The sequence below is a fragment of the Prunus mume genome, linkage group LG1 (assembly GCF_029339155.1).
Source record: "Prunus mume cultivar Tortuosa linkage group LG1, ASM2933915v1, whole genome shotgun sequence".
NCBI lineage: Eukaryota > Viridiplantae > Streptophyta > Magnoliopsida > Rosales > Rosaceae > Prunus > Prunus mume.
The window spans coordinates 1,760,584-1,832,672 of record NC_142698.1 but is presented as its reverse complement, the minus strand read 5'-3'; the positions used below and the strand labels follow the sequence as shown (position 1 = coordinate 1,832,672).

At 39.3% G+C, this 72,089-nt stretch overlaps 3 protein-coding genes and 1 long non-coding RNA gene across 4 annotated transcripts; 1 reads left to right on the top strand and 3 right to left on the bottom strand.

Moving 5' to 3' along the window:
• Window positions 1–23,141: 23,141 nt before the first annotated feature.
• LOC103329365 (Chaperone DnaJ-domain superfamily protein) lies at window positions 23,142–29,120 on the bottom strand. Its single transcript, XM_016791311.2, has 10 exons — window positions 29,023–29,120; window positions 28,803–28,942; window positions 27,625–27,715; window positions 27,460–27,520; window positions 26,540–26,617; window positions 26,108–26,181; window positions 24,961–25,074; window positions 24,753–24,860; window positions 23,531–23,569; window positions 23,142–23,408 (listed from the first exon to the last, which is right to left on the bottom strand). Exons 2-10 carry the CDS (start codon window positions 28,874–28,876, stop codon window positions 23,322–23,324), a joined length of 726 nt encoding a protein of 241 aa, XP_016646797.1. The 5' UTR covers window positions 28,877–28,942; window positions 29,023–29,120; the 3' UTR covers window positions 23,142–23,321.
• A 141-nt stretch (window positions 29,121–29,261) lies between these two features.
• Window positions 29,262–46,463, top strand: LOC148920665 (uncharacterized). Its single transcript, XR_016127032.1, has 2 exons — window positions 29,262–29,517; window positions 45,968–46,463. It is a non-coding gene; the product is annotated as an uncharacterized LOC148920665 (long non-coding RNA).
• Window positions 46,464–60,173: 13,710 nt separating this feature from the next.
• On the bottom strand, window positions 60,174–61,415 carry LOC148920664 (uncharacterized). The gene is made up of 2 exons (XM_089042062.1): window positions 61,201–61,415; window positions 60,174–60,885 (listed from the first exon to the last, which is right to left on the bottom strand). Exons 1-2 carry the CDS (start codon window positions 61,413–61,415, stop codon window positions 60,174–60,176), a joined length of 927 nt encoding a protein of 308 aa, XP_088898188.1.
• A 3,903-nt stretch (window positions 61,416–65,318) lies between these two features.
• On the bottom strand, window positions 65,319–67,869 carry LOC148920663 (FAF-like protein (DUF3049)). The gene is made up of 2 exons (XM_089043935.1): window positions 67,690–67,869; window positions 65,319–67,495 (listed from the first exon to the last, which is right to left on the bottom strand). Exon 2 carries the CDS (start codon window positions 67,437–67,439, stop codon window positions 65,748–65,750), a length of 1,692 nt encoding a protein of 563 aa, XP_088900061.1. The 5' UTR covers window positions 67,440–67,495; window positions 67,690–67,869; the 3' UTR covers window positions 65,319–65,747.
• Window positions 67,870–72,089: the final 4,220 nt, after the last annotated feature.

Sequence of the window (72,089 nt, the reverse complement as noted above, 5' to 3'; positions counted from 1 at the left end):
TGGTTTTACTTTTGTCAGCGTTGTTTTAACATTTTAGTTTTGGTTTAGTTTGTTCAATAAAGTCCATAAACTCTATGAGTTGTCTGTGTTGTTTTTCTTTCATAATTCCATAAACTTAGTTAAGTTTGATAGGTTTCGTAGTCAGGAGAGTCATGTCGGTTAGCGGCCAGTTTTGTCCTTGATGTAATGGATTAGATTCAAGGCAACTATTGTGGTAGCTAGAGAGGGAGTTTATAAAAGTTAGTTTTTGGGAGCTACTCTTTGTAGATATTTTTTTGGGAGTTGTTTGTGCAAACTTCTCAAGTGAGAATATTCGCGTGTAGATCCTTCACCGTTTGAGATTCATTCTCTCTCTTCCTTGGTTCCTGCAAAAAAAAAAGGAGTAAAAGACCACACCCGAGAGGTGTTAGCCAAAGGCCCTCCGATGCTTAAGTTAGTTCGATTGAATCTTTGAGAAGCAATAGCTAAAAAGAGTACAAAGTTTTCTCTCACGGGGAGAGTTGGGTGATAGGAGCCATGTGTGGTGGCACTTGGCTGTATGGGAGAGACGAAAGTGAGAGAGGCTGGAGGCTAGGGATGCCGTCGGCTAGAGAGAGAAAGGTTTCGGGGGATTTTTGCTAGGTTTTGGAATTACCTCATATGTTGAATGTGACCATGTATTTATAGGGCTCTAGCCATCTAGGGTTTTTCAAATAATATGTCCTTATTTGAAAGGAATATATTCTTTCCCCTAAATGGAGAGATTGAGTCAATTAGAGATTTGATTGGAATCAAATCACTAATTGATGATAATATCCTAAATTCATCCACCTTAACTAGTATTGAATAATTTTTTTATTTATACTCATGCTAATTTTTTTTTGAGTACTTACATCATACAACACACAAAACTTAGGTGGATGATAGAGTTTTTGGTGATTTACGGTTGCACTCAAGCCTTTTGGGCTAAGTTGCCTACGTACCATGCAAAGGGATCCAACCATACGTAATTATCCCCTTGATTTTTAGGGGAAGAAAGGAAAAAATGGATTTGTGGCCGCATCTAGGGCAAGACTAGACTGTATACGCTTTTGAGGGATCAAGCCGCCGTAGTTCCTTTGCTTGGGCTGCCCTTTCGGGTTTTCAGCCCACAAATTTTATTTTTTAAGCTCTAACTTTCTTTCAGGTTTTTTGCCCAATGAGCATTTTTATTTACCCTAGCTTTTGCTTGAACTGCCCTTTCGGGTTTTTAGTCCAACGGTTTTGTTTTTTTCTCTTCCCCTAACTTTTGCTTAAACCGTCAAGCATAAAACTTCTTGGCTAATTTCCCATTCACGCAAGGATAAATGCATTTGCCTTTGGAGTTTGACAACTTATAGACACCCTTGAAGAAATCCTTAGTAATGACCTAGGACCGCTCCCATTTGGGCTCAAACTTACCATGCATTTTCTTGATAATGACAAAGGGTCTTCGAATAGTTAAAACCAAATCTCCAATTGAGAAGGATATGAACTTAATTTTTCTATAGAATGCCCCTGCAACTTGAGCTTGATATATTTCCAGCCTTTATTGAATTGCCAGTCTTTTCTCATATAGAACTTCCAGTTCTACGAATCTCATATTTTTGTTTTCGTCGGGGTTTGTCAACTGTACCAAAATTAATTTCTTGGAGATCATCAATTGTGGCTTGACTTCCCTCATTCATTTGTGGTGAAGCTGGTTGGACTATGTAAATGAATTCCTCAATATCTGGATGGTTATCATTTTGGTCCACTGTTTCTTTGAAAGATGTGCAGTTGACTTGGACAAGGTCATCCTTTATTTTCACCCCTTCGACTGTTTTGATCACTACTCTATCTTAACTCTTAACCTTCCATTTCCTTTTATTATGGACATTCTCTTGTTGAGAATTGTAAAGGTTCTCCAACCGTTGAAAGACTAAGATGCGGGATGGTTGTCTACCCCCTAGACGTTTGAACAGAGAGATGCGAAAGCAGCCTTGTATTCACCTTATCTTGTCTAAACATAGCTTGTTCCATATTAGTGAGCACTTTGGGCTCAGAAGCTTCTGATTGTGGCCTTGGAAGAGACACTTTAAGCATGCTACTATCATTTTAAACTGTGAGGCCAACATTGCTTTTCTTTGCTTTACAGCCTTGGAGTTTTATCTTTAATGGAGTATATGTTGTTTTTGGCAATGATGCCTTTTTGTGGATTAACTTACTCTGGCCATTGTTTTTGCCAAAAGTAGTTGAAATGACCAAACTACCCCCTGAGATAGACTGATTGATCTTTCGTATGGGATGAGTGTAACTTGTTGTCACCAGTGACTTCATTGTTTGTTTCAACGACCCTATTTCCTTTCACTAGGCTCTTTTTTCAAGTTTTGACAATTATCTTTAGCTTGGGAGTCTTTGAAATCGGGACTTCTTTACCTTTTGAGGACGACGCACCACGAGGTGTTAGCTTCACAAGAATTACCCTTGAGGGTTTGGGTGCTTCTGCCTTTTGTGATTTTCTTGCTTCGACAGTTGCTCCTTTATTCTCCTTATCAACCTTTGATGGTTGTGTAAATGAGAGACCAGGTGGATCATAAAACTTCGCATTAGAGTAATTTACCTCTTCGCCTCTGAACGGGTCCATGTCGGCTGAAACGTTCTTGATTTCCCCATCCTCCAAGCATTTAAAGCATTGGTGAAGTCTAAAAGGGACTGTGCCATATGTATGGAGCCATGGGCGTCCTACCAGGACGTTGTATAAAGTGTCTACATCGATCACATAGAATAAGGAGTCTGAATATAGGTCCCCTATTTCCGTTTGCAGTGCAATAGAACACATGACTTTTTGCCCAAGTTGGTTGAACCCTTGAATAGTCAGCATAGAGGGAGACAACTGTCGGGCACTCATCTTTATAGCACGGAGCGTCTTTAAAGGGATAAGATTCATGACCGAACCACAATCTAACAAGATTCGATTAATGGTTGTGCCTCCAACTTCGCCAGTGATGTAGAGAGGTCAGTTATAGAATTTGGACCCAAGTAAAAAGTCATCTTCACCAAAAGTAATTGCTGCTAGACACAATGCACAAAACTTTGAGATTTTAGTTGTGTGGACATCCGCTGATTTGAAACATGACTTGTATAAATCCGGGCTCATTAAAGCCATTACAAGTGCTTTGCTAAGCTCTCTTGACATTTGTAAACTGTCATAGACATTTAAAGGAGTGGGGATGTGCTTAAGATGAGCCAAAATATCATACTTAACTGCATATGATTGTGATGACTCCTTTGTTTTACCGGTATTAGGCTTAGGGTCCTTTGTTTTTTAAGAGGACAGTGGAATTTCCCCTGCAACAATCTTTTTCGATGAGGAGACCTTAATCTCTTTCTCATTTGCCTTCTTCTTGACTTTAGAGGAATCAGTTTCCTCATTTTGTTGCACTTTATCAGCAGATGAGATGCTTCTACCAGAGCAGAGGGTAATCTCATCAACCCTTGTGTCAACCTCATATTCCTCCACAAAAACCATGTTGCATTGAATAATTTCTTTCTCAACTTCATATTCACTTGAGAAGAACTCAACTGGCAAACACTCAATGAAAATTATCATTTCAATAGATGATATTGTCTTTTAATTGGTAATTATATTCCCAAATAAAGATAATATCCATATTTTTAGTATCAATTATTGGCCAAATAAATGGGCTCAATTAATTGACCTAGTAGATATTCTTCTTGTTCACACAACACCTTATGATTGGAAGCCAGATTATTTGCCCTAAACCCTAGTCTTTTTGTTCATTTGATCTAACAAACATTTGTTATTTTTTATATAAAAAAAACACACAAACACAACTGGAGTCAATTGAAATTTTTTGTTCTAGATATGCTTAATTTTTTGTTTTGGACTAACAATTCAACATTTTTAACCTATATAATCTAAACCCTTAAACCAAACTCTGTTTTGTTAGTTTTCTATTTAAACATGTTTTCTCTAGTTATATATGTATATACACCTTTGCCTAAGCTGATGCTAAGTGCAAATGTGTTCAGTTTTGCTGTTATGTACACCTTTGCCATCAATTGATAAATAAGAAGCATGGAGAAAGGCTTTGTTGGTTCACCTATCATTCCTTATATTGTATTCGTTGTATTACATTTCTATAGTTTTGGAGTTCGTTTGTTATTGTTTGTACATAAGAATACTACATTTATAGGTGAAGATTCTAGAGTTTTGTACTGTTCTTGAATGTAAATTATGTAACACTTCTTGATTGAGAGTTTTGTACTGTTCTTGAATGTTCTTATTTGATTTTAGTAAAATATATTTTTCCACATGAAAGTGGAATACATTGCCCAAAAAAAGAAGCACAAATGTTCTAATCTAAACGGCTGCTCATGACACCAAGTATACCAAATTATGACCAAATTGATAGACATAACTAGATTTGTGCAAGACTGAAAGAAGAAAAATAAAATATGGCCTAGTCCAGTACATAAAAAATTAACAGAACATAAAATCTAGAGAACTGTTGATCAGGCCATTGTGAACACGGCTTGACGTCAAGTACCAAACAGCAAATCACCTACCTACCTAGTAGCGATCCACAAGCTATTATTCATCAGTTGTACTCCTTTCCGCAAATGTTTCATTAACCTGATTTTCTTTAGTAGATGTACTGCATAAATACCGAATCCAAAACACATAAGGAAAAGAAGAAATTTTAAATTTTAAAATTGCAGGAAGAGGTAGAAAATACAAACGCATACCTATTAAGTAATGGACATTTCCTTTTATTATGTTAGCCAACCTTACCACACAAGGAACACCGCCTAGATTTTCCTTTTATTTTTTCTCTCCAAGATTTTAATCGTTTTCCACAGCCTTTCGCTCTAACAGGAGGGGATCTACAAAATTTTGTTTTTCAGTATTGCCTATGTAGTAGTTGTTCACACCATATGGTTCACCAACCAAACTCAACTTCATATTTTTAATTTGATCAATAAGTCCTTCGAATGACTTTTCTACAAGTTGCGTCCCTTCTTCTAAGACGGCAGCGCCATCAATCAACTTTGATGCAAGTTGAAAAACAAACTTGTGTGTCTCAATATTAGGGAGTTATCTGCACCATCTTGTACTTTGAACTTTTCACTGCCAATTCTTGAAAACTTTGTTCATCTACGCATAATATACTCCTTTGGTAATTGCATAATTTGTTTCACTCGAAAAAATGCTAACATATGCTTGCACGAAATACCTTCAAAATCAAAAAACCTACAACTGCACTTCAGTAGATTTGATGTTTTATCATGCACAAGGGTTTGTACTGTAGAGTTTGCATCGAACTTTTGGATTTTGTAAATCCAACAATTTTCATCTTCACCTGTGACACTCACCATGTCACTATTACTTTCCAGAAGCTCTTTTTGAAATTTGTAAAAGTATTTCTTAGTGTACATACCAACCATTTGGTTCTCCATCGGCATCCCTAATTAAATATTAGGTTTCTCGTTCAAATCCCCATGGTCTGCAACCAATTCTTCATGTCTCAAATGAGCTAATACCCTATTAGAACGAGTCACAAAATTCATCAAAGAGTTGCTTTTGGTACAATAACGCTTGAAGAATGCATGCATGGATTCTGCTCTTTGACTGCTAGACATCCCTGCAGAAAAGTATTGCTTGACATAGGCAGGAACCCATGTACCACGTAATTTATCCATTTCTTCGAACCACTCCTTACTACTTGGCTGACTTATCTCCAAAGCTTCATACTAACTCTTTTCAAATTCTTCTACAGTCTAGATTCCCATATGGCTGTCTTGAAAAGTGCATAGTAATTATGACGAGCAAAATAACCCATCTTTTCTTGAAATTTGTTCAAAATATGCCACACGCAATATTTGTGGAACGTGTTTGGTAAAACTTTGAGCTATAGCCTTAGTCATTGCTTGATCTTGATCAGTGATTATAACTGTAGGGGCAACTTTCATTGCTTCTAACCATGTTTCTAATAGCCAAACAAATGAGTCAAAAGTCTCATTACTCAAAAATCCACAACCAAAAATGGTAGTTTGCCCATGGTGGTTAACACCAACAAGAGGAGAAAATATCATTGCATAACGACTTGTATTGTAGGTTGTATCAAATACAACCACATCACCAAAATGTGTGTAAGTTTTCCTTGCAACAGAGTCAACCCAGAAACATCTAGTCATCTTATCATCCTAGCAGAACTCGTTAAACCAATTCTATATATTCTAGAAATTTTGGCATAATTAATTTTAAAATTAGAAAATAATGGAATTAATTAGTAATACAACTAGTTAACAATAATGCTAAATTGGAGAAATTATTTAAGACGATTGATAAAATTACGAATATTTGTGAAATTTTTACTTCCAATGAAAAAAGCATTTGAGTGGCCCTCCTGGCAATATTGATCCAGCCGTTGCTGTTGTGTTTGATGAATTGAATGGAACCTTCAACTTTTCACAGTCGACAGAAACTTCATATTTTTGAAAGCCACTAAGAATCCATTCCCAATCCCCTCCTTTCACACGGAGGATTGCATGGATTTTCACGTTGAAACTTACAGCTCCAGTTCTGCTCTTTTCTGCATCAATGGCTTTCGCTATCTGGTTGCTGACAACCGTGGGAGAAGCAACCACGAAGACCGGCACCAGCTTGGTCTCCTCTGGCTGCTGCACAAAAGGGTCGATGAACGCGCCTCCAAGAAACGCATTCTTGTAAAAGACCTCGGCGTCGAGCTTGCGATAAATTTGCCTGCCGCTGCCATAAGGGTTTGTGAAGAAGAAAGTGATGTTCCAGTGAGCAGTTATTTTAGGGTTTGTAGCAGAAACGTCGATGCTGAAGGGGTCAGCAGAAAATGAGCCCAGTTGGACGCTTGGGGTGGAGAACCCTTTTGGAGATAAACTGCCGGAGAAAACAAAACAAATAATCATGAAAATAAGAAGACAGAAAACAATGAATGCGGTTAGATTATCTGCATCCTGAGACTTAACCCTTCCGGTCTTTTTTGGTGACGATGACTGAAGCAGAGGTGCTTCCTCATCAACTTCACCTACACCTGCACCCACCTTTCGGTCTGCCGATTTTCCTCCTTCAGTCTACTTGACTGCTATACACTGTTGGCGTGACTTGTGAATATTGACTTACTTTCCTTACACACCAAGGATTCCTATTTTATTTGTAATTGATTTACTTTAATTCCTGATTTCCTACTGTAAATAGATTTAGGAATTTATTATTTACTTGCCCATTCAGGTTTTGTTGTATTATAAATATGACCTCCTACAAGGAGAAGAATACATAGAAAATTCCCACAAACAAATATTCTCTTATAGTTTTCATATTTTAGCATGGTATCAGAGCGGCGATCTTGGAATTGCTGACTCTAGTTTCAAACCCCACGCTATGGGGGTTGATGATTTTTTCAACCCTCATGGAAGTAGCACCACCGACTCCTTCTCTCCTTCTCAACCAACCATACTGAGTTGAGTGCCCAAATGGCTCAGCTCCTACAGATGCAGACTTTGGCCCCGAATTTGATCCTGAATCAGGATCCTATTTTGATGACCCCGAACCCGATCAAGAATCAGGATCCTATTTTGACGATCCCAACTCCGACCTCGACTATGACGACGACGACCCCGACCCCGACCAAGACGATCTCGACCCCAACTCCGATGATGACCACAACCCCGAATTTGTCTATGATTCGACCTCGATCCCGATTTCGACTCGACTCTAGCCCCGACTCAGTTCAGATCCCGATCCGAATTCCTACTCTACCTATATCCTATGCATCTTCCGCTGCACAGATTATGACTTCTCGACTAACGACACCGACACATGGACTAGATTGCGCATATTGTGGTGATCCGAGACACACTCGTGAGACTTGTTTTAAATTGCATGGCTACCCCGATTGGTGGGCTACTCTTAAAGATCGAGGACAATGCAATACGACCAGTAATGGTACTGGTTATGGATTCCATACTCCGATAAGATTGATTCCAGGAGTTGGATAATTGATTCCGGTGCAACCGATCATATGACGCTTGATCCTCGATGATTTTCTCAATACTACACAACCTCGACGAACTCAGACAGTAAATGCCAATGGCGCATACTTATCCCTGTGGCTGACACCGATATTCACACTAAGGAGATTCTGGTCGTGGTACTAAGAGAGGGGGCTATATTATGTCGATGACTTCAGTCCCGCATGGCTAATAAGCAGACGATCCTTTGATAGCAAACAAAAGTAAATTTGGTTGTGGCACCGCGATTGGGACATCCGTCTTTTAGTTATATGAAGCATCTTATACTAGATTTATTCTCGTGTTTCAAGGACTCACTTCACATGTGATACTTGTATTTTAGCTAAGAGTCACCGTGTGCCCTACCCGCTGAGTACGAACAAGTGTACTACCCATTTACGCTAATTCACTCGATGTCCGGGACCTTCACCTATCACGCCCTCTGGTGTTCGATGGTTTGTCACATTCATAGATGATTGTACACGGATGACATGGCTTTATTTGCTGAAGAATAAAAACGAAGTGTTTTCCCGTTTTCAATCATTCCACAAACAGATGAAAACTCGCTTTAATACTCAAATCCAGATTCTTCGCTCCGACAATGGTGGAGAATTTGTCAATCATGATTTTCAGACTTACTTCCAACAATATGGAATTATCCATGAGACGACTTGTCCTCAGACACCGCAACAAAATGGTGTTGTTGAACGAAAGAATCGACATCTTCTTGAAACCGCCAAGCACTTCGATTGGCGCCATGTTCCTCGCCATCACCGGGATGATGCTATTGTCACCGCAGTTCACCTAATCAACCGCATGCCTTCGTGTATTGACTTTTAAAACTCCCTTACAGTGCTTGCGCAATACGCACTTCGCCCTCTGCTTTGGTACTCACACCCCGAATTTTTGGATGTGTGGCTTTCGTTCATCTCCACAAAAATCAACGAGCAAACTTGATCCATGTGCGCTTCGTTGTGTTTTTGTGGGTTATGCCACTCATCGTAAAGGTTACCGTTGTTATCACCCTCCTACCCGACGTACATCTATGTCACTTTGGATGTGACCTTTCTGGAATCTGAGCTGTTCTTCCATGACCCATCATCCACTTCTACGCCTCAGGGGGAGATACGAAATGAAGAGCAGAATTGGAGCAACTTGGAAAACGAAGAAATTCTCCTATGTACAGTAAATAATTGATCATCCCGAGTCCGAGCACAAGATTACTCTCTGCCGAGAAGCGACCAATCGCCCATTCATAGCGATCAATTACCGACCCACCTGATCCATACGAAGATATTTCTGATCCGAGTCTCACACCTACTGCACAATACAGTAACAACAAGATGAAGACCCCTCTAACTCAACAGTACCAACAGACCAATCTCCTGAGAATATCCTTGAGGTAACTACTCCTACTAGACTTGTGCATTTAGAGGATAAAACTATTGGATATCAATTACCTTTCAGGCAAAATCGTGGGAAGCCACCAAATTGCTATTCACCTGATATTGGCAAGACATCCAAGTATCCAATTGCAAATCATGTATCTACTGAGAAGCTGTCTGAACCACTCAAGGCTTTTGTGCATCAGTTGTCTGCTATCCATATTCCAACCAAGGTCTCTGAAGCATTGAAAGATCCTAAGTGGGTCCAAGCTATAAAAGAGGAGATGAAAGCTCTTGAGAAAAATCAGACTTGGACATTGGAGACTATACCACGAGGAAAAAAGACTATCGGATGTAGATGGGTGTTTACTATAAAACACAATGCAGATGGATCTATCGAGCGATACAAGGCAAGACTTGTGGCAAAAGGGTACACACAGACCTATGGTATAGACTATGAAGAAACCTTTGCTCCAAGTTGCAAAGTTAAACACCGCCAGAGTCTTATTGTCCCTGCACTAATTTGGATTGGCCACTACACCGCTTTGATGTAAAGAATGCTTTTCTACATGGCGAACTCACTGAGGAGGTGTACATGGACATTCCTCCGGTTATAATACTACTCTGACCGGAACAGTTTGTGCTACTTAAAAGCATTGTATGGGTTGAAACAATACCACGTGCATGGTTTGACGGTTCACCATGGCAATGAAGAACAATAGTTTCAAACAAAGGTAACTCGATCACACGCTGTTCTTGAAACATCGGAAAGGGAAGGTAACAAAGATTAATAATTTATGTTGATGATATGATTATTACGGGAATGATAAACAGGAAATATCACACTACAAGACTATCCGCTACAGAGTTTGAGATGAAGAATCTAGGTGGACTCAAGTATTTCTTGGGAATTGAGGTGGCTCGATCGCAGCGAGGCATATTTCTCTCTCAAAGGAAATATGTCTTGGACTTGTTGACAGACACAGAATGCTAGATTGCAAACTGCATGACACTCCTATTGTTCAGAATCATCATCTTGGAGAATATCCGAATCAAGTTCCAACTAACAAAGAAAGATACCAAAGGTTAGTGGGAAGATTGATCTATTTGTCACATACTCGACCAGACATTGCTTATGCAGTGAGCGTTGTCACCAATTTATGCACTTCAAGTGAAGACCACATGAATGCAGTTCTTCGGATACTTAGATATTTGAAGTCTGCACCTGGAAAAGGACTTATGTTCTCAAAGCATGGTCATCTAAATATTGATGGTTATTCAGATGCAGATTGGGCAGGTAATGTAACAGATAGAAAATCCACATCGGGTTACTTCACATTTGTGGGAGGTAATTTGGTGACATGGAGGAGCAAGAAACATGAATGTAGTAGCTTTATCCAAAGGTGGCTTTAGTTCAGAGGCATGATTAAAGGGATTTGTGAACTTCTTTGGTTAAGAAAGTTGCTTACTGAACTTGGGTATAAACCTACATCAACAATGAATCTCTTTTGTGACAACAAGGTCTGCTATAGCCATTGCACGTAATCCGGTTCAAAGATGATCGCATTTAAACATGTTGAGGTGGATCGACACTTCATCAAATGTGCTTGAGGCTAAAGTGTTTCAGTTTCCTTTGTGAAATCCGAGGATCAATTGGCGGATATTTTGACAAAGGCAATTTCCAGTAAAGCATTCCACAATTCATCGGATCACTGGGCATTGGCGACATCTATGCACCAACGTGAGGGGGAGTGTTAGCGTGACTTGTGGATATTGACTTACTTTTCTTACACACCAAGGATTCCTATTTTATTTGTAATTGATTTACTTTAATTCCTGATTTCCTACTGTAAATAGATTTAGGAATTTATTATTTACTTGCCCATTCAGGTTTTGTTGTATTATAAATATGACCTCCTACAAGGAGAAGAATACATAGAAAATTCCCACAAACAAATATTCTCTTATAGTTTTCATATTTTAGCATACACATGGTTACAGTTTAGGGTTTAGAGTTTAGGGTATGTTTGCTTGCTAAGAATGAATGCAGGAGGGAGGAGATTATGAATATAAAGAAAAGCTAGCTAGGCCCTCGTTTCTGGTTTTTGGTGGTGGTGTTGATTTGTCTTTTAAATAGTGACCAGGGGAGTAGTTTGTTTATAATTCTAAGTCCTAAATACGATAGATAACCACCGAATTATTTGTCGTATGGAATACGTATTGTCACACAACTTTCTAAATCCCAGAAGGAAAAGAACTTACGATCGAATTCGTACGACGCACATATTACTTGTAGGTGAACATTGAATTCTCTCTCTCTCTTCTTTTTTTCCTTTTTTTGGGTTCAGATGGAATACAAGTTCCTACAATGTTTAAACTCGTTTGTCGATTACCTAATCCCCGAGATTGAATCCCAGATGAAAGCGCCTCCTCCAATTCTAATCTCTATTCACTACTACGTTTCACTATTTGCGCGACGAAATATTGCGCGACGAAGAACAACACGTCGCAAGAACAATACTTTGCGCGACGAAAATATATATTCGCCGCTTCAATCCATCAAAATTTGCACCACCAAACTTTTTCGTCAAGAAATGTATATGCGCGATAAAATAAATTTTCGTCGCGCAAACAGAGTTAAAAAGCGGGGAATTTTTTAGCGCTGAACATTTGCGCGACGAGAAATATCGTCGAAGGGAACAATGCGTGATTTAACACATACTCCGCGCAAATAGGACATCCCGATTTAGCGCGACGGAAAGACGTTTCGTCGCGTAAGAGAACAAGAGATATTTTATTTTTTGGCGCCAAAAATGACCTAGGTGGGATTTTTTTGCGCGACGTAATTATTTTTCGTCGCGTAAAGTTCAACGTTTACGCGACGAAAATCTTGTTTTGCGCGACGGAATTTTGTTTTTGCGCGACGAAATTTTGCGCGACGGAAAGTACCAGCGTCGCGCAAAAAGTTAGATGTCGGCAGGTGTTTGCGCTGATTTAAAAATGTGTTTGCGCGATTTAATAATTTTGACGGGAGTTTGTGCGATTTAATAGGTATGTTCGCCGCGCAAAGTCTTCTTCTTCATATTAGATTTCATTGCAGAGGCGAATGCAAAACAAAGCATTCTCGCCTCGCTCGCCTCTCAACCTCTCTCACTGTTGGGATTTCAATACATTGATTGGGTAAGTATTTTTCGCCATTAGTTTAAAAGTATTAATTTAAGTTCGATTTAAGGTTTTTTAATTTGTTTTTGTTAGGATATTCGAATTAGCGATTGGTGGAGAACGATTGAGAAGGTATTTTATTTGTTTTATATATGTTTAAAATGTTCTTGTGAAGTTATATTTATATTATGTTGTGCGAACGTAGTACAATCTGTTAGATGTACGGTTAATAATTAACTTCGTGCTTTTATTTTTATGTTTAGTAACACTTAGTTTCCGCTCGAGATTAGTTGGATTTCGTGCATGGATGCGTAATGCATGACTGCGGTCCAATTAATTCTTGAATTGTCCCATTATTTGGACAGTTTGGTAATGCATAGTGTTGTCACGTAATCTATGGCTACAGGATTAGGTTTCGATTGTGGATATTTCGCTGTCATCTCGGACGTTCTTCGGGTGGTACATAGGTATTTATACCTATGGCCACCTCAAGAATCAGAGCGAGATGTCACTAAATTCATCCACGTCGAAATCTAATCTCATGTAGTCGAGGTTACATGGCAGGAGTATGCATTCCCGAATGGGATAGGACCCTTACCGGAGGCATAAGGTGACATTATAACTTCGTATGAAGTTGTTGTGATTGTTGTGTTGTGATTCTGGTTTCAGGAATTATGGACAGAAGGTGGATACAAAACCCAACAGATGCGCAGACGAATACTTGGATGGAATCGAGGATTTTATTGAGTTTGCACGTAGACACAACCCGGGTGCAACTAGAATCCGTTGTCCTTGTAGGAGGTGCAACAACACGTTATGGGAGACAATTGAAAATGTTGGATTTCATTTAGTAAGGAATGGAATGATTGAGACATATAGCATTTGGAACCTTCACGGGGAACAATTAGAGCATGCTTCGTCTTCAAATGCCACAAGAGTGGACAATGTTCAACCTATTGTGGATGGTAATGATGAAGTCATGGATATTATACAGGATGTTTTTCCATTTGCATCGACTCAACATGAATCAAGAAGAGCAAGATGATGTGCCTACACCAATAGACAGTGCGGAGTTTGAACAATATGAGAAATTGTTAAAAAATGCCAACCAAGAGTTATACCCGGGGTGCGAGAGCTTTTCCGTTCTCACGGCCATTGTGGAGCTAATGCACGGAAAATAAAGTATCGTATGTCGAACCTTTGTTTCGATTACTTTTTGGGGGTTTTCAAGAGAATGCTTCCGACGGACAATTGTTTGCCGAAAGATCATAAACAGCAGAAGGTGTTGAATGGTCTTGGATTGGGTTATGAAAAATCCATGCTTGCAAAAACAATTGCATGTTATTCTACAAAGAGCATGAATCGTTGGATACATGTCCTATATGCAATGAGTCGAGGTTCAAGATGACATCTCAGAATAGGACGACTAAGATCCCACAAAAAGTCATGCGTTATTTGCCCTCAAACCTAGGTTGCAGCGATTGTATATGTCGACGCATACTGCCACAGTATATGAGATGGCATTAGGAAAACGGGTAGACGATGATGTGATGCGGCATCCTGCAGATGGGGAGGCATGGAAAGAGTTCGATCGAACGCTCCTCGAGTTTGCTGCTGATCCCGAAATGTTAGATTGGGATTTGCCACTGACGGATTCAATCCGTATGGGGTTCTAAACCAACACCACAGCACTTGGCCGATTTTCGTATTCCCATATAATTTGCCGCCTTGGAAATGCATGAAAAAAGAATACATGATGATGACTGTTTTGATAACTGAGGATCCTGGGAGGTCAATCGATGTTTACTTAAGGCCGCTGGTTGATGAGTCAAGGATTTGTGGACAAACGGTGTTCGCACGCATTTACGATAAATCAATCGGGAAGATGTTCACTTATGGGCAGCAGCTTATGTGGATCGTGAATGATTTCCAAAGATATGCAATGGTTTCGGGTGGAGCACAAAAGGTTATATGGCATGTCCTGTATGCAAGGAAGATGTAACTTCTGGTTGGCATGCTGGAAAAGTTTGTTACCTTGGTCATCGGAGATGGTTGCCATGGGACCATGAGTGGAGGGAAAAAGATAAAGAGTTCGACGGAACACCGAAGGCCGCTTAGACCTGCAGAATGGTCCTGATGAGATATTGGACCACTTAACTGTTGATTTTGCTCCTTTGGGAAAACAGCTTAGTCGACGACCTTCTACACATATGAACTGGACGCACAAACCTATGTTTTTTGAGCTCCCATATTGGTCGAAACTAAAATTGAGGCACAATCTAGATGTGATGCATGTTGAGAAAAATGTATTCGACACATTGGTGGGCACGATTCTAGATATCGAGGGAAGACAAAGGACACGATCAAAGCTCGCCTTGATTTGGAAAGAATGGGCATACGAAGGGGTTTATGGATGAATAGGGACAATGATAAAGCGAAGGGATCTTGCATTCTTTTCTATGAAACCGAATGACAAGAAAGAGTTTCTAAAGTTTGTATCACGCAAAGTTTCCGATGGGTATGCTTCTAATATCGCACGCCAGTGAATGTTGACGGGGTAAATTTACTGGACTTAAAAGCCATGACTGCCATGTGTTTATGCAACGCCTACTTCCTGTTGGTATTCGACACCTATTGCCGGAAGATGTAGTGAAGCCAATCATTTTGTTGTCCAGATTTTTTTCCCAACTGACGGCGAAAACTTTGCGAAAAACGGACATGTTTCAGTTGCGCCATGACATTGTCCAAGTCCTATGCAAGTTTGAGATGATATTTCCTCCAGCTTTCTTCACAAGTATGATGCACGTGATGGTTCACTTGCCAGAAGAGGCATTACTTGCTGGTCCTCGCAACTATCGCTGGATGTATCCAATAGAAAGGTATATAATCATTATCATTTGTGTATGCATCATTATCACATGCTTGCTAATTTCAATCATATCGTTTTATTTTGGCAGGCTTCTGAGAGCTGAAAAAAGTGTACGCAATGTATGGCCCAAGGATCAATCGAGAGGCTTGGGTTCAATATGAGTCGCTTATCATGGAATGTATTTAAAAGATGTGGAGACGGTTTTCAATCGCCCTCAGCCGCAATCATGATGGAGGTATGAGAAATGAAAACTTCTGCTTTTGCCCAAAGCGCATGACCTTCTGAGATCCCGGACGCGAGAGTCGCTTAGAAATGACATGGAGGTAGCGCATTGGTTCAGATCAACAATTGTGATGAGATCATGGGATACTTATATGAGCATGAAGAGATGATGAAGCGAGAACATCCATCACATTTGGTTGCTCAGAAACACCGTGAATTGTTTCCACAATGGTTTTTGGATTCTGTAAGTTATCAGTGTTTGTTATTTGAGAAATATAAATTTTGTTAATAGATTTTGTCAGACTAACATATGAATGGTTTTGTATAATATTAGGTGAATAAGTTGAAATCATCGAATTCCCCAACTTACAAAGTGATGAGTTATATAACTTGGCGTTTGGCCCGATTCGCGCTGAATTGTTCTCGGTTGTAATGTCAACGGTGTCAAATTTTGGCCGAAGCACGAGATGACAAGTTGTGTACGCAAAACAGCGGTGTCCATGTCCTGTGGAGGCGAAAGTACGGACATTGATTTCTATGGCAAACTCACAACTGTCGTGCAATTGCTTTACAAAGATCGATACCAAGTGATCATGTTTAAGTGTCGATGGTTTGACACCAACCCAAATAGGCCGAAGTGTTAAAATCGATCATGGCTTACTATCGTGAACATGAATGAACTTGGTATGATGACGACCTTATATTTTGGCAAACATGGCAACACAAATTGTGTATCTAGATGACCCTAAAGCCGGAAGCGGTTGGAACGTTGTTCAAAAGATGGATCACATGGAACGTGTATGCTATACCAGAACTAGACCCTAACTCGACAACAACGTCAACAATGTAGCTGACCAACGTTTAGAATCTTCAATGGAAAATGATGCGGAAACACTTCGAGATACTAATGTTATACAAGAGCCATTTCAAATACAAGGAGTGTCTTCAATCGAAATACCGATTCAGTCAATTACAATTGACCTCGGTGATCTTCCGCGATATGATGTTGCAGTTGGCCCGAGCAACGACGATGATGTAGTTATAGAGGAGGCGGAGGAGGAGGAGGAGGAAGAGGATTGGGAGACCGAAAGTGATGATAGCAACGATAACGAAAGTTATTATAGTTCAGATGATGAATGATTAATTTTTATTGTAATTTTATTATGTTAGTGGACATATTTTGTGTAATGCAAATGTTTTCATATATGTACTTGTTATATCCAAACATTATATATGATACCAAGTGAAACATTATTAAAATAATTGTAGTTATAAACCATTGGTAAATAAATATAGCCAACTAATTTGTATCATAAAGTTTAAATTTATTTTCACAAAAAACTTTTAAAAAATGAAAACCATATAACCGAAAAAATGAATACAAAGAACATAAGATTATCAACAATCCTTCCATTCTGAAATCGAAAGAAAATATAATAAATCATACTTTCATACAAGTAATTATATGTAATGTATAATACTTCAGATTAATAATATGTGAATACAAATAATCTTGCGCGACGAAGGCATAATTGTCGCGCAATGTTTGCGCGACGGATAACGTACGCCGTACGACTTATAATTTGCGACAAATAATATCGTCGCGCAAGTATCTTTAGCGCGACGAAAAATAGTCCCCGTCACGCAAACATATACATATATATATTTCTGAATTATACACACGTATAGAGTTGAAATTGACGATCGAAGTAGTTCACGTATTCACATAGGGTTAAAAAAGATAGCTGTAAAAATCATCAAAATCAGAGTCAAAATAACCGTAAATCATGACTTTCGCTTATAATCGTCAAACGCTTTGTCCCTATTTGAGCTCAATGTTTTTTTTTTCTCATTTTTGACGATAAGATCTCGAAGTATAAACAAACATATTTGACGGCTAGATTATCAAACTAGTTTCTAGAATGCGATTGCATAAAAACACAATATTCATAAAAACTGAATAATTTCTTTATACATTCCTTCACTCAAACATACGATTATGTGATGTCTTGTACTGTAAATATCTGAAATTGAAGATCGAATTACATCTCTGTATTCATATAGGGTCAAGAACCGCAGCTGTAAAAAATTTTCAAGATCGGAGCTAAAATCACCGTTGAATCGGGACAATTTGTTTACAACCGTCGAAACGTTTTGTCCCGTTCTCAATCTCTGAATGTTCATTCATTATGATTTTTGACGTATACGATCTTGAACTATGAAAAAGAAGATTGCCGGTTGGATCATTGAAACTAGTTCAGGAGTTCGGTTTAGGCTTAGGTACTGTGTTTTAGGTTTAGGGTATTAGGTACGGCTTTGCGCGATTTAAGAGACACTTACGCGTCGCAAGAAACCATATGCGACAAACAAAATCCATTCGCCGCGCAAAATCATTAATAATCCATTAGTGAAATTTTTTTATCAAAGCCGCTTATGCGATTTAACACACGCCCATTCGTCGCAATCTCATTCAAAATTTCCTCCCTCTCCGCCTCCAAAGACTTAGTGAATTTTTTTATCAAAGCTACTTATGCGACGATTTAACACAAGTCCATTCACGCATCTCATTCAAAAAATTTCTCCTCTCCGCTCCAAAGACTTAGTGAAATTTTTTATCAAAGCCGCTTATGCGATTTAACACACGCCCATTCGTCGACATCTCATTCAAAAATTTTCCCGCCGAAAGCACTTAGTGAAATTTTTTTATCAAAACCAGCTTATGCGCGATTTAACACACGTCCATTCGCCGCAATCTCATTCAAAAAATTTTCCCGCTCCAAAGACTTAGTGAATTTTTTTATCAAAACCATTATGCGATTTAACACACGCCCATTCGTCGCGCAATCTCTTTGCGCTGATTTTTCCCGCAAGAAAATCAAATCCCAAAATTTTGGGCGGTCGATAGATGCGCGACGATTTACGAGGTTTGTCGTCGCGCAAGGTTAATTGTTCACAACTTTGCGCGATGAAATCAAGTTTTTTAGTCGCGCAAAGGTCAAATTTTTATAATATTGCGCGACGAAAAGTTTATTTTTTGCGTCGCGCAAAGGTTATTTTAATTAAGTTTGCGCGACGGATATCGTTATTCGTCGCGCAAAGTCGAATAAGTATTCTGAAAATCGCGATCTTCTCCTTCGTCCCCAATTTCTGAAACCTAACCCTAAAACCTCCCAAATCTCTCCGCCGTGACCTCAGCCCCTAATCCGCCCCAATCGACCGCTGCCGCCACCGTCGAACCCAGGAGCTCGTGCCCGCCCATCCCGCCGTGAATTGCTCCGCTTAGGCCGAATCTCCGCCGCCGCTGTTCTCTCTCCTCGGGGCACCAAACCGGCAATTGAGGTATGCTTTCTGGGCTATTTTTCATGCTCTAGCTGATGGTTGTGTAGGATTTGATTCATTGTGTGCATAGGGTAGTCAATTTGAAACCCTAGGTTTCGGCCGGTTTTGAAATTGAAATTCCGGCCACTTCCGTCCGTTTTTCGGGGTAGGTCCGAGAACAAAAGTGCCTCCAATTGATGTTTTCAACCTAGGGTAGGAACCTTGGCCCTTAATTTTTAGGATTTCCCGGTGATTGTTATCGCTTAGGGCACCCACCACGCCGCTGTGGTGGCGTGGGGCTAATCGTGCCATAGGCATTTTGTCCCAAGTGCAAACATTTCGTTGTCACGAGAGCATAGGTGTGCTCAGATTGAATTTGGTTATCGCTTGAGTCTCGAACGGTTCGAACCTATTGTGTGATTTTAGGTTTGATATGTTCGGACCGCTGATCGAAATGAAACTCACGATGTTGTACCATGTATTTATAGGATCGCTTAGGAATCGACGGATTGTGGATCGGAGTCCTCGATACTCCAAATCGCAAACCCTAGGTCAAACTATGATTTTAATTAGTTAGTTCAATTGTTTACCGACATTGTATGTGCTACATTGATTAATGAAATTGTGCGATGTCGATTTGATTAGACGTCGAGGGCGGTGACGGCTACACCGAAGTTCGAGCCTCGGCCACCGATCACCGCCAACGCTTCCAAGATCGATGGAGCAGACCACGCTAGCTGGTCCTGGGGATCCTGTGGCTGCATCATCATCTTCTTCGGTGGTGCAGCCTCTTAGCGCTAGGCGGCGACACCGCCCGCTACCACCACCGACACCACATCCATCGATTGTACTGGTGCCTCGGGCACCTACAGGTAATACCCTTCCCCTTTCATTTTTTTAAAACATTTTTTTAATTGGGAATTTTATGGTTCAATTTGATTGTATATGTAACAATATTGTCATATTCCTTTGCAGCCAAGAGGAACACCCGAGGGCCGTGTCGGCACTGAAGACGGCGAAGGTCACCCGGGTGACCATGATCGTATCGAGATCGGATATGACGAGCGCCATCGGGCTGCACCGACGGCGGATTTGCATAGCTCCTTGGCCCACGACATTGGGCACGTCGTTCGGACCCATTGCCCGATGCAATGGAAGTCTTGGAAGGTCATACCGACGAGATCAAGATGCAAGTTCGCGGCCAGTTGTCGGTATTTTTCCTATCTTTTAATTATTTTTCTTTCAAACTTTATATATTTCTATTACTTAATGTATGTAATCAATTTATTGCAGACGAACTACGACTTAGAGGACATCAACGAGGAGACTTTGGCGTACGTCAACAGCACTCTTCGGTGAGAAAGGTACAAGCGTGGAAGAGCGACTTGCACCACCATTTCCAGGCGTTTGATGATCCTGAAGTCGCTCTTCGTGAGGGTTGCCCAAGGAGCTTGAGGGGCGGGAGGATAGTTGGGCGTGGCTCGCGCTCATTTTCAGGCGCCCGATTATGTGGTATTCTTTTAATAATATTTGTTTAATGTTTATTTTATTTTTTATATCTCATTATTATTTAATTTATTTATAGTTCAATTATTATGTTTTATTTTTTGTATAACAGAATAAAGCCCAAGTGAATAAGGGCAATAGGAAGAAGAAGACTCTTCTTCACCATTCCGCCTCCAGTGCCCTTCTCATATAGGATGGATGCACGGCGTCGGGTAAGAATAATATAATTTATATTTAATTTTTAATACGTCATTATTATTAATTTCTTTTGTTCATACTAATATTTTTCTTCTCTTGTTCAATTAAGGGGGGGTCGAAATTCCTGAGATCGACGTCTTTGGTGACGCTTATGTTCGCCTGGGAATGAGTTGGCCGAGTCCCTTCATGTAAGTATTATGTATTTTTAATTCTTATGTTACACTTTCAATTTATATGCATTTTTGAATTTATATTTTATGTAATGTTAAACAGACGACGATGGTGGAGAGGAGCCGCTTGGTTCTTCAAGAGTCCGCCTCCCAACTTCCTCCCGAGACTCCGATCGAGTCTGTGGATCCTCCGCATGATGCCTGGATTTCAGATTTTGACGCAGACGCTGGATCAGACTCTCGGGAGGAGGCCGGAACGATTGTAGGGGATGGGGAATGCCCGACGAGGGAACCTCGATCGCGGTTCGCCGCAGCAAACAATGTGATCGCTGTTTTGACATCGCGGTTGCCGAGCTTGAGGGTCGATGTCGGTGATTCTGCAGCCTTGCGCGGTCCGCATTCCAATCCCGACTTTTGGTGCGTCGACCTCCGAGCCCGCTCCACCCCGAGCATCCTCAAGCACACCACGGCCCTCGCAGACACCCATACCTCCGAGCCGCATGTGGCGGATGACCAAGTAGATTTTGGAACATTGTTTGATTAGTTTTTTATTTTTATAATTACTTTTACAATTTGTATACATTTATTTTATTTTATATAATAGATGTTTTCTTTATGATTAATTTTTTTTATTGTAATTTCATTTTAATTAAAAAAACCAAATTTATTTTTTTACAAAATTAAAAATCAAATAATAAATTTTTTTTAATAATAAATATTGCTTTTGCGCGACGAAACGTAAATCGTCGCGCAAAAATATTTAAATAACAAATCGACATATATATTTTAATCTTGCGCGACGCAGAATTTCGCTCGCAAAATGTGTATGCGCGACGAATAATATTTCGTCGCGAGGTTAATGAGCTCGCGACGGAAATTTCCGTCGCAGCGTTTTTGCGACGACCACTATTTCGTCGCGCAAATATTTGTGCGACGGATGTGAGTTCGCCCAAATGTTTTTGAAACGAGGTTGTTATACGTAGCGCAAACCGCGACGAATGACATTTGTTCGTCGCGCAAATCCTTTCTTCACGAACTTTGCGCGACGGATGATGCGCGACGAAACTTCTGTCGCGCATAATGATGTGCGACTAAAATCATTTTTGCGCGATTTAATACCCTTTCGTCGCGCAAAGACTAAAATGTTGTAGTGATTGGTTTAACTTTGGCTAAAAGTCACTTTTGGTTCCTGTAGTTTGGCACTTAAACCACTTTTGACCATATAGTTTTGTATTTGTAGCAATTCAAGGACAAGTTAGTATTCCTTTCAATTTCTTTGACAGTGCAAAGGTCAATTTCGTCAATCCAAAAGCCTTGAGCATAGAAGCTCGTTTGAAACTCCCCTAATTTCATATTAGGGGAAATTGGTAATTTGGATTTAGGGTTCTTCAAAAATTGGGATTAGTAGTTGAATTTCGAGCCCTAATATGAAATTGGGAGAATTTCAAACAAACTTTTACACTCGAGGGTTTTTTGTTGACCAAATTGCCCCTTGCATCGTTAAAGAAATTGACAAGAATACTAGCATGTCCTTGAATTGCTACAAATACGAAACTACAATGACAAAATTGACGGAATTGAAACTACAAGGTCAAAAGTGGTCGAAGTGCCAAACTACAGGGACTAAAAGTGACTTTTGGCCTTTAACTTTTGACGCTTTCCACTCTCACCAGTGGATAAGATGCAAATATTGACTTCAACAACATTCATAAATTGACTATAAGATGCAAATAAGATGCAAATAAGACATGGCTTAACTAAATTGACTATATCTAGAGCAGTATGAACCCCTCCTTGTTTAGATTAGGTTAAAGTGAAATATTTTATAAAAATACAAAAAGGATTAAGAAATATAATAAGAATAGGAACAGTTTCATACCATTATCACAATTATTAAGTCCTTCAGGCATAGTTACACAAATCTTAAAATCTGAAGAATTGCTTAGACTTAATCTACATCAAGTTTGTGGTTTGAAGAGAGCATATGCGTGCGTGAGTATATTTTGAAACGAAACAAGGAGGAAATTGGTAACAGACGTGTATATACATTTGGTTTAATTCTTTCATCTTTTTCAAATTGGTAAAAGATAGGAATGTTCCAACAGACGTCTCTACGTTGGACACTTTCCCACTATATAGGTTGTTCGTTTGAACTCCTTGTTTGGGACCATAAACTCACAATTCACAAGAATCAATCTCTTTTTTTTTTTATGACCTTCCCATATTAAGGTCCTGCCTGACAAGATTTAGTTCTACTATACGGGGTATCAAAACATTATACTCATCATATATCTCACATTTGACACAATGTTAATCCTGTTTACAAACAAAGATTCATAGGATGTCATCCTACATCCTGGGCTTTCGAATTTCTAATCCCCGAAAGCTTGGTTAATCGTCGAAACTGCAACCTATTATGACCCTACCAGGCCAAAACCAAGCAATTCAACCTCGTTTTACTGGCCTTTGAACATAAGATTTGTTAGGGTCTTCAGTCTTGAGCTTTGGAGGTCGAATTTCCCCTTTCTTGGCCTGCAAATGAACACATATAATTGTATATTGAGCAACTATCATTTTCTTTTAAATATTTGAATGACACGACAATACAGGTCAGTTGTTGCTCATAACAGAGTAGCTGAATGAGCACATCTCACCTTCTTTCCACCCTTCATAAAATCCCTCCAACTTGAAACCTGATCATTAAGTGAAAAGGGAAATGAAAAAGAGTGAGGAAATTGAACTTACATATATGATCAATGGATTTGGAAATTAAAATTCTAAAACTGGAATTGTAGACATAATTTGTCATTCAACCTAACGACATATTACGCAAATCAAATTAATAACTGTAAAGAACCACATGTCAAGCAATATGAGAGTTGATTGGAAAACTGTGTCCAGAGTAAAGATTTCCGAAAATTTTGGAAGAAATATAGCTGCAATCATAGACTTGACGGGCAAAAATGAGTTCAAAGCTGGAAACATGGACATCTCCCCATGATATACATGCATCTTATGCCCTGTAATACGAAAGTTCAATATTACCTTTGAAGAAGGAAATAAAATACTTTGCAGCCTTTGGAAAATAAAAAATATCATGATACAACATATATTTCAATGGAGATGCCCTTCAAAAATTCAGTGGGCACTGGGTAATAACAAGAGGTACAGGTTAGGTTCTCACAGATCCTGACAAGAGAATGGCATCCAATAATATATAGAACATGAGATGGTTTGAAGTCCCCAAGTTCTTGGATATTTAAATGCTTCCTGAGGGCTTACTAGTATAGATAACCATAAAAGTTCACAATTCAAATAAGACCTAACCATCAGCACCCATTTGGCCCATGACAACCACAAACTAGCCATTGTCAATTTGATTAAACTTGGCTTCATTGTGGACAACTGAACATGTATCTGTAGCACGTCCAAAATATCTATATTAACTGCTCATATCTCCTCCGTTCCTCATTCTTTTATTTTATTTGGTTGGCATTTAAATGTATGAGACAGGCAGTTGAATCAACTGTTTCAGTTATATTAAGCAGGCAAGATCCCCTACATTGACTAGATTTTGTTGAACGAAAAAACTTATGAATAGAATAAATTTTGAGTTCTACATAGTACATGCATAACCTGGGAATAACAGGGGCAACTCCCCTTTACCTTAGACCTTTAATCATGAGAACAACCAAACACATCCAACAGATAACAACATTTAGCTACAATCTTGTAAACTTTAAAGCATAAACATAGAATTAAAAACCATGTCTAAAGGAACTGATGACAATAACTACCTCATATTGTAAATTCAAGCCCAACTGCACACATTTTATGTTGCCATACATAGAAAACAGCAAAAAGATAGAAACAAACCCTTTGTTCTCTTGTTCCTTCCCATTGTTCCTCATGCTCCCTTTTTCTTTTCCACATCTCTTTGGTTTCTTCTTCATCTTTTTTCAATCTACCTTCCTCTTCTGATATCTAATTGGCAATGAAGACAAAGAAAACTATTACATGGAACTTTAAATACGCAATGCTCAATGAATCAGAGGAAAAAAAAAAAACTACATTTTCAGCATACCCTCATTTGCATTTTTCTCCTTCGCCATTCTTGTTCTGTTAATATTTCTCGAACCTTCATTTTCAGTTCTTGCTGGAACTCTTCTGACTGTTCATACTGTTGTTCATATTTCCCCTGTATCATATAACAAAGAGGCACAATGTTTACTTGGTTGCTTCCCTAAGCCGGAATTGGGAAAGGCCAACAAAAACTAACTACTTGAATTATGGACCCCCATCTCCAAAACACTCCCCATTCCCTTCCTCACAACAGGGGAAACATCAAAAGAAATATAAAAGGAATATTACATAAATCAGTAAACAAAGAAGGATAGAGAAGGAACCATAACTAAAAAGCTATATGAATAGTACGCAAAGTAAAAATGAACCTGAATAGTATTTTCAATATGCTATGCTATCAAAGAAATATAAAGAGTAAGACAACCTGACTTATGAATCTTTATTTATTTATTTAAGTAACAGGAATTTTCATCAAGAAGAAAAGAGTAAAAAGATAGTGAACAGGGTCCACTTCCGTAAAAAAATAAACACGAAACCTGGAACAACAAAACTCTATCATAAGAGGAATACAACAACCCAAAACCAGAATTTCCAAAGAACTATAAAACAACTGCTTTCATATCTAATAAAATAGGGTGCTGATTTTCCCACACCCCTTTTGTCCACTTATACTCCCCTTTGTTTTTTTAATACTTTTTACTCTTAACATACAAGGGAGTGTAAGTGGACAAAAGAGGAGTGGGAGCATACAATTTCCAACAAAAGGAGTGTAAGTGGACAAAAGAAGAGTGGGAAAATCAGCTCCCATAAAATAACATAAATTTTATCTCTTTCCAACAAAAATCATGTGATAGGGGTTATTAGCTGAAAGTTCAGTAAACAGCCAATTATCTAGGGCATTCTTCATGGGGCACTTTACCATCAGCAATAAGGTATAGAAACCCCCACCATCACTAATTTACCAATTTTGTAATTTATTTTGGGCAATATTAATTCTATAAGTCAAATCTACCTAATTAATTATAAAGATTTATCAGGCAAAAGAAAAAGGATCTAAATCTGTAAATGATGCCACCAGATTGGTCATAACAAGAAACAGATATATGCAACATATGCAAGCGAAAAAGATATCAGGGATCTGAAAGTACCTCATCAACCAATGATTTAATTTTAGAAGCTGTATCTTTCTTCAACTGCTTCTTCCTTTTTGCTCTAAGTTCATCTGCAGTCCATAATAAGAAATTATAATTGCTTTTCCCCCCTCCACTAGCACAAACCCCACCCAAAGAACAAATAACTTAATAATTAAGAATAAAAGATGCGAGAAGGATAAATGGATTCTACATTACTTCAGGATAGCACAAAATAATTTATCCACACCTATATGCTTGCATGTAATATATGGCCAAACGAGTAGCAAGAAAATTACAGATCTGTAATTTGAATGCTTCATACTTATCTAATCTAACCAAACCACATTTTGAGATTTGTTAACGCTTTTGGATTTATTAAGAGCCCAATGTAGATAGGAAAATCTAGCCACAAAAACAAACAAAAAAGAAATAGACTTTAGTACTGACCTTTGGCTGCATTGACTTGGCTAATAATATAATCCCTTTCCTGTTGATCGAGTAAGAGCTGTTGCGCTTTTGCCAATGCTGCCAACAAAGCAATAACCAAAGGTTAATTTAAGCAAACATTTCAATATAGAAATACAAATATCCAGTCATATATGTATTACAGATAATTTGCATCCATACTCTGTACAAAACCAAAACATTAGGAAGCACCACACTGTCAACAGCTGCCTACCAACAAGGGAAAGACAATGCATCTAATGTGATGTCATCTTGTACATGTTCAAAGTAAAAAACACAACACTAACACAAATGACACATTCAAAATCATTATTTTTTTCTATTTTCTTTTTGGAGAAATAAAGAGTGTACTGATAAAAGTCAAAAGGTACAAAAAACTTCTGCCTAGCTGTAAACAAGATATCCACAATCTAGGCAAAACTATATGATAATTCTATTAAATCGAGCATACAACTACAAACATCTCTCTAAACACAGAATACAGAAGTCAACTTAGCTCCCAGTTGCAACCAATGCCCAATGGGTACCCATTGCCCATCCCTAACTAAAGGTAACAAAGCTGCCCTACTATGAACTAGAGTAATGAGAATATATAGACGATACTTTAGAATTTAAAGATCAAGACTGGTACTACAGGATTCACAGATACTTCAGTCTACGTATAAGCTTACTGAAGCTATCCAAAATCATGTCCATTCATGTATGTTTCCAGTAACATGTGTTAGTTCAGGCTTGAACTCATGTCAAAACACATTAAAATCATCAGATTTAATTTCAAAGGAAAACTATATATTTATATTTATATACCAAATGTATGTTCAGTAAAAAAACTTGAAATAAAATGAAAACTGTTAAAAACGTATTTAAACCCAACACACGGTATAAAACATAGATTTAAGCACCTCCAAATGCCTCCTTAGCCTGTGGATGCTTGCACTTATCGGGGTGAACCATTAAAGATAACTGTAAGCAATTCAAATAAATATGTGTCAACCAATGACTGAATCATAAGTAAGAAATCACCAAGAAAATGGTCATACCAAATTCAAGTTGGAGGAGGGAATTACCTTACGATACTGCTTTTTGACATCTTCTGGGGATGCATCAAAGGGTAAGTTAAGATACTCAAAAGGATTTAACTTGAAGCATGAGAGGATCCTACATATTTTTGCCAATGCCGAGAAAAAGTTAATTAGATACTTGTGACATACCTACAAAATGTTTCTTTGCATTGTGTGATAAACTGATAGCGACAGATATATTACATTTTATTTACAAAAGCTCAAAATTCATTCAAAGAGAGAGAAGACTATGTTGAGTGGGTAATGTCCAGTTGTGTCCTTTATGGACAATGCTGTTTAGGGAGACCAAAGTTGAGTTGGGCAATTCCAGAATCTTGTGCTGCATTACCATGTGCAAAGCCAAAGTTTTTTGGAGGGAGGAAAAGGGGGCTTGGTGCAAGGTAGATTTGCTGTACTGGCAATATTTTGGTCTGTTTGGATGGAGAGAAGCAAGAGACATTTTAAAGATGCTAAAGGGGAGTGGATTTTTCATGGACAGAGTTTGCTTCTGGGAATCCTTGTGGGCTTCACAACCCCAGAAAACAAAGCATCCTCTTCTCTCTAACAATTTGAACATTTATCTAACAATACGTTAGACAAAACGCTCAGCTAGCTTGACCTATTTCAATCTATCCATTATATAGCATTCCGCAATGCATAGATGCACATTCTTCTAATCTAGTCCAAAAATAATGCACAAGTACACACATATACTTCGAAAAAATTCCAACAACACATGTTCAATCATATTAAACGCATTACAGTGCAAACCGCGGCTCAATAAATCTTGTCAAAGTATGTATGAAAAATAAAAAGAAATCTGAAATGCAGTACACCTCATTAATAACTCTAATTCCCAGCCAAACCCATAGGTAGGCAATACATATTGCAACCTATTCGATTTCAATCAGGGCAATACATATTGCAACCTATTCGATTTCAATCAGGGCAATACATATTGCAGCGCGTGAATTTCAATCAGGGTTCCATTAATTGCCCACAAATATAAATAACCCCATCGCCAGAACCCTAGTTACCAATTAAACTGTAACCATAACCCTAGTTACCAATTAAACTGTAACCATAACCACATCGTTTGGTAACAAACCCAGATTATAACTCATATTCAATAACATACACACATATAACATATATGTACATGCACACATAGAGAGAGAGAAAACCTGAGGACTTGGTTGTCCCTCTCAACTTCACTAACTTCAGCGAAGAAGTTCTTGAGAAGCAAATCGTCGTCCATGGATGTCTCACCCCCCTACGAATTTCGATCTGGATCGAGCGTACCCAATCGCGGCACGGTATCGATCTGGAACGAAAGATTTAACGACTCAGTTCCACAGGAGAGAACACTACCTGATAGACGACGTCGCTGCTACAGAACAGTACCTGGACCTTTGACAGCAGACGAGCAATCGAGGGCACATGAGGAGAGTGCTACACGTTTGATTTTTTTTGGACGAATAGATTCGAAGGGGTGGGACGGGTAATAAATGGATGCAAACGGCTCTAGTCCGTTGGATCTAATCCAACGGATGAAAAGAAATCCAATCTTACAGTAGAAACGGGTAAAATAAAACCCGCATTTCTAATGAACACCCGACTAAACTTGAACAAAACGTAGCGATGACTTCACTCCTTGTCTCCAACCTGTGAAACAACTCCCTCTTCTTCCAAACCAAGTCTACCATGGATGATCGCCGAGATCCTATCCTCCCTCTCACATTCGCCTTTCTCTCTCTTTCTTTCTCAAATCTTGAGGCCCATCAAGAAAAATATTCCACCTTCCCAGCAATTCTTCCCTCAAAGAATCTACAGTAGCAACCTTCAATCTGCTACCTCCTCAATTTCATCCTGGTGTGTCTTGATTGGTAGCCTAGAGAGGTAAATATGCAATTTTTTTTTTCTAAATCAGCGAAATTGGTGTACTGAAATCTGGGATTGTTCATATAAATTAGGCTTTTTTTTTTTTTTTTTTTTTTTTTTTTTTTTTTTTAAATTTTTTTAATATTGAGTTTTAGGTTACAATATCTGCCTGTGATTGATGCTGGTTTTCAGTTTTCTAGTTTCTAGTTAGACAAACCATTTGCAGAGAAGGAGAGGATTATATATTAATTCTGCACTAATTGGCTGCTGTATTTTTCAATGATGAAGCAAATGTTATGAACGCTTATTTTGTCATGTTTTGAAGGCTTATGCATGTGTTATGTTCTGAAGGCTTTTAAGAAAATGAAATGGTGAATAGGCCAGAAAATTTATTTGTTCATGGGTTTGCTAATACAGGTATTTGGTTTTTGTTTAACTTAAGTATTACTAATACGTAAAAACTTGATATTGTTCAACTAGCTAGCCCCTGTGTTTGTAGTCATAAAGCATGTATATGCTTATAGGTCTAGCCACACCACATTGATTTATTGTTTCTGTTAGAAGAGTGTTTGGTCTTTATACATATATATAGAAAATCTTGACTGAAAGATTTTATTTATGCATAGCACTCATATCTTACAAGTGTTCTTTAGAGGGATGGTTCTAGAGAACTTTGAAACTAGAAAACTGAAAATTACAACTTGTTTACAACTGAAGCAAAAGCTTCTATTTAAATAGCCGAATCAGAAAGGGTTGGCAACATTGGATGCTTAGAATTTACTATTGAGGCACGGGTTTTCTGCTTTTGCTAACTGAAGCAATATTCTTACTTTTGACTTTGACTTCTTTGTTATCATGATGACTTGTCGGGGAATATCGACTGTAGTGCTTTGACTGATATCATGATGACTTGTCGTGCTTTGATCGATGGTGCTGTTGCTTTAGTGACTAATCTTCACTAAGATCATATGAGTCTTGTACCGTCTGCGGATAATCGACCATCGGAATTTCTGGGTGGAATGAGGCTGACTAGTGGAGGATTCCACCAAGTCAAAATGATTCCACCCAGAAACTTGACCTATTTCAATCTATCCATTATATAGCATTCCGCAATGCGTACATGCACATTCTTCTAATCTAGTCCCAAAATAATGCACAAGTACACACATGTTGTAACAACCCGGTCCTTAATTAATATTTAATTATTAATTTATTCTGGTAAAAGACACTTATACTCCTAGAATATTTTATTAGTTTAAAACTGACTTTTTGACTGGGAAGAAATTTGGGGATTTACTTGTATCGTATGTAGAGCGCGATGAAAGGAGTCCGTAGACACGTAGTGGACTCAAATCGAAGTTGTAACGAAGAGTTACGATCAAAAGAAGTTCAGTGGCATAACCGTAAATACTTCAAATTTCAGTTTTAAAACCTCTTCCTCCTCCTCGAGTTCGAATGACTTTAGGAGAGGGTTTCTCTCACTCGACCACCAAATTGAGCAAGATCGGTGCCAAATGAACCACCTCACTCCCTCTTTCGCCAACCCATCCTAGCGTGATCTGCCACTAAACAAAGTGTGTTAGATAGATTTTTCTTAAACTTTCACCATTGCCTTTCTCTTCCCTCCGACCACCAAATTAGTCGAGGAGGTATGGATTTCTAGCTATTTTCCATGCTCTAGCTGCAAGTTGGATAGGATTTCAGATTTCAAGCGAGATCGCTCGATTTTTAAGTTAGGTTTTGACAGATTTGGGTCATTCGGTCACTTTCGCCATTTTTGGGGTAGGTCCAAGAACAAAAGTGGTTCTAAATGGGGTGTTATAGGATATGAGTCTTGAGCCGTGATTCGAGTTTTTCCGACGGCGTTATCGCTTAGCACCACGCACGCAGCGCGTGGCGCGTGAGCAGCAGGTGGGGACCACAGTCAGTCCTAGAATAATCTCCTAGTCCACACGAGCGCGAGGATTACGCGGATCTTAATTCGGATAACGCTTGAACCCCGAACGGATCTCGCCAAAGGTGTGATTTCCGTTCGACACGCTTGAACCGCTGGATCGCATCAATTTCAAGTATGTTGATTTAGGTAATTCCGTGGATCGATAGTATTCGACTGATCGTAAAAGAGTCCCGGTTACTCCATAAATGTCACCTAGAGCGAGTTTAATGATAAATAAACCGCTTTCGGATAAACAAACGAGTTATGATTAGGAACAAAGGAAAGAACTACGTGTGGCTTGATCTCTCAAGAAGGCGTACGAGGCTTATAGTTATCACCGCAACACGAGTTAGAGCTTAGGGTTTATGTTATTGTTTTTAGGCATTTTCGTCTTTTACGACCCCTACAGGTGTTAGTTTTAAATTAATAAAATATTCCAGGGGTATAAGTTTCTTTTAGTAGAATAAATTAATAATTAAATATTAATTAAGGACCAAGGTTGTTACAATATTTAAACGATCGACCCAATTTTCACTTTGGAATCGGGTCAACTGCTTAACGATCCGTCGAATACTATACGATCCGCTCGGGTTCAAACGTTATCCGAATTAAGATCCGCGAAATCCTACGCGCTCGTGGGGACTAGGAGATTATTCTAGGATCGACTATAGTCCCCACCCTACCGCCACACGCTCGCCCACGCCCGGCAGTGGTGCCAAAGCGATAACGCTTCTGAAAAACTCCAAATCACGGCTCAAGACTCCTATCCTAGGTATAACACTCATTTGTAACCATTTTGTTCTTGACCTACCCAAAACTGCCTAATAAAGGACTCAAAGTCCACAAACCTAACTTAAAATCGAACGATCTACGCTTGAAATCTCGAACTTATCTAACCAAAGCAGCTAGAGCATGGAAAATAGCTAGAAATCCATACCTCACTTGACTGACGGTGGCCTGAGGAGAGAAACGGTGAAAGTTTCGTAAAATTTATCCAACACCACTGCTTTGTGGTCGATTCCGAGACCACACCATGATCACGCTAGGATGGGTTGAGACTGAAAGAGGGAGTGAGGTGGTCTGCTTGACACTAATCTTGCTCAATTTTGTGGTCGGCCGAGAGAAACCTTCTCCTAAAGTCGGTCGAACTCAAGGAGGTGGAAGAAAACTGAGTTTTAAAATTGAAGTTTGAAGCATTTACTGCTATGCATCAACTTCTTTTGATCGTGAATCTTTCATAACTCGATTTGAGTCCACTACGTGTCTACGGATTCCTTCATCGCGCTTCTACGCAACAGTACAACTGAAATCCCTAAATTTCTTCCCGGACAAAAAGTCAACTTTTAAACTAATAAAATATTTCAAGGGTATAAGTGTCTTTTATCAGAATAAATTAATAATTAAATATTAATTAAGGACAGGGTTGTTACACATGTACGTCGAAAAAAATCCAACACATGTTCAATCATATTAAGCGCATTACAGTGCAAACCGCAGCTCTATATATCTTGTCAAAATATGTATGAAAAATAAAAATAAATTTGAAATGTAGTACACCTCATTAATAGCTCTAATTCCCAGCCAAACCCATAGGCAATACACATTGCAACCTATTCGATTTCAATCAGGAAAATACATATTGCAGTGACGTGAATTTCAATCAGGGTTCCATTAATTCCCCACAAATATAAAATTCCATCAAGTCAAAAGGATTCAACCCAGAAATTCCGGTGGTCGGATTATCTAGACACTCAAGACCCATACGATCTTAGTGAAGATTAGTCACTAAAGCAACAGCACCATCAGTCAAAACCACTCGACAAGTCATCATGATATCAGTCAAAAGCACTACAGTCGATATTCCCCAACAAGTCATCATGATATTAGTCAAAAGCACTATAGTCGATATTCCCCGACGAGTCATCATAATAACAAAGAAATAAAAGTCAAAAGTAAGAATAATGCTTTAGTTAAAGCAAAAGCAGAAGACCAGTGCCTCAATAGTAAAATTCTAAGCATCCAATGTTGCTAACACTGATTCGGCTCTTTAAATAGAAGCTGGCTTCAGCTTGTTGTTGATGTGAAAAATGGTTCGGCACTTTTCCGCTTAACTTAGTGATGTTGGGTTTTCGGTATGCTTCTGGCCTCGATAGAGCGCGTGATCTGCAAGATAACAAACGATCGGTAAGACAAAAGACACCAGTGGTACCACCAAGGCTTTCCGATGCTTAAGTAAGTACGGATTTAGTAAACTTGAACTAACATATCAATAAGCGTGATGCCATAAGTTCCGATTACTCCATTTTGGGATAGTAGTCCTTTTATAGGCTTTGAGATGTGTGCATTTTGTTTAGAATTTCATGTGGATCAGAGACATCGATCAGGTCCGCCACGTTCCTGGAAAGGGCGCGTTCTAATTGATGAATTGGTAGGCATAATGTCAAGGCTACCATGGTCGCTCCGCTTTTGTCCACGGTTTGGTCCTCATAGGTCGCTCATTTTGGTATAAACAGGAGTTCCCAAGTTCTCATCCGAGAGTTATCGTGGGACTTGACATCTCTTTAGGAATCAAAATGTCGCCCTACCGCTCAGAAATTTAGCGTAGAGGAGCTTAATCTTGCCGCCTGCATCTTTATTCGAAGCAGACGTCCGGACTCCAAAGGTCGCTTCTATGAGGAGTGATGGGACAAAGACGCTTCGCCTTCGCGCCCCTCGTCGCCGTAATATACGCGACAATGAACGCACATGGCATGTCCATTCATGCAAGAGGCGCCATTAATACGCCGCTTGGTTTTTCGGCGCATCGCTGCAACTCCTTGTCATATAAATAGGAGTGGTTCCTAAGAGAAACTCACTTTGCATTTGTGAGAGAAGCAAAAGCTTTGTTGAGGCTATTTTCAGAGCTAACAAAGAACCAAGGTGATTTGAGCAAATTGATCGATTCAAGGCGCTATTTCCGACGCGAGCTAACGACAACCAAGGCGATTATTGAATAGTACGATCGGCAAGTTAATCCACTTCCATGCATACAAAGCTCGAGATAAGGTACCGTTCGGTATTCTTTCAAGCTTATACGCTGTGGTACGCTCATTCCTTGGCATGAGCTAGACCGAACTTTAAGTAGGGTTCCGCCGCAGAGTCTAGCTGCCATAGGTGGCGTAGAACTCTAGAGGCTAGTCTTCCGCATGGCGCTTAGTTTATTTTTCTTTGTTTTGTAGATGTCCAATAGCGAGTCACTATTCGAGTGAGCCCAATGTGTCTGAGTAGAGCCATTGGACGCATCAACGAGGTACGAGTAGTGAGGTCATGAGCCTCGATACCGAGGGCGAGAAGATACTGATGTCGAAATACTTGAAGGCCCAAGCCCTGCTCCTACCCACGCATCGAAGGGACTCATGACAAGCAAAACAAGACTGGTTGTGGTATATCGCGACGATAGTCGTGGCAGTGCTTGGGTCAAGATGGCGAAGTTCCAGTATTGGAGCACTTGCCGGAGGAGCACACCACCATCAATCTGAGCCTCCACGCCCGCCTTGGAGAGACGCGAACGATATCCCGATTTAGAGGTGACCATAGTTCATGGGGAAACCGTAGGGTGCCCATGGCGTGCCAAGAAAAATCTCTTTAGAGTAGATTACCTAGAGCCCAATAAGCTTATCGAATGGGAATAGCCAAGTATCGTGGCCGAGAATCGCATCCCTTTAATCCGGTAAAGATGAGGATTCTGGTTCTCTACCGAATCCCTCAAAGAACCCAAGGATGACGAGGTCGTCTTTTTACGCACGCCGGTCGGGGTTGGTCTGCCATTGCACTGCAGTAGAAGATCCTTGCCCAAATTGGGTATGCTCCAGGCCATACAATCTCAACTTCGTGGCCTTGATGGGGGTGATCGCTACATTCGGTATTGCTCGAGAAAGGAGCCTTAGAAATGAAGCTTGTTAAGGCACACCCATCCCGGTAAGGCTCAATGTCCTTTTGTGTCTTCAGACCTTCATGTCGATTATGGCCTTGATTTTGCTCTGGATTCACCTCGATCCTCTTTGACTGATCATGAAGCGAAACTTACCTAAGTCCTTAAGTATACCAATATAAGGGCCAAGTTGTGTAGGTGCTCTTCTCACGTCCCGCTTTTTACCAACATGCCATCAACGATACCTCTATGATGCTACCTGATATGTTCAAAGAAAGATTCTGGTTGCCAACGAGCCTTTGATATGTTGCCCCTCATTCTTCGACGACATGACATTGTAGCAAAGACAAAGCCCGATCTGATGAATGTCGTATGCTCGCCATCGGTAGGGTTCATGAATATTTGATCATACCCGAGTATGCGCTTCATGAAGCCGAGTAATCTCATGATCGCGCGTAGCGCCCATGAGCCTAGTTGATACTGGGCCAACAGAAGCTATCCTTCGAATGTGCTTTGTTCAGCCAAGATAGCCTGGCACATTCGCCACCCGCCCTTCACCTTCGTACCATTACCGAATTTGCAAGCTTACAGTAGTACGCCGTCGATAAAGCCGATGGCTTTAGCTTGTCAACTTGCATGCATGGCTTCGCTCGACATCATACGAACGACGCTTTGTCTTATAGGCAGAGAGATGCCGAGCTTATGGCTAATGACCTTAGGAAATGCCGGCATGTCATCATAAGACTAGGCGAACACCTCCGAATGATGTCGTAAGAACTTGATGAATTATGCTCTGAAGGTGGGGTGAGGCGGTGCCGATTTTGACGCACTAATCAGTTGCTCTTCGTTAAGCGCCATCGCTTCCACTCTTCAGCAGCCGTGTTTATGGTGTCGTGTTTTCTTCCCTGAGTTGTCAACTGTCCGTTATCGCTCGTGCCCCTTGATGTATATGGCCTCGGGGTTTAGAGGCGATCGATTTCATCGCTGCGTAGCACTTCGGGCACCGAGTTGGTCTCCTTGGGCGGTGCGCTGCCATTGCAAGTCCGGAACTTCGCCGAACATATGGGGGACAGTGCGCTTTAATTCCGGTGAGTGCCATTCGTCTAACTATGACGCGTTATATGTCGCAAGCGTCGACGGCGAGAAATTAGTCATAGGTCATTGTTTTTTGAAGGGCAACGCCAAAGCGATAAGGCGACTTACACCTTTGCCGACTAGCCATTGGATCAGTCCCTGAGAAACTAAGCAAGGTGTTATCGCCGATTGACTCAAGCTATCTCGTTATTCCCATGCCTCAAAGCATCGCAAAAATTACATTTACCGAACTTCGTGTCGATAAGTACCGCTTACATCATAGTCGCAATTTCACCGAATGATCATCGAGGTCATCGCTGGGGTAAAGGACTCCTTCTTCCTCTTCACAAAATGTGATGGGCTCCACCCTACCTTCTGAGCCTTGCGCCGGCTCACTTATATGCCGTAAACTTGAGGGTAGTGAGCGGCCCGCATCGAAGCGGTTACTCGCACCGCTGGGTGGGCCTCTGGCGATGGTGTTGATCATATATATCCGCGATTCATATTTGGGATCGGCGCTATGAGGTCGTGCAATGTATCGATCCGCTTTTCTCCCGATCAATCGCTCAACGATTTTCTCAGCTTATGCAATCTCGCATATTATGGTCGCATGAGTGGTACCAACAGAATTTGCTTGTATCCCGATTGTCCTCCGCCGATTGGGCTGGTGATTTGGCTTTGTATTATCTCGCGTGCTCATTCATCGTGACAACCTCGTAATGGTATTCGTAAGAGTGAAGACTTCTGAGCGCGATCGGGATTCGATAGGGCGCCCAAAGTGGTCATAACGATCGATTTTTCCTTTCCTTTCTTCGAAGTTTCGCTGATTGCCATGGTCATCTTTCCGCTTGTGCCCGAGGATTTGTCGTTCTTCTAGGGGCGCACGGAGATTCTGCCTGTGATAACTCTTCAATGTTGGCTCTTGCAGAGAAGGCCCTGACTTTAAGTTGAAATATTCGGCCTTGGCATGAATTGTCGCTTGCTTCATCACCATCATAAGTGTCGCTTGCTACCGGCACGAGGTATCGAAAGTGTGAGGATCAAGGCCACTCTTGAAGGCACCGATGCGCCTCGGCGCTCGCTTCCGACACCTTGAGTACTCGTGACTAAAGCGCAGATATTCTCGCAATGGCTCATCTTCTCTTGCCGAATCGCGTACGCATCATCCGCGAATACGACGGTCCGCTTGGATCATAAAGTGATTGAGAAAAATCTGCCGCCTCGCCGAATTAATCCATCGCTTTCGCTTCAACCCAGTAAAACCGCTTTAAGGTCGCTCGTAAGAGATGACGGAACAAGAAGCATTGCCTCTCATCGCGAGACCTTTGCATCTCACGCCGATTGGAAGGAGTGAAGGTGTGTCAAGGGTCTTCCACCCTGTAGAACGGTATACATAAAGGTCAGATATTTCTATCTTGCCGTGAGCGCTGCTTGGTGAATGGTCCCTACAAACTTTCCCCATTCCTGCCTCCCCGAGTGTGAACTCGATTGTTTTCCATCTTCCGACTTTCAAAAGAAGTCGGATGACGAGATCTCGCTAGGGTTTTCTGAGCCAGAACCTCTAAATTTTTCTCGCGGCTTACGGTCGGCCTTCGAGTACTTCGCTGGCGCTACAACGGTGGGTAGATTCTTTGGTTTTGAAGGGACATACTCATAGTTTGATTCGCGGTAGATTCTAAGCCCGAACTTTCCGGATGGGTGATTTGTTCCTCGTAACCCTCATCCGCGGTCCCTTAGGTGAGCATTGATCCTCGACGGAGATCTCGCTTTTGTTGCTCAATGTGAACTGATACAATCGAGTAAACCTTTTCGCTGATGTGGTTGATCCTTGGGTGCCGAACTACCAATCGCTTGGGGCGATGCATTGCCTTTACTACCTTCCTACCCTTCTTCGCCGACTTTAGGAAGATTGGGTGGTTTGAATGTTCTGCGTGCCGCTAATTACAGGCCGGGTTTCGCTCACTTTGGACGAGAGTAGGTTGTTATGTTCTTGAAGTTTAGCCATGTCTTGCCAAGAGAAGTTATTTGAGCTGAAGTTCTCGCCGACGGTGGTTTGTATTACGTGAATTGCCGAAAGGAGTGCAAGGGGTAGCGCAGGGCTAGCTCCGCTTTGCCTTCCAAACGATAATCCATCTTCTAACAGAACGCGTTGGTACCAAATGGTCCCCATGTGTTCTAGGGATAAGTGGGTTGATTTAGATCGTTTCTCACATACTACGCCAAATTGTTGATGCGAAAAATGGTTCGCACTTTTCCCGCTCAACTTAGTGATGTTATGTTTCGTGATGCTTTGCTTGAGAGCGCTGATCCGCAAGATAACAAATGCTCGTGAAGACCAAAGGTACTGCTGTGAGCCTCCGATGCTTAAGTAAGTATGGCGGCATGCGTATGCGGTATGTTCGGGACATTCATCAAGTCTTCAACCGACAAGTGCAAAACCTACAATCGCCTTTTACAAAAAGTATGTGCTCGAACTTGTTCGCGTCAAGAAACAAAAGGTTTCTCACTAAAGTTTGAGTTGTCTACATCACCAAGGGGTGAGGATCAAATTGGGAGGATCTCCTTCTATCTAACAATCGTGATCCATCTACCAAGGCAAGACAGTAATCACGGAGCTGATTCATCTTCGCTGACTCATTTGGAGGCGATGATGGCTACGGCTAACGTGGCAATGGGTCGTGTTGTGTCGAGTTTGTGTCGCGTTGGGATAAGAAATGTGCCAAGAATGCTCAACCGAAATCCAACCCATTTAATAAACGATCGTGTCGGGTTTGTCGTCTTAAACAAAGTTATTAAACAGGTTACCTGGTTAATAACCTTTTACTCATTCCTAGTTTCCAATAAATTTGTACACTTACAGGTATTTATAGTTAGATGATTAGCACATTAATTTGTGTCATTAAAATTAAAATTAAAAAATAAAAAATGAAAAGAGGAAAAATTAGAAAAATATTTATTTCACATTAAAAAAAATGGAGTTTCACTAAAACACCCAAAATGGGGGTTGAAATTATAAAAAAACCCAAGCACTATTTAAACATATAAACACACCCAAAACCCATCATTACACACACTCAAAACCCATTTATAAACACACCCAAAAAGTTGACTTTAGGGTTGATTTTGGGTGTGTTTCTATGTTTAAATAGTGCTTGGGTTTTTTCATAAATACATGTCTAAGATTGGGTTTATTTATAAATTTGTATTTAAAAAAACAGGGGGATACATTTATTTTATTTTATTTTTTTAAAACAACATCATGACATGCTTCCTGATTCCACAATAGGAGCCTTTAGTTTCGCTTCTATACCTTTTCTCTTGGGGCTCATCACTTGAGCTCCCAAAGATCACACCCTTAGCTGGAGCATAACTTGTGTCGTGATCTCGTTGCTATGCGTTTACACTGGGTGATCTAGGGCCTCCAGTTGCTTTTGCATGTCTTGAGAGTAAAAATCTACCATCTTTTATAGCTTTTGATTCTCTTCCTACAATATTTCAAGTTGATGTTGATTTGCATCTGCTGTGCCAATCTTTTAAACTCCTTATAACATGTTGACAATCTTCAACCAAACTCCGCTCTGCCACCAACTGAGCTCTTAGCACCTGCACCTCATGGGATTTCACAATGAGGCAATGCCCTACACTTATGCATAAATGCCACACTTTGCACACTCAAAGTGCCATGACATCACTCACCACCCGATTATCATTCCTCGTCCCCAAAGCACGCGCACATTCCTAGGAATCACCAAACTCCTTGCAACTCCAATGGCAACATCGTTGTCAAGGAGTAATGTGTCGTTTACGGTTATTAATCCTCGTGAGGAAGCAAAGTAGGGCATCCACACTAGTGCAGCCCCTTGCCCCCATGTTTGTGTTGGGGGAGCTAGGTTTAGATCGAGAGAAAATGAGAATGAAGATGCCATTTTATTTATGAGTTTAAGGAGAATGGGAAAGAAGAAAATTGGCAGAGCTAGGCGTTTTGTTTTATGAGTTCTGATTTTTTTTTTCTCCCTTTGTTTTCTTTTAAAGAAAAGAAAGAGCTCTATATTTTTAAATTTAATTAATATATTTGTAAAAATAAAAAATAAAAATAGAAAAGAGGAGAGGAGAGAAGGAAAAGACAAAGTTGTGTATATAAACATTATAAATGGCAAACGATGTAGCATATAATCACAAAGTTGTCCATAGCATGATGGATAAAATCTTGGAGAGGAATGAAAGTGGCAGGGTTCGAAACTCCTAGTGTGTATGCTAAAGTCTCCATTTCCTTACATTTTTTAGCAGGTTGGTAGGCATTACAGGAAATCAAGGAGGCATGGGGAAAAAATCAGAAACATGTGTTATAATAGACGACTATAAAAGGAAACAATGGGAGAAAAAATCACAACTCAAAAAACAAAACATCTGCTAATTTTCTTCCTTCCCATTCTCCTCAAACTCAGAAATAAAATGGCCTCTTCATTCTCATTTTCTCTTGATCTAAACCTAGCTCCCCTAGCACAAACATGGGGTCAAGGGGCTGCAGCAATATGGATGCCCTACTTTGCTTCCTCATGAGGATCAGTGATCGTAAACGACTCATTACTCTTTGACAATGATGTTGCAATTGGAGTTGCAAGGAGTTTGGTGATTCCCAAGGATGTGCGCATGCTGTGGACGAGAAATGATAATCGGGTGGTGAGTGATGTCATGGTGCGAGTGTGCAAAGTGCAGCATCTGCCGCAAGTGTGAGGCACGACAGGACCCACCCGGATTTCCTTGGAAACCGGACAAATCCCTCCTTAATACCGACATCACCTCGATGTCGGGCCCACTTACTAAAGAATCGAGACTTCTACCAAGATTTTCGCAATCTCCCCTATAAATTGAACATTTCCCAAACTTCAACCTACTCAAAATTCACAGTTTAACAATCTCAACCAGCAGCATGCTTTACAAGTAAATAAAATATACAACAAAGGCCTCGGCCTCACAAATCAAACCCTATGCGGGCGATAACAGAGCATGTCTAAGAATTTCAGTTACAACAAGAACACTGGAATAAAATGAAGAAAGAGTTCCTACTAAAGCTCAAGATTCGGGAGCACACGATCCCGGCTCAATTGGAGCTCAGTCAACTACTAGTTGGGGGCGCAAAATAGAAAATTGTGAGTGTACAAAAATAAAGTTCAGTTCAAGTAAGAACCAACATAATATAACCCCACCATTAGAAAACCATGCAAGAAATCCAAATGCATCCCAAAACCCTCATAATCAAGTATATAAACATATACCAAATCAATTTAAGTATCGGATGCCAAGTCCGAAATCCATAAAGAAACTTTACAAACCCATCATCACAAACTTAAACATCCCACAACTAAACTCTCGAAAGCGTACCCAATGGCACGACCGGCGAGGAAGTATCCTCACCGAGAAACAAGAATGAATAAGTAGTTATATATACATAATAATATATAATATAATAAAATGTATATCATATAATATAAGCAACACCTAGTTGTACCGAGGAAACAACCCAACCGGGGGATTGTTTGACTAGTCCACATGGCAGAGCAATTCCTCAATTCACCATGTGGCTAGGGAACGAGCCGTCCAAGTGGGGACTAACTCTCACCAACACGCATAGCCGAGACTCTCAAAGCTTGTACACCTGAAAACCCCATACGCGCGCAGACTACCCAATCAAGGGTCTACAACAACATCCCGTCAAGGATGTCCCAGTCCGACAAATTCAAGTATCTCAAATTTCCGTATCCAAGTTCCAAATCCGGGGAGGTACATAGGGTAATGCTTATAGCACTCCAAACTGACATTCTATACTCAAACCTTTCCACAATCTCAACTCAACAACCCAAGTACCCCACACATAGATAATAGGTAGAAATTCTCAAATTCCATACATACATACTCAAGATACTCAAATATGTCAAAACCCAAAATATAATGCCAAAGCTTTAGAAGATATGCAATATTGTCAATCAAAATATAATAAATCCAATATACCATTTAAAACAATATGCAATATTTTTCCATCAATAAAACCATGCTTAAGATTTGAAAACAAAGTCCACTCACAAGTAGTCCCACACTGCTTGACATTGAAAGGGTCCCGCCTGCTGTGTATGCATGGTCGGAGTACCTATTCCGAATCACGAATATGAGATTAACACAAAACGTATCGAAAAGGAACTTTAAATTAAAATCCTAGTTTCCCGGGTTTCTAGTGCGTGCATGAGGAACGAGACAAACTGAAAGTTCCTAAGGGTTCCATAAGGTTTAGGATACACGTCATGTAAGTTTGGTCCGAAACAGCGGTTAGATCGCTCACGATAAGACAGTAAACATAAAACTCAAACTTTAAGTTATTGAATCGGAACATCCGGGGCTCCAATTCACGATCCGCGAACTCCTAGACGATCCGATTCCGATCGACAATCAAACGATAACCAAATTGAAATTCGAGAATACCGTTACACTTGGAACACCACAAGGATCATTTTAGGACATTAAGACAGGCTGACATTGTTCCCACGCACCACCCCATGTGTTGGCAACGCATGGGTGCCCAAAGAAATTTTCGCGTCGGAAAAACTCCAAACCGCTGGCCAAGACTTCCAGGTTACATAAATCACATGCATTGGGGCAACTTTTGTTCTTGGACTTACCCCAAAAAGTCGACGAAAGTGGCCGAAATCGAAGGCCGAAACCGCTAAAATTCCCATCGCTTGGAAACGTTTCAAAACTCAGAAATTAATCCTAAATACCACAACCAACAGCTAGAGCATGTTGAAAGGATAGAAATACATACCAAGTTCGAAGAATTTGGTTGTCGGAATCTCCCGAGCTCCTTCAAGTTATGGTAAACTGGCGACTCTTCCGCAATTTCAGCTACCACTGGCGGCGGTGGCGGCGAGTGAAGGGTTGGGATAGGAAGAGGGAAGTGAGCTTGACGTTTTGGTACCAATATCACGAAGTTTGGTGGCCGGTGGAGGAAATGGCGGAGGAAAAACTGTGCGGATGAACAGTAACCAAAGGAGGGTTGTTTCTGTGCGCGAGAGAGAGAGAGAGAGAGAGAGAGAGAGTGAGAAAGAGAGGGAATTTCTAGGTTTTTATCAAACCAACTTCAAAGAAATTACGGTTATGCCACTAAACATGTTTTGATCGTAACTCCTTCATTTCAACTCCAAATCGAGCTCATTACGTGTCTACGGACTCATCTCAGTACGATCTACCCAAAAATACTAGTCATAGCCCCAAACTCTTCCCGGTTAAGAAAAATACCGAAATACCCCTACCCTAAGGGTAATTTCATAAATTCATATTTAATTGAATTAAGTACTTTAAATAAGGAATTTAATTTGGAGTCGGGGTGTTACAGGCACCGCCTCATTATGAAATCCCATAAGGTGCAGGTGCTAAGAGCTGCAGTTAGTAACAAAGCGGAGTTTGGTTGGAGATTGTCAGCGTGTTATAAGGAGTTTAAAAAGGGATATGGCAAAGACGACGGAGGCGAATCAACATCAGCTTGAAATATTGTAGGAAGAGAATCAAAAGTTATAAAAGATGGAAAATGTTTACTCTCAAGACATGAAAAAGCAGCTGGAGGCCCTGGATCGACCAGGTAAACGCAAGCAATGAGATCACGACACAAGTTATGCTCAAGCTAAGGGTGTGATCTTTGGGAGCTCAAGTGATGAGCCCTAAGAAGCTGTGCATGAAAACCCAGGAGAAGAGGTCTAGAGGGCCAAACTAAAGGCTCCTATTCTGGAATCAGGAAGCACGCTAAGATGTTGTTTTAAAAATTAAAATTAAAATTAATGTAGCCCCTTTGTTTTTTTTTTCAAATGTGAAATAAATATTTTCCTCTTTTTATTTTTTATTTTAATTTTAACGACACAAATTAATGTTCTAATCATCCAACTCTGAATACCTGCAAGTGTACGAATCTATTGGAAATTAGGAATGAGTAATCATATTATTAACCAGGTAACCTATTTAAGATGACCTCGAACGACACGAAACGTTTATTAAATGGGTCGGGTTTGGGTTAAGCATTCTTGACACGTTTATTATCCCGACCCGACAAGACATGACCCATTGCCACGCCTACTTACGTCTCCCTTAGGACATTTGGCGATTGCCTACTTCTCCCTTAAGACGTTTTGGCAGGTGGACTACGTCTCCCTTTAGACGTTTTGGCGTGGACTACGTCTCTCTTAAGACGCGTTTTGGCAGCTGTCTACGTCTCTCTTAGGACGTTTTGGCAACCCTCATGACGTTTTGGCAATTGCCTACATCTCTCTTAGGACGTTTTGGTGGTGGCCTATGTCTCCCTTAATGTGTTTTGGCAGTTTTCTATGTTTCCCTTAGAACGTTTTGGTAGTTGTTCTGCGTCTTTTTAGGACACATTTAGACAGGGACCTGTTTGACATGCGTCTCCCTTAAGACGCTTCATTGTAGTCGTCCTACCTCTCCTTTAGGATGCTTTTGGATGGTATCCTACGTCTCCCTTAGGACATCTTGGATATCTTCTTGTGTCTCCCTTAGAACGCTTTGGATCTTCTCTTGAACACTTTTTTTGAAAAACTCAAATTTTCTTTGAAGTGGAGTGGACTTAGTCATTTGCTTGCCAATGTATTGTGATCCGTTGTTAATGACCATCAACTGTGGGTAGCCGAACCGACAGATGATGTTTCTCCAGATGAATCGTTCCATGTTGGCTTCTTTAGTAGATGATAAAGCTTCAGCCTCGATCTATTTAGTAAAGTATTATGTGGCAACGATCATCATGTCCTTCTTGGCAGGTGCCGGTAGCAGGGGGAATAATCCTTATTTGGTTAGAATTATTCTTACCTAAAAAGATTATGTGAATTACTCCAAGAGATTTGATGGAAATTGGTTCCTTGAATTTAGGGAGGTATTCCTATCTTAAATCAAAGATAATTTCCCTAATTAAATAGGATTTAATTGGTGTTATTAGTTGACTTAAGGTATATTCCTTTTTCACGTATCGTCTCTTTAGTGGCTAGCGAAATATGTGTTCCCACATAGTGCATTTCATGTGTGAAGTTGAAACAAAACTTATACTTCTGTCAATGGTACTCATTAACTTTCAGTTTCATTGTACTTTGAAAATTACACATATCCATGAAGAGTTTGAAAGCTAAGTGTTGTCATTGAAGAAAATTTATGATAATCATGATTTTGTAATCTAGGTTTATTTTGTTCTATATCTGAGTTTGTCATGGGCAGCTGGGCTCATTCTTCCTTCTTTCTTTTTTTGTTTTATGTGTGTGTGTGTGTGTGTGTTTATACACTTTTCAAACATGTGGCAGATTAAGTACAAAATCAATCTTTCTCCTTCTCTATGTTTCTTTTTTTGGATAGGAAAAACAAATATGTAAAAGAATTGTACCCCTTGGACCTTTTTATTGGAATAAATGAATTTGATATAGCTAAATTAAACAGAGCCTTTGATATTTATTTATTTTTATTTAGTGAGATTCCTGCTTTGGTTAATTTCCATTGTCATTGAATTGAAGTGTTGGGATAAGGTTGTGGAAGGAGGCAATGTGTAATTTGAACCAATGGGCTATGGACTTCGATTGCAATTTGAAGAACATCAAGGGGTTGATAGCTAAGGCTAAGGAGGCTGGGCTGTGATTCGGCTTGGTCCTGAGCTTGAAATTACTGGTTATGGCTGCGAAGACCATTTCCTCAAGCTTGATACTGTTAATCATGCGTAAGTTCTTTGCATTTCAAACTAGTTTTGAAAAAGAACAAAATGGTATACAGAGTGTCAACGCTTTTTGTTGACAATACATCATCTTTTGGCCTCATTTGTGGATTAATTATGTATAAAAAAAAATTAACTTACAAGGAAATTTGTAAGTTATTGTTAATGGTAATCTTGTATGATGATTGAGAAGTGTGTTTGAACAAAAATATTATCATGATACGCCCAAAGTTGTGGCTTGAAATGTATTATTTTGAATATGTTATGATCCCCATATTAGTGTGGATACGTTATGATCCCCATATTGCGCCAGTGTATTGTTCTTCCATCTTAGTGCCCTTGTATTGCCAACATACTGCTCGAGTATTGCTATAGTAGTGCCCATGTATCGCCTTTTTTTTCAAGTACGTGCTGGAACTAAATTATAAGGGGAGTATGGAGTTTTTGTGTTGCCACTCTATTGCCTTGGTATTGCCACTTTTATTTTTCAAGTGTATTCAAATGTAATTATAGTGGGAGTATGAAGTTTTTGTATTATCATCGTATTGGCTCCCTATTGCCCTGATATTCTCACTGCATTGCCATCGTATCACCTTTGTTTTGAAATTATAGTGGGATTAGGGACATGTAACATGAACTCAAATGTGTGGAATTATAATTTTAGACCTTTGATATTGAAGCCACTGTCGTAAGGAACATGTAGCATTTTCCGGTGTATTTTTTTGATTTTTCATTAATTATTTACGAATTTTTTAAGATAGGAAAAAAAAAAGGAGGAAGAAAGCCGACATGTGGCGCTACCATATAAAGACACGTGTCACGAATACTTACACCTCGCCAGTAAGTAGCTGCCACATGTCAATCAACTGTTTAACATCCCGTCCTGAAATTTAATTTAATTTTTAAAATTCTGAAGTGAAAGGACAACTTTAACCTTAGGTTTCTTGATGGTTTAGAGTTGACATTTTGCTCATGGCTAGTTTTGAAAATTTTCTTGGTTCCATTGCATAGTGCTTGAGCTCACAAATTCTTAGACACGTGTTGGGCATAAATAAGAGTTGAACAAAGATGTTTTGGTCAACGGAAGTGTAATGGTGTTAGGATTTTGGCTCGTCAAATATGTCCTAGTTGATTTAAGATTGTTTTATGAAAATTAGAGGTATATCAATTCTTGTCCTAGAGGGATTAGGAAAGAATTTTAGTTTTCCTTATTCAATTTAGGTTTGGATTTCTAGAAGTCTATTTGGATTTGGATAAGTGTAATTTCCTAATCCACTTAGGAATAGGAATTCAATCAGCCTTGAAACATGTAACCCAACTCTATATCTATAAATAGGGTGACAGCCAAGAGTTTTGAGATTAGTTCTAGGGTTGCAAAAGTTCTGTAATCTCTATTATTAATCAAAGGAGCAATGATTTCTCTACCTAGGGAAATCACAACTGGACGTTGGCAAAAGTTTTGCCGAACCAGTATAATTCTTGTGTGTTTCTAAGTTTTCTAATATTTGCTAGTTTAGTCTATTGACATCGCTTACATTAAAGAACAAGATCTAGAGTGCAGATTATTTAACAATTGGTATCAGAGCTTGGCTCAAGGGGTTTTACGATGTCTAAAGGGAAGATGAATGTGGATCTAGGACCTATGTTAAAGCCCTTTGAAGGCAATGATGACTTCACGAACTGGCAAAGGATGATGAAGAACGTACTGATACACTCAATGGTGAGAAGCTAGCAAGCACGACAAACACAGCATGGACTAACGTTCTCAAGAAAGCCAAGAGTTCCATCGAGATCCATCTCACAAGATCAGTTCGGTCACACATCACCGAAAAGATGACTGCCCAAGAAGCATGGGAAAAGTTGGAGAATGTTTATATGGGCAAAACCGTGTCCAATAAACTTTTTCCAAAGGATGAACTATTCGGACTTCGACTGGAAGAAGGAGGTGATATTGAAGATCACGTATGCAGATTCCAGAATTGCATAACTAATCTTCAAAAGGTCGAAGAAACTTACAAAGATGATGATATGGCTATCATCTTGCTGAGGTCTCTACCTCCGTCTTTCAAGCACTTTTGAACAACTCTAATGTTTAGAAAAGAGTCCATGAAGCTTGAAGACGTAATTCAAGCTCTTCAGTCATATGCTAAACTAGATGATATAATTGAAAGCTCTCAAGGCTTTTATGCCAAAGGCAATGAGAGAGGGCGGGAAAAGACAAAGGAAGAGAAAACAAGCAACAGAGGTAGGTCAAAATCCAAGAAGAAAAAGGAAAAGAAGGAAGGTTGCTTCGAATGTGGTTCAGCCGATCATTGGAAGAGGAACTACAAGATTTGGAAAGAGAAGAAAGCCAAGAGGGAAGGATGTTCGGGTTCAGCTAGTGCAGTCACTGAGCATGAGAGTGACGGGGAGCTTCTTTCAGTAACATCAGCTCCAAGGCTTTCACAAATTGGATTTTGGATACCGAATGCACTTTTCATATGTGTGCAGCAAAAGAATGGTTCGATACTTACAAAGAAGTCAGCAGCGGGGAAGTTTTAATGGGGGACGATTCTTCATGTCCTGTAAAAGGAATCGGCACTATTCGAATCAGAATGTTTGATGAGATGATACGAGTTTTGGGGAACGTTAGATATGTCCCTAGACTAATAAAGAATTTGATTTCCTTGGGTACTTTAGATGAGGCCAGCTATGGGTACGAGTCTAAAAAGGGAAGACTCAGGGTAGCCAAAGGATCACTGGTGGTAATGCGAGTTGACCTACAACCCAATAAGCTGTATTAGTTAATTGGGACCACCATAGTCAAGGGAGCAGTTGTTTCTGTAAATTAAGGTATAGAAGACAAGACTGAACTCTGGCATCATAGGCTCAAGCACATAAGCTAGAGAGGGTTGTAAGAATTACACAAGCAAGGCCAATTAGAAGGCGTGTCATCTTGCAAACTGGACTTTTGTGAATATTGTGTTCTTGGAAAGCAAAGGAATGTATCATTCACGAGTAACAGTGCAGATAACCGAAGCAAGGAGCAACTCAGCTATATTCACTCAGACGTTTGGGCCCCTGCACCAACCAAATCAAATGGTGGACCCAGGTATTTTGTTACTTTCATGGATGATTTTTCTAGGAAGGTTTGGGTTTATTTCATGAAGCAGAAATCCGAGGTTTTTGCAAAGTTCAAGGAATGGAAAACATAAACTGAGAATCAAACTGGAAGAAAGATCAAGTACCTGAGAAGTGACAATGGAGGTAAATATATAAGTAATGAGTTTACTGATTATTGCAAGCAAGAAGGAATCATAAGGCACTTCACAGTAAAGAAGAATCCCCAACAAAATGGAGCTGCTGAAAGGATGAACAGAACTTTCATGAGAGAGAGAGAGAGAGAGAGAGAGAGAGAGAGAGGAGCATGCGATTTCATGCAGGATTACCTGATAGTTTTTAGGCAGAGGATGTTAATCATGCAAGTTATTTGATTAACAGATCACCATCTACAGTTCTCGATTTTAAGAATGCAGAAGAGGTATGGTCTGAGAAGCCGGTGGACTATTCCAAGCTCAGGGTATTCGGCTGTAGTGCTTACGCACATATTCCAAGTGATGAAAGGTCCAAGTTCAAACCAAAGTCTACACATTGCATATTCTTAGGTTTTGAGAAAGAAGTGAAGGGTTTCAAGCTTTGGGATATCAACAATAGGAAAAAGGTTGTCAGCCAAGATGTTGTCTTTGATGAGACAACCATGCCTCTGAATAAAGTCCAGAGCAGTAGGAAGAAGAAAGACGATGCTGAAATTGAAGTAACAAAGATTTTGTTAATCAGTTTAGACAAAGAAGAAGCTCAGGTGAAGCAAATTGAGCAAGATGCCGAATCTGATGGTTTTGAGGAAGAAGAAGAGCATCAGCATCATTCACTAGTTAGAAATCCGGTGAAGCAAGAAACAGGGCAGATTGAAGGCACTCTAATCCACCAGACATCCCAAAGGGTTGAACTCCAACCAACAGTCCACTTGCATTCCAGAGATGCATAACACTGGACAAACCTAATCGAAACAAGAAGAAACCTGATAGGTTTGGGTTTAACCAAGACGAAGTTAATTATGTGATAGGAGCATATTTATGCGACTTTGCTATCTTATTTCTTTGCATTTACTTAGTTAATTCCCATTTATTAGAGTGATTTAGCTTATTTTCGTAGTATTGTAGGTCCATATGGCAAGATTGGCAAGAAATGGCATTTTGGAACATTTTAGAGCAGTTTTGGACTTGGAATGGATAGCATATGCATGGGCCAAGATGGATGGACGTTTTTGAAGTTCAAAGAGGCTAGGAATGTGCTAAAAAGATGGGGAAATTAATTCAAAAATCAGCTATTGGGAAGAAACAACCTAACTAATTTTATTTTATTTTACCTTATCCTAATCCTATTCTACCTAAATTCCAGTAGGGAAGGGGGGGATTATTTTCAGATTAGGAAACCTAAAAACTTGGTTATAGAAGAAAGCATTGGGCCGCACCTCTTTCCAAAAAAGGTGGCGCATGGGCCCTATCTTTGTTCCAAAAGAAATCTGCCAAACAAAACCCTAATTTTGTGGGTTTCTGCTGACCCCTTTTACCCTAGATCTACCACATATATAAAGGAGGGATTGCCGCAGGAGAAGGGAGTTCTTTTGGTGTTGTAGCAAGAAAGGAGAAAGGGAGAAGAAGAACTTGGAGCCGGAACCTGCTGCATCCATTGGGTTTTTCAGAGTTCTTCCCTTGATTAGTTTAAATGTTTATTCTAGATTACTTTTCAATTATTATGAACATGTGTGACTGAATTTCTTCTTAGTTAGAGGTGAATTCGAAGCCATGGACATATGTTTTATATGAATTGATTACTCCCAGTTATGATTTCGTAAAGTATGAATGTGATTTACTTTTCTGTTTTATTGAGGACTTATTCTTGTATGTTTATTAAGGATGCATACTTAGTTTGCATGCAGGGATTTGATGCTAGAATATAAGGAAATTTCACCTAATCGTTATGAACTTATATTCACAAGTAGTAAAAGTCACTAGTCATGATTGCGTTAAGTAAATTCCTGGCAGGAGTATCATGCTTTTCATAGTTACAAATGTCTTGTCAAGGCTTATGATTTTCATAGAACTTAATGATCTTTGATATGTATCTCTATCATGTTGTTCATATAGGGAACTTGATAAGGATAATTTGATTGCGTCACTGAGTCCAATTCAATGAACTTAGGAAAATCTGAGAGTTAATTAGTGCATTCACAATTAATTTGGGGCTTTGTCATTCATACTTTATAGAAAGAGTAACTGGAGATCGATTTGTGTGCATATGTTCCATGTGTGGAGAAGAATCCTCTAGCTATCCCTTCACCTATATTTCATTCACAACTTAGTTGTTTGCTACTGTCAGTATTACTTTAGTCTAAATTGTCCAAATTCCCCCCAATCATTGTTCCCTTAACTTAGTTTTCAGTTTAATAAGTTTAATTTGTGTTGATTAGCATCCCTCCTAATCCCCGGAATAGAACGATCCCTACTTACGCGTACTACGATTGCATAATTTATAGGGTTTAATTTGTGTGTTAGTTATTTCTCACGCCATTATGCTCCCAACATTAGTCAAGGAGATCTAACTACTTATCGAGAAGCTATAGCAAGTGATGAGCGAGATAGTTGGATAAGTGCTATGACAGAAGAAATGGAGTCTCTTTACAAGATTTCTGTTTGGGAGTTGGTTCTTAAGCCTAAAGACAAAAAGCTAGTTGGATACAAGTGGGTATTTAGGAAAAATGAAGGACTACATGAATAAGATGCCATGAGATTGAAAGCAAGGCTCGTGGCTAAAGGGTACTCACAAAAGGAAGGTGTAGATTATGATGAGATCCTTTCACCTGTAGTCAAGCATACTTCTATCAAATTGCTTTTAGCAATGGCAACCTAGTATGACATGGAGATTGAGCAGATGGATGTGAAGACAGCTTTTCTTCATGGGGATCTAGAGGAGACAATTTTCATGGCTTAACCAAAAGGGTTTGTTGAATATGGGAAAGAGAACCTAGTACGTCAGCTAAAGAAGTCCATGTATGGCCTGAAACAGTCTCTAAGACAATGGTACAAGAGGTTCGATTACTTCATGCTGAAAATCAATTTTAGAATATGTTTATATGACTGTTGCGTGTACTATCATACATTCCAAGATGGGATGATCATATTGCTATTGCTATATGTGGAGGACATGCTAATTGCTTGTCAAGACAAGTCTAGAATTCAAGACTTGAAGAAGATGTTGAGCGAGGAGATCGACATGAAGGATCTAGGTGCAGCACAGAAGATCCTTGGCATGGGAATTCAGAGAGATAGGATCGCTGGAAGGATCTGGATATCACAAGCCAAGTATATTCATAAGGTTCTTGAGAAGTTCAACATGCAAGAAGCCAAGGTAGTTTCGACTCCTTTGGCAGCTCACTTCAAGTTAAGTGGGCAACAGTGTCCTAAGTCCGAGGAAGAGCAGCAAGTAATGGAGAAGTTGCCTTATGCTAATGTCGTGGGCTGCCTTATGTCTGCAATGGTATGCACACGTCCCGATATAGCTCAAGCAATTAGTGTCGTTCCCAGATACATGGCAAATCCAGGAAAGCAATAAAGGATTATGTTTGAGAAGCAAAAAGAAAATGCAGAGGTGTTGGGATATGTGGATGCCGATTATGCAAGGGACTTGGACAAGAGAAGGTCAACTTCTGGTTATGTGTTTACATGCACAAGAGGACCGATCAGTTGAAGGGCATTCCTACAACTAATTACAGCTTTGTCAACCACAGAGGCAGAGTATATTGCATTGGCCGAAGCTGGAAATGAAGCAATTTGGCTTAGTGGCTTGGTAAGTCAAATGGGAATCACCCAAGATTGTGTGAAGTTGAAGTGTGATAGTGAAAGTGTCATTCACTTGGCAAAGAATCAAGTTTTTTCTGGAAGATCAAAGCACACTGAAGCAAGATATCATAGAATTAGAAATTGGGTGGAGTCTAAGGAGATTTGGATTGAAAAGATTCATACGGATGACAATGCTGTAGATTTCCTTACAAAGATAGTGTCGGCCAAGAAGTTCAAGCATTGCTTGAACTTGATCAATCTCGTTGATTGATTAAAGTGGAGCACCTCCTCACTTGAGGAGCAATGAGGCAAGAAGAAGATTGCCAAGGCGAAGACTCTTGAAGATTTTCAGAGCTGCTTCAAGGAGGTTCAAAGATACTCTGGGGTGCAACAATCAAGACTTGGTTTGAACTCATCAAGGTGAAGATTGTTAGGATTTTGGCTCGTCAAATATGTCCTAGTTGGTTTAGGATTGTTTTAGGAAAGTTAGAGGTATATCGATTCTTGTCCTAGAGGAATTAGGAAAGAATTTCAGTTTTCCTTATTCAATTTAGGTTTGGATTTCTAGAAGTCTATTTGGATTTGGATAAGTGTAATTTCCGAATCCACTTAGGAATAAGAATTCAATCAGCCTTGGGACATGTAAGCCAACTCTATATCTATAAATAGGGTGCGGCGGGGCTTATTTTAGAGAGGAAAAACAGCCAGAGATAGCCAAGAGTTTTGAGATTAGTTCTAGGGTCGCAAAAGTTCTGTAATCTCTATTATTAATCAAAGGAGCGGTGATTTCTTTACCTAGAGAAATCACAACTGGACGTAGGCAAAAGTTCTGCCGAACAAGTATAATTTTTGTGTGTTTCTAAGTTTTCTAATATTTGCTAGTTTAGTCTATTGTTGTCGGTTACATTAAAGAACAAGATCTAGAGTGCAGATTATTTAACAAGTGGCACAATCGTAAATATTTCAAAATTGAATTTTTAAGTAGGACCCAAACTGGCCCAATCGAGGGAACTTTCTCTCTCTCTCTCTCTCTTGATCTCTCTCTTTTCTTAGGGGACGCGCACATAGTGCCTCTTCGACTTTCCGGCACAACGCCGCCCAATTACCTCCGTAGACGAGACCAATCATAAAATGACTAGCACCAATCAGGGACCATGTTTGGGCCAAGACCCTGCCACCTCAAGCCTTTACATCGTTGATGCAAGCTCGAAAAAGGCCGACAGTTTCCATGGTTCCGTGGACTGTTTCAGCAACTCCGACGCCATTGACGTCAATCCTAGTATGGATTTCGATCTTCTCCTCGGCTCTTGCTGATTGTGTTGGTGGTTAAGGTTGTTTCTAGTGTTTAAGAGATCGATTTTTAACCCCCCAAAATTGGCCAACGGTTTTGGCAATAATTTACCCTATTCCAACTACTTTTTGGTAGGGGTCTGAGACCAAAACTTGTTCCCCTTATTAGTCTAAATGTGTTGGTATAGGTATTATATGGAGTTTTGAGAATTTTCCATCGCCGAAATTTTCTCAATACACTCACTGCTGCCGGTGATAGGTGACGGCATGCGGGCCCCACTATGGTGGCCTATTTTGTTCTGACATATCCTCCACTTCGTCCAGAGCTTCACAATATGCTCGGATTTGAATTTGGTTATCATTGACTATTGAACGGATATTGCGCCTATTTACGATATTCAGGTTCAATACGTTCGGACCATTAGATTGGTTCAGTTTTAAGTTACATCGTTCCTCCAATCGTTAGGATCATGCAGGAACTAGCGAATCAAGAATCGGATATTTGAATATTCCGAATCCTCAAATCTAAGGTTTTAACCTTTGATCGTTGCTCAATCATGCAGTCGTTGACGATCTGATCGTCGGATTGTAACCAAACTTTCAGGACGTAATCGATGGACTATTGTGGACCTATTAGTACTTTTGGACTGGAGATTAAGAGGTCATAAGCCCCGTAAGCCTAGCTGACCAAGATGGTGGGCCTAAGCCTGCCTGATTGGGACCAATTGGTCAAGAGGTATTTGTGATTTGGTTGTTTGTTTTAAAATGGTATTATGCTATGAGAGTCTTATTAAATATTTATGAATTATTATTCTATCGCTTTTACTTTCCAAGCATGATATATTTACGTTTTAATGTGTAGATTTGGGTTGAGTTGGTTATAAATGTTTGGTTATATGTTTATTCTTATACATGTGTTAAATAGTTTGGAATTGGATTGTGTTGCCTTCGGAAATATGGTTGCCTTCAAGAATATTAATGTCTTCGAACATCTTGGTTGCCTTCTGAAATATTATTGTCTTCGGTCATCCTGGCTGCCTTTAGGAATATTGATGTCTTTGGACATTCCAATTGCCTTCAGGAAATAAAGGTCTTTTGACAACTCAGTTGTCATCGGAAAAGTCTACGTGCGTATGACATTGCCCCACGAGTATCAGGGACACCCAAACCGTGTGGTGCTAAGATTTACGTTCTCAAGTTGGGTATATCTCCCTATGTTCTGCTCAGATTTGCGTTCTCAAGTTAAGTATATCTCCCTGAGTTATGCTAGGATTGCGTTCTCGGGTTGACCATTTGTCCTTGAGTTCTGCTAAGATGTGCCACACATGTGGAGTGGACTGTTCCACATGTGTAGTACTTGGAATTGACGGATTATTTATGGAATTGATGAATCATCTATGGAATTGACAGATTATGTTTGGTGTACACCTATGTGGAGAATAATGCAATACTGATGTGTTTTATACAATTAACAAGATATTCTTAGCCACCCTGCTCATATTATCTGCATTGGCCTAGATCCCGGCCACCTACCTGACTTGTCTACACAGGTGATTGGCTAGTTTCCCCTTTCCCCAGTTGCCTTCGGATTTAATGATATTTTCCATATACCTCTTGGTGAGTGATAGCAGGATATATGCACTATGCGGACGGATTGCAAGTATGGATTTCAGGTAAAAATTTTGGTTACACATGTGTTTGGATGTACAATGATAAATTGATTGAACAATTAGGTACATAAATGTAGGACATGGTATTTAGTTTATAGCTTGTTGAAATTAAGTAAAGAATGATTCTAGAATTTTATTGTTAGTTTCACCTTGAACATTTTTGTATTATCTTAATTGTGATTTATGATAGAAAGAACTATGTGTGCCTTGATCCCTCAGTAAGAGAACGTAGGCAACCTAGACTAATCTAGGTGCAGCCGCAAGTTTAGGATTTATCTGTTATGTTCAGTTATGTCAAGAGGATTTTGCTCACTTATTTATGTTGGTAAAAAGGGGGGGCTTGAAGCCCATCAAAACTTTTGTTATTTGGTGTGTGGTTTACACCTTTTGCCTGCTGAACGCTTGGAAAGTAATTGTGTTTGTTCTACAGGTAGATTTTTTTGGGTATTGAGCTTGTTTCAAGGGAGGCTCAGTCGATTTTCCCATAGAAGACAAACCCTAAAGTTGTTTTGGAATTAGGGCAAGAAGGGTATTTTAGTATTTTGGGCCGACACATGCCTGGTGTCGATAGGAGAGGCATTTAATTCCAAGAGGAAATTCGGGGCGAGTATTTAATTTGAATTTTTTTATGATTTAACTTCTAAAATTCATAATAAATGCATTAAAATTTCAAAAAATACATCGAAAAATTCCTACGAGCTCATTGCGACATTCTCTTCTTCCTTAAACTTCAAAAATCTTAATTCGATTAAGAAAATTTCAAAGTGACAAAGAAAACTCAAAATTGTTTATGAACAATCCAAAACACTAATTAAAGTTTTAAAAGCTAACACTCTTGCTTCTTTTATCCACTAATTATCATGAACTCAAATATGTCGAATCATGATTTTATATCCTTAACATCGAAGCCACTGTCATAAGGAACACATAACATTTTTCGGTGTATTTTTCTGATTTTTCATTAAATTTTTAAGATAGAAACAAAAACCAAAAAAAAGTCGATATGTGGCACTACCATATAAAGACACACGTCAACCAATACTAACGCCTCGCCAGTAAGCAACTACGACATGTCAATCAATTGTATTAAGTTAAATTTTTCTATGATTTGACTTCTAAAATTCGTACTAAATACAATAAAATTCTGAAAAATACACTGCATATTCCTACGAGCTCATTGTGACATTCTCTTCGATCTAAAACTTTGAAAATCTTATTTCAATTTATAAAAATTCAAAGTGAGAATGAAAACTCAAAATTCTTTATGAACAATCCAATACACTAATTAATGTTTATAACCTAACACTCTTACTTGTTTTATCCAATGATTACCATGAAACTTAGATATGTGGAATCATGCTTTTAGACCTTTAATATCGAAGCCACTGTCGGAAGAAACATGTAGCATTTTTTGGTATATTTTTTTGATTTTTCATTAATTATTTACGAATTTTTTAAGATAGAAACCCAAAAAGGAAGAAAGTCAACATGTAGCACTGCCATATAAGGACACGGGTCAGCAAATTTGACGCCTCACCAATAAGTAACTGCCACATGTCAATCAATTGTATTTAATTTGAATTTTTCTATTATTCAACTTCAAAAATTCATAATGAATATATTTAAAATCCAAAAAAATATATCAAAAATTACTCCGAACTCATTGTGACATTCTCTTCTGCCTACAAATTTGAAAAATCTTATTTTGATTTATCAAAATTCAAAGTGAGAATGAAAACTCCAAATTGTTCATGATCAAACCATTGCACTTGTTAAAGTTTATAACCTAATACTCTTATTATTTCTTCTATAAAATGATTATCATGAACTCAAATATATGGAATCATTATTTTAAACCTCTAGTGTCGAAGGCATTGTCGTATGGAACACGTAGCATTTTTTTGGTGTATTTTTATGATTTTTCGTTAATTTTGTACGAATTTTTTAATTTTGTTGACAACAAAAACTCAAGTTTGGTTCTAAACAAACCAAAACACTTATTAATCTTCTATAACCTAACACTTTTGTTTTTTGATCCAATGTTTACCATGAACTCAATTATGCATAATCATAATTTTAGACCTCTAGAATTGAAGGCTTTGTCATTAGGAACACGTAGATTTTTTGGTTCATTTTTTTATTTTACTTAATTTGTTATGAATTTTTAAATATAAACAATAATAAAAGGAAGAAAATAACATGTGGCACTCTCTTGGGATGACACATGTCTGAAATACTAAGGGCACGTCATTCCGAAGGAGCCACATGTGAGTCGATTCTATTTAATATTACTTTTCTATGATTTAAATTCTATGTAACACCAAAAATTCCTTGGAACTCCTTGTGACATTTCTTTGCCCTAATCCTCCTAAAATCTTTTTTTTTCTTATAAAAATTCAAAGTGACAACAAAAACTCAAGTTTGGTTCTAAGCAAACCAATTCTCAACATCTACCTGGGGTTGGGGTCCCATGCAACTCCGTAATTGACGTCATGGGCGAAAGCGGTTGCGATAAGACCTAACTATGCCTGCAATTGAATCTCCTGGCTCAACTCCTTCCAGCACGTGGGGGACTTTGTGCCTCCTCCATGTACATACACAATGATTTCAGTTTCCCATTTAGGCGACTTCAGCAACTAGGCCATTATATCTGGTCCTCACTAACAACAAACCCTGCGACGACATCTACATCACACATAAAAGACGCACACCAATTGGTTCTCTAATTGGAAGCATTCGTAGTGAAAGGGAAAACAAGACTGTTGGTCAGGCTTGTTGTGATTGATTTTATTGCCTTGTTGTTTCTCGCGTCACTTGACAACACTCCTTCTCAACTAAAGCAACGTTCAGATTTGTTTTTCAAGATTTTCAAGTAATTGAAAACGTTGGCAAGCAGGATTAGTGTGGTAGTGGTAGTGACCAATCAAGTCATTGAGGTTATCCGGCCTCTTGAGGGGATGAATGGGATAAGATTAGACAATTTGGATGGCATATGGTAGTGAGGCAAAAGAGTTACTCCTGCACTGGAAATCGCATGGGCACATTGCGTGAACTCTAGGTTTTTTTGTCTTTACACCACCCTATCATTGCCGCTCAAAATGAAATAACCGAAGGCCATGCCAAGTACAAACACCCTCATTGGTGACTTGACGTTATATTATAGCTCTATTTGGCACCATCATTATGCCACTTTGCGATAATGACCAAGGGGTTGTTTGGTGTTCAATTCACTGAAATTGCATAAGGTTTTTTGGCAGTGGTATAAATTCATGACTTATTCGTTTCTCTGCTTACCTTTGTGCGTGTAATGAAGTTTAAGTTGACTTAAATCTCGTCATGCATTTATGAATCTACTTTTATTGAATTGAAGTACGTAAAACATTAAGTAGCCTAACCACTTGCAAATGATACATAATGTCTTTTCAAAGATGTGAACAACATACAACATAGTAACAACGCATGACACCATGACACTAACAAAAAACAAACAACTAAATATGATTCATTAAGGATTCATATGGCTATCACCAGTAATGCATTATCGTTGTCTTTTTTAGCTTTATAGGCACCTGCTGGTTTATGGTTGTGTTATGGTGGGTGTACACTGCCATAGATGAATTCATGGGCAGCATACAAGGTTATGGTGTCCCAGTCAATATCTTTATCGGCATCTGCGGCAAACCGTTGAAATTTCTTAAAACCATTGTTGAAAGCCACACACATTGTCTGACCATGCTTGTCGCCTTTTTTGTGGATGCTCAAGGTTCCATACGTAGCATCCTCCTCTATCATATGCAAATCCTCTGCTTTGTGCTTTCTTCTTTGGGCACGGATTTTGGGCTTCTCTATTGTGTGTGACTTGCTTTCTTAACTTGCCGAGTCAAATATGCCAACTTCTGCTCAACTTCGACACACTTTTCAGTCCAATAATTGACTAAGGACGAGTTGTGTTCTAGTTTGTTCTTCATATCATTTATTTCCAAAGAGGGATCACCATATTCCCCCTTGCTTGCGGGGGAGGTTGGATATGGCAATAGTTTTCGAGGGAATAATCTCATGACCTATCGGAGTCCCCCTGAGTCGTATTGACACTTAAACTAGCCGACATGTTGAAGAAATTTCATATTAGGAGATTCGGCTGAAAAATAAAATTTCAAATGAAAGTCAATGCACATCAATTGGGAGATTTCACTCCTCTTTTAAACAGGATACACAACCTCACAGTATCATCCTTCTTCACAAACAAGACTGGTGCACCACAACGTGAAACACTAGGTCGAATGAATCCATGATCCACTAACTCTTGCAATTGAGTCTTCAACTCTCTTAGTTCTACTGGTGCCATCCTATAAGGTGATTGAGAGGTAGGGTTGGTGCCAAGAAGAAGTTTGATAATGAACTCATTCTCTCGATGCGGGGGTAATCTAGAAGGATCATCGAAAAACACATCCAGAAACTCTTGCACTATCGGAATATCCTCTAACTTCATAGTACTGTCCTGAGTATCAATTAAATGGGCTATGTAACTTGCACAACCCTTCTTACTACCAGTTTTTCTGTTAAAACCAAAATCAAACAAAACGGAACTTTGAAACACAATCTCCTTCCGAAAGTAATCTATCGAAGCATGATGTCTTGCCAACCAATCCATTCCTCGAATAACGTCAAGGTCAACGATATCCAAAGGAATCAAATTCACTTCCAACACTACTTCACTCACTTGGACTTGACTACAGTTAAACATCATGTTTACAACAAGAACATCCCCATTAGGTAAGGAAATACTAAGTCCTCCGCTAATCGATTTTGGTCTAACCCTTGCATAAGGCACAAAACTACGTGCTACAAAGTAATGTGTGGCTCCGAGGTCTATTAAGACACGTGCACTGTGACAAAAAATATGTAACATACACGTGATAATGACCGGTGTGGCATGTGACTCCTGCTAAGTCATAGCAAACACACGAGCATGCGCTTCGAGACCTGATCCGAATCACTTGACCAACCGATGCCTGAAGAACCAGAACTAAAACCTCATTTCTTTGATGGACTCTAACTCAGTGTGCCATAGCTAAAATTGTCTTGGTGATGTCTCGTTGCCCCAGGTGGACTAATAGTCTTCGCCACTCGATAGGCTGCTTAGGCCAAAGCTCTCACCGAAGGATAATTAACTGCAGTCACAACAATCCTCAGTTGGACACCTTATATTTTCAAACACTCTTTCCAACTCAATGAGCCAACTCTCAGCCTCTGCTGAATTTTCACTGTGGCCCGTTCCTTGTAAAATTATGACAACAGTTCGTGTGAGCTGATCGAGAACATCACATAGCTCAGCCTCTTGCCTTGGTGTCAATGCTCTAAGCTCATTCTCACCTACACCCTTAACAAAGGGTGGAAGTGGTGGTTGAACTAGCATTGCGGTTTATAACCTTAAGTAGCTCATGATCTTGCCACATTTAGGAGGCATGACGCTAACAAAAAAGACAAAAAGTCCTCGGTACCAAGCATGCGCACAAGGTGACAGGACCTGCCCCGGATTCCCTTCAGAACCCACGGTGAACCCGGTGTTTATCTGACACTGGGCTGGTGTCGGGCCCATTCAACTAAATTGTCCTTCTTTCTCAAGAAAGGTAGACTTCTACCAAAAAATCAGCAGTCTCCCATATAAAGTAGGTTTCAGCCAAAGAGTTCACCACCTATAAAGAAAATTCCCAACTTTCAGCAAGCACAAGTTAAGTTACATAAGTTTACACAGTTACAAAGGCCTAAGGCCAGCACTCCAACCCTAACATGGGCAATACCATAGCATACTAAATAAGTAGAGTTAAGTCATAACAAAAGGTAGTTCCACGAACTACGATTAAGAAGTAGTTCCATGAACTACGATTAAGAAGTAGTTCCACGAACTACGATCAAGAAGTCCTACGGAAAGAAACAGAAAGCATTGGAAGGGAAGCTCTATGTAAAATCACAGATCTCATCAAGCATCAGTCTGGTGGGCGCAAAACAGAAAAGTATAAGTGGACAAAAATAAAATTTTGAACATAAGTTATAATGAACATACTAACCCCCTCTATTTTAGAAAATAATGCCACCATGCAATTAAATCCTTATACATAAATATATTCCAATACTTGAAGTATTATAATCGAAAATCCATATTATATCCAAATCCTAGGAAAACACATTTTCAAACACTTTCTCTCGCAAACACACCCTTCCCAAAGCGTATGCTTGCAAAACATCATAAAAATTTAGTCATCATACAAGTACCCTCCATGCACATGCACAATAAATCTCAAAACATGTTGTACTTTCCTTTTCAATAATAATAATAATAATAATATCCACATGCACCACACCAAAACATGTACCGAGAATGAATAGTCCAACACGGAGACCATTGCAACTAAACCATATGGTAGAATTTTCAATAAACATGTAGCTAGGGATGAGCATATCAACATGGGGATTTTGCTCCCCAAACATGCACGACAGAATCTTGAATACACATACGGCTGAAATATCCGTCATACATGCGTAGACAGCTCACCAAGGGCTCTACAGTCCACCCACCCAAGGGTGACTGAGTCCTGACACACCTCTATGGAGTTACCGTAGGTTGTATACATCCATGTATCACAATATCCATATCGAACTAGGGGAGGTACATATAGTATTGCAAAGCTATGTAATCTCATATCCCAAAATCCATTTCCATATACTATATATATAAAGCTCATATTCCTTTATGAAAACCATAATAAAACCATGGTAAAGAGTTTACCAAATCTCATAATTCAATCAAATCAAATAACCCAATTTCAATCAAATCATAATTATGCATGCAAGTTGACATTTGAAAGATCATGCTCATTTGAAAACAAAATCCACTCATAACAAGTCCAACGCTGCTAAACTTTAAGAGGATCCTTCCTGTGTGGTAAGTGTAGCTTAAGTACCTATTGAGAAAACACAAGGATTAGATTACCAAACGACTCCAAAATTGTACTTTACAACGGAACCCTAGTTCCCTAGTCTCAAGTGTTCCTAAGGTCAAACGGTCTGGAGAAGCTTTTTGGTTAACCGAGTCAACAAGATCTAACCCTAGGGAAAACAAGACCACGGGGTTCACGACCACCAATCTCCTATCCGAAAGTTCCTACATGATCCCAACGACACATAGAACAACCCTTCCCAAAAGGGAACCGATGATTTCACAGTCCGATCACACCAAACCCAACAACACATACTAGGCAAAAAATTGTTCATTGACTAAGCAGTGGAATCTTGAAAATCTGAACATACTGTCTTGCTCAGGATGACATAGGGATCATTCTAGGTCCAAAAAAAGTCTCTAACACCTGGCCCACATGCCGTCTGCCGTGGTGGGTGTCTTGAGTAGTTTTTTGGGGATCCAAAAACTCTAAATCATCGGCAATACCTATACCAAAAGAACCAGCATGATAAGTGGAGTAACTTTATATATACCTATAAAGCTCGTTGATCAGAGCACTACGACGATGAATCAAACCAGATCTTTGAAGGAAAAGATAAAGGAGAAGCTGGTGAACACTTTGGTACCAAGATCTCGGCCAGCGGTAGCCGAAAAAAGTCAATCTTGACGCTGGAAGTTCCGGAGTCGCCAAGGCTTTTCTAGCCACGACTTTCTCTCCAAAATCTAGGTAATTCTTGGTTTAGTGGTATTGAGTGATAGTTGGGCTAGGGAGAGGAGAGAGAGAGAGAGAGAGAGAGAGAGAGAGAGAGAGAGAAAGCTAATAGTACTGATGGTGCGGCTTGGGTGGTCGGACGACGATGAATTGCCAACTGGAAGTCGCAATGTCATGCGCCCATAGAGGAAAGAGAAGCTCACGAGGGAGGAGAGAGAAAAGAGAGAAAATTTGATTTCGCATGCTAGGGTTTTGGGGCTTTAATCCAACTTCCAAAATTACCATTTTACCCAAAATATTTTTAGACCAAAACTTTCTCAAATTAACTCAGAATCGGGCCAACTATGTGTCTATGAACTCGTGAGAGCGAGGTTTACGCAATGGTGCAACCCAAGATTCCCAAATTGACTTCTAAACCAAAAGTGACCGAAATTCTCTTCACTCCAAAGGTAAAATGTAACTTTTCCAAAACAAAATAAATAATTAGGTCGGGGTGTTACATTATGAGTTTATCTAGAATCCCGATAATCACCTTCAAGTCATAACTTTTGATATAACCATATAGTGTTCACAAAGACAAATGACTCGTCCACAAGATAATTGTGATGTCTCAGGTCTAAGGACTAACTTGTATTAATGCAACTCTGAATTCTTGTTATTGTGAGTAAAACTTTCATACGAGAATTCATGGTCGATTGCGTTTAGTGAACTATATCTCCATTGAGCACCTACACTCTTGCCTCAGTGTCTCTACACAAATGACTTGAGACTAATCATCCTCCCTATTGAGCAGACATAATGTGTACTAGTCTTTGCAGATTACCATTGTCCAATTGATGATCTTATGACTAAGAACATTTAAGACAAGATATCATGTAATGGGTTTAAGGTTTAGGGGGAAGGAATTTGTTTTGACAATGCTTCTTTAGCAAGGTTTAATGGATGTTGATTTGTGTGTATATACTAGAGATGGATTTTGATTCTATGTTTTGAAAATTTAGGGTTTCTTTTTAGGTGTGGGATATTGTGAGGAATAGCCATTCTAGAACAATCATTTGGGTTGGTTCATTCTTTAACTAGTGTTGCTGCAAGTGCGATACGTTGGCCATGCGTCTCTTCACTGTGAACTCTCCCTTCATGGAGGTTCGTGGTGACGGATCACATGAGGGAGGGTGGTATCTCTTGTTTTAGAGCTAGGTTTTATTTTTCTTTCCCTTTTCTAATATCATTTATTTATGTTAGGCCTTGTAATCTGAAGCCTCTTGTTTGTGTTTACTACTTGTATTTCAATGCTCCAAACCATCTCCTTCAAATATCATTTCACAAAAAAAATCATTTGAATTTGAAATCATTTTACCATTCAATTAAATAGTTGCAGTATTTTCTCGAAACACCGTGGTCATCTATTTTGTTAGTCATAATGAACTAGATGCCTTAATGGTTTTCAATTTGTCTAATTTTGCAAAACTAATTTATGAATGAAGGCTTGAAAAATAGACGGTTTGAATCATTGAAATAAAATTTGAGATATCCTCAATTGAAAGGGATATATATATATATATATATATATATAATTATACGGATATATTGATACTCATAAGCTTAACCCAAAAGAGAAAAGCGCATATGAAGAGTAGTAGATCTTGATGTTCCCAAATTGAAGATGAATTAGGCGAGAAACAACCCATATTGAAATCCCATTGGCTAGGTTTTACAAAAGCAAAGAAATTTGAAAAGAACAAACAGACAAGACAGTCCAACAAGTCAAAGATGACGCTAAGATTTTGTTTTAGCTACTATAACCGAGAGATTTATATATATATATATATATATATATATATATATATATATATAAATCATTTATGTGACACGTACTGTTGAAATCTGCTCTCTTTCTCTGTGATCATAGTTTGATTCCCTAAATCAAATTTTCCTCTCCCTTCTTTTTCTTTATTTGACTACACAAACCCCACAAGAGTGGAGGGAACAAGACACAGAGGGATAGTTCGAGTAAATTAATAGTGGGTAGTAAGTAATCAAGGATTTGGATTAACAGTGGTTTACGAGGATTTGGATCATCAAGAGGTGGCAATGCAATAAGGCTCCCAAAAAAGAAGAGACCTTCTAGGCTCTTTGCAACCCTTTGAAAAAGGAGCCAAGTGATCCCCTTTGTTCCCTCTCAAAACGAGCAATTGTTGCTGATCATTTGCCACTTGATTCTTGGACACAAAGCCATTGCTCTTGAGGGATTGGGACGTTGCTTGTGGAAGAGGATTAAGAGCCGCTGTTGCTGTGGGCTTGGTGCGCCAATAGTACTCGTAAGCGTTGAAAGAGCCTGCTGCTGCCGCTGTTTTTGCTGCCGCGGGTGGCTTTGGTATCAACCGTGCCACCCGGCCGGGCCGGGGTGGGAGTGACTTTGCTAGTGGGGTCGGCTCCACTACTTCCACCTCCTCATCATCTCCTCCATACTTCACTACTTCATTGAACTTGTTAGCCCACCCATGAGTCTTATTAGCAAACCCAATGGGCTTATTCATCATTAGTGCTAGCCTATGAACACTTGTCACCCTACTTGTTAGCACTTTTGGTGCTTCCTCCATCAAAATTTCTATTTCTTTGATTCCATTTTCTTTTGTTGCTTTCTCCTCCTCATCATCATCATCACCATCATCGTCATCATCACTTTTTTCACTTTCTTTTTCCTCCCCTCCTTCCTGAAAGTTCACAAAATTCTCCTCGAAGTCTTCCTCTCTACTTTGCTCTTCTTTATCAACAACCTCTTCACTCTCAGTCACCTCACAAGAGCTTGGAGTAGTAGCAAGAAAAGTGAGGACAAGGCGACCATCTTGGCGTTGGGCACGGAAGTTATTTGGTGAAGGCATGGACACAGCTTCAAGGACTACTCGTCCGTTGTTGCGATGAGTCCTCATGCGAACAGATGTCCCGTCACATCCTGACAAAGAAGGAAGGGGCGGAGGGAATGATCGAGTTGGAGGCAACTTCTTACTGGCAGCAGAGTTGTACTTGACAACTCGAAATTCTTCCCCGTCAAATGCTTGTGCCACCGGTACTTTTTCTTTTTCTTCTTCCTGTTGTCGTGGAACCTCAGCTCGATCTTCTTCCTGTTCTTTGTCCGGTACTTCTATGTCACCAGTCTCCGAAGGAGGGTACGATGAAAACACTTCAGAGCCAGTCTCCGATCCGAGACTCTCAGTGCACACTTCAAGGCTCTTTACAGTCAAAGCGCTTGATTGTTTCTTCACAAGAGGATGAACATAAGGTGCTGCTGTATCAACCGCCTTGTTGCCCTCTTCATTGGCCTTTTGACATATAATTGAGCTCCACAGATCGAGTTGTCCCTGCTGCTTCTTCTCAGCCTCGGCTTTGCTCATCTTCTTCTTTTGATCTTCTTCATCAAGTGAGCTCCAAATAAGGAACTTCCCCTTCCTTTCTTGGTAACGATCTTCATCTTCTGACGATGAAGAAGTGTTGTCCTGCGTATCGATGGAGGCGGAGAGTTCTTCAGAGGATGCAATCTTTTTCATGGGGAAGAAACCATGTTGAGCCAGCCATCTCTTGGAGGACATGTCTGCGGACAGTGTTCGTCGCAGGGAAGCTGCTTTGGTTCTTTCGGAGTCAGACGGGCCAAGAATCGTGACGATGCCCTGCTTCTCAGTGATGACCTTACTGGCTTCCTGCTCCATAATATTCTTCTTCATGAAATGAGAAGATGGTGAGCGAGTTAGGCTCTTGCTGAGAGAAGCAGACATATCTCCCAAAATCAGCTAACAAGTAGCTATAAGGGAAGAATGAGAGCTTTAATTAGCTGCAAAAAGAAACAAAACACAAACAACACAATTAGCAATACAATTTGCTGAACATTGCAACAAATTTCAAGTTACAAAGCAAATTATAATATATATATATATATATGTTCGGTGGATATACATAAAACATGCATGTGGTAAAAGAAAATATAAAACTAGCTGAGCTGTGGAGCAGATGGGAATTCAAATTTACCTGATGACAGATTCAGAAGGCAACTAAAACAACAGAAGAAAGAATCCAACAGAGGTCTCTTCTGCTAACAGAGAGACCACTGATGGGCTGTGACTTCGCAGAGAATAAAATAGCAGAGAGAGAGAGAGGGGGGATTATGAAGGTGATGTTTGAGGAGTGGGTGTGGCTGATCTGATGGCAAAGCAGGGAAGGGGGAATGTGGGTATTTGTAGGGAGCCAAAAGGGCTTTAGAACCGTGTGCAGTGGGGCCCGCCTACGCCACCCATGAGAAAAGTCCCTTCCCCATTTAGTTTCCAGTTTTTCCCCCTAATCAGAAAAGTGGGTGGATAATACTTGAGAAAATTTAGAGTTTGGACTTCAAAAGGATGTTCTCAATTTGTTTCTTGCTCTCTGAGAGATAGTACAGTAATACAGTCAAATGATATAGTTTATACACTTGTTATAATATAGTGGTCATGCTACTATACTAGCATACCACATAGTCATATTATCGTACTACAGTAGTGTACCGCACTATTCTACTTTCTCCTCTCCCTATTACAGATTATATTGTATTAAGAAAATTGAGGTTAAAAAAAACAGCTCCCTAAAATTAATTGAAACCAACGTTGACTATGATGACATCTAGCTATCACTCACCTCTCATCGTCGATACGTAATCAATTTAGATAATAAAAATATTCGTATAAATTTTTTTAATGAAATTCGTGGACATAATTTGAGAAGGATGCTACCCTCTCGTTGTCATAACGAGGGTTGTCAAAAGAAACATTCATCAAATCTATTGCATTGCTGTGGTTTTCTGAATTTTAGTTGTAACTTTAATTGAAGTTTTAGTGGAAAGTTAATTTTATGTCTTGCCATCGAACTATTATGTGTTTAAAATTAGAGATATTTAGTCATATATTCATCTTTAGCACTAATTAATGATATAAATAAACCCTACACCATTTAATTTCTATTAATAAACTCAGAAAAAACCAAAAAAATGATAGCTTGCCCTATTGAATTTAATTTTGATTATTACATTACTTTGATACCCTATTGAGTGTTTTGAGTGTTTTTATGAGGTTTTGGGGTTGAGCTTTTTTTAAGAAATTGATAATTTTGTAATTTATAAGAAAGTAAAGCTTCTTTGTTATGTTGTAAATGAGCTTTTGGTGTATTTCTAAAGTCCATTTCATATATGATTTTTTTTATAAATTGGGACCCCTACTAGCTGAAGGGCCGACTATAGTAATTCATTAACAGAAATTAGTTGTTAAGTGGTTTGTGAAATTTTTTTTTTCTAAAAAAGGGGACTTCGCTAATGGCGAACCACGACAATCCACCCTCTCTGAGGGCTGGAAAGACTCACACACTCGTTTCACGCAATCCTGGCCACAATCAAAAGATTCACCAGTGAGAATCGAACTCAGGACTAGCCGGGAGTATACAGGACCAGAGGAACACCTCAACCACTGGCCAACATGTTGTGGTTAAGTTATCCGAGTTTTTGTTTTTGTTTTTTTCAAATGGGATTTTAGCCACAGTTACAACATGTGTGGCAATCTCAAATTTACTAATAAAAAGTAGGTTTTCCGCCTTTTCTGAAAGTTAGAATGGCAAATTTGTGGCTTTTGTTAATACTGACTACTGATTGGACAGTAGCTAATATTGAGGTTTTCTAACGGTAACTCTGCCCAAGTCAGTTTTTTCTACGCACAAAAAAAAACACATAAGAGAAGAAGGCAAGCAGCCCCGAGGCTCCTCTTGCGATGAGTATTTCCTTCAGTCCAAGCACACCGTTACACATATCTCTACATATACTACTGAAAAGTTAGTCGTGCACTTTGATCCATGACAAGATATTTGCTCAGCATCTTTAAGCAGCCAATTAATTATAATAAACTAAACTCATGCATGCATAATAACAATAATTAAAGATAGACAGTAAGACCTCACGACAAGATTATGAGTAAAGTTCCACCAGAGTCCCACTCAAGGACAAACACCCAAAAAAGGCACTGCTAGCTACCATGCATTATAAGCAATATTACCAATTAGGAAATGCAAAAAACGATACTGATTGGACGAAAATGGCTTAAGGAAGAAGCAAGGGAATCACTTTCAGATAGCGCAACATGATTGGGCGGCCAGAAACCCTCCTGATCTCACAAGCTCATACAAAAGAGAAAAAGAAAGAATCTCAGCATATATTATAAATTAATAACAAAGAATAATGTATGTGGAAACAATAAGAAGCCGTCACCATCTGGATGTTTGGACCCCTTTTGCATACGTAGCAGCATTAATAAATAGCATTAGCAAAAGAAAAACAAGACCTCTCTCTCTCTCTCTCTCTCTCTCTCTCTCTCTCTCTCGTTCTGTGTATACGTATATGGACGGAGAAGAGACCGATACGTCCACCACTCATATATACTAAAAAGGCTGTGATGTTGATCAGTACAATTAAAGCATATATGGTATAGAAGGAGCTAGAATTATAAAGTTAAAAGGACCAAATGAAAAGTATAAGTATATATAAGTATTCAAAAATTATATATTAGATTAAATATTTCTAATTTATTTTAAAGTCGAAAAACTAGAAGAGGGGGCAGGGGCGCCCATGGCCAAGGCCACTCCTAGTCTAGGAGTGGCTCCTTCATAGACTTACATTAGAATTATTGCAAATTATGACGTGGAAATTAAAAGGAATTTTCATATATCAAGACAAGAGGGCGAGAGAGAGGGCCATAGAAAAATGAAGTATTATGCTTTGCCACAAACCGAGGAAGACAAAGAGGAACCATGGATGCGCTTTGTCTGCCTATAAAGCAATGCCACTCAAACCTACAACGCTTATCTGTGGACTCTATCTAGCCTTTGGTTTTTGGAATGGTTTGTGGGAATGGTCAACTTGCCTCACTCCAACATAATAATTATTTCTTGATTGCTAATAAGGAAATAGGTAGAAAGTTATTGGTAATATAATTAGGTCCTGCCTTGCTTGTGTCTGTATATGTGTGTGGGGGTTCCTTTCCGTCAAAAGAAAGTTTATTATCGAATAATATATATATGTATATATATCAGTCCTTGATTTCTTAAACTACAAAGGTTCAAGAGATTATGGTCATCCACCGTTGGATGTTAATCTAACGGTTCAAAAAAGTTTCTTAAAATGAGTGCAAGAGTGAGTGAACCGTTGAATTTACACTCAACGATGAGTGACCACAAATCTCTTGGACCCTTATAGTCCAAGAGATCGGGACTGATATATATATATATATATATATATATATTCTTCTATTTGGATGTCCGGACGTTATTATCGTGCAGACGCTATGTATTTTCTATTACTCTTCTATGCTTTCTCCTTTTTACAATGACATCAATACGATAATAACGTACGAATATCCGAATGAGAAAACAACTATAAATATATATAGCTTCTATTGATGGATTTCTTAAATAACCTTATTTAAAAGACACCAAGACACAATCCGCATTGTATTTCACTAATCCAAATCGTCTATTTTGTAGATATTTATTTCAAATATCATCCTATAACAATCACTTAAGATCCGATATTATTTGACCACTCAATCTACAATACTTATCCTTACATTACATCGATATTTAGGTCCATTTCTTTTCAAGAACTTGAGTGGAATTTAGGTTGGTACGCTGTCTACCAACCAATTTCTCCCATTCCAAGGGGTGTGATGGAAAGTATATGTAGCATAGCTCCTTTTAAATTAATTTTAAAGGCACCGAAATTGAAACCGAGTGGCAAATATTTTGAGAGTAAAATAGAAGATTCAGTGCGCATTCTTTTCAGCACATATACAACATACACAAAGGACCAAAAATTATTGGAAACAAAAGTAACAAAACGACATCGAAGAAGTGGTCGTGACTTGTGATACTGGTTCTCCACGAGTATTTTCTACAAATAATATTTTTATAATTAAAGAAAATGAATGTTAAATAGATAAGGTGAAAAGAATATGACACTTCGGTTATGGATATATATCAGGGTTTATTGGTTTCTCAATCAACATCTTTGGCCGTATCACTTTATTATTACTGCTTATCCTAATTCTTCATTTATTTAAAACCCTAAAATAATGAGGAATAACTTTATTTTTTTAAAAGGGAAAAAAACTTGGTCAATTAATGACGGAGAAATTTGAACTTAGCTTCATTCACAGCAAAGTGAAAAGGTATTGTTCTTATCCGAAAAAAAAAAGAGTATAATTTTGAGCCAAAAATATAATAATGGGCCTTACATATTCCACAATTTTTTTTAATTATATGTAATAACATAAGAAAATTAATTATAAGTTATTAACGGCGGTTTCTTGGTTTGAATAGCCACCAGATTATATTTTTGATGTTCTCCTTGGGGACTAAAACTT

Coding starts and splice junctions, on each gene's coding strand:
- LOC103329365 (XM_016791311.2), bottom strand. CDS start 28,876: ATGGACGACGATTTGCTTCTCAAGAACTTCTTCGCTGAAGTTAGTGAA. Junction 27,521..27,624: donor TCAAAAAGCAGTATCGTAAG/GTAATTCCCTCC, acceptor AATTGCTTACAG/TTATCTTTAATGGTTCACCC. Junction 23,409..23,530: donor TTATGAAGGGTGGAAAGAAG/GTGAGATGTGCT, acceptor GTTCATTTGCAG/GCCAAGAAAGGGGAAATTCG.
- LOC148920664 (XM_089042062.1), bottom strand. CDS start 61,415: ATGCTAGTTCAACCACCACTTCCACCCTTTGTTAAGGGTGTAGGTGAG. Junction 60,886..61,200: donor AGAGTGTTTGAAAATATAAG/GTGTCCAACTGA, acceptor TTTTTGTCACAG/TGCACGTGTCTTAATAGACC.
- LOC148920663 (XM_089043935.1), bottom strand. CDS start 67,439: ATGTCTGCTTCTCTCAGCAAGAGCCTAACTCGCTCACCATCTTCTCAT.